The following is a 72,089-nucleotide window of genomic DNA, read 5'->3' as shown; positions in this document are numbered from 1 at the left end:
ATCAAGACCAGCAGGTGCTCCATTTCCAGTCTTTGGGCAAATTGTTTGCCTGTCTGAGCCTGTATTTCCTTATGTCTGTGAACGATGGAAGAGACAGAAATAGCAACACATGCTCTTATCATTCCAAGCAAACAAGCTAAAGGTTAGCTTCCCAAATCCCCCACCCCTTTGAGCACTGACGGGTGAGGTTGGCTAAGTTTGCTGCAGGCAATGAAGCAGGCAAGGGCTGAGGATTCTAGAACTCCTGCCACACTGATGCCAATGTAATCCCACCATGATCCACGGAGGAGGAAGGATTTGGAAGAACAGTTTGCAGACTGTCTGCTGATTTCTACTCTCCAACTTTCTCAGAGAGAAGCAACAAACAAAACCAGTAGAAGCCAGCGTAGGTAACGTAAATGAGCCTAGAGTGCTAGCGGTTTGTTCAGTCAGCATTAGCATTGTTCTTGCTTCCGAAATGATACTGGCTGGGATAGCCCCTGTGGGTATATGCTTTGTTTTCTCAAATGTTGTGGATTCAGAGGCACAGAGTAATACTGCCGTACTTACGAGAAGCACAACACTGAAATATGTGCTCAAATTGCAACTGTGTGGAAGGACCCGTGGAGATCATCACTTCTACCAACTGGCCAAGGCTATGCAACTACCGCTGAGCACTGGGGGAGGGTCATGCAGGCCCAGTACAGCCAAGACCTGCATTTTTGTTGTTGTTGTTTTTTCATAGAAGTTGGAAATTAGGAATTGTTTTAAAATGCAGGATCTTCTCTTTTTGCTACTTGTTTTTCAACTTCACTTATTTTAATATTCAAATATGGACATATGTGTGTATGTATATATATGTATGTATGTATGTATGTATATAAATTCAAACAAACCTTGCCTGCCTATAGCCCATTTGCATGCCGTCTTGTACACAGTCCTCTAAATGTTGAAGAGTCTTTGCTGAGGTTTTCTGAAGCTATTCTGGCCTCTTCAAACTGGCCCTGAATGATCAGGAAGGCATGCCTTTGCACTTGATTAAGCCTGATTTCCTCTGGGCTGAAGCAGCCTGGGTAGAAGGGATATCTGCTTTACCCACCAGACTTCCCCTCCTGTCTTTGTATCAACTGAGGTAGGACTGGGACCCTGGTTTCTTCCTAAACCACTCCCGACCACTTCTGACCTCTACCTGGGGTCAAGAGAAGGAAAGGCGTGCAGTCCTGGAGTACTGAGCACACGGCAGAGGTGACTGATGAGCAGGGTTGGATAAGGCAGTGGGGCCACGGATCCAGCCCCTCCTGTGACACAGAAACAAGCTGGGATGCAGGAAGCCCTACGCCTGTTACCCGCCTGCAACTCATCAACTACAGTGATGGAACGAGACACTGGCAGGTACATTGTGTGGCCCCTGCCGACACCATGGATATTCAGGGTCTGCCAGCCTTTCCCAGAGTTCAGTCATGATTCAAACAGAGTACACGGCTCAACTTCAGAGTTGAAGTCAGGGGAACGGCACTAAGGCCTTGAGGATCCGGGTGACTGGGGTGTGGTTGTGAGAGGGTTTAGGCAGATTGTGAGAGAATTGGTTCCTTCTCCATCTAGCCAAAAAACATTCTGTTCTTTATTTTGTTTGTGGTGAGCAACATGTGCCCATGGTGCCTATGAGACCTGAGGACCCGGCCTGGGCATGACTGTGCATGTCTTCCTGTTTGCGAGGTGGCTGTCATTGGCAGCAAGGAAGGTCATTGCCAGGAATCCAGGTTGTGGGTTCCACTTCCCAAGGCCTTTTCCTCCTTCTCGAAGCCTGGAGGCCTTTGGGTTTCTGGGATTCGGATGGGCCCATTGCTCACTGTTGGTGAAGCATTTACCCAAGAAAACTGCCCTTGAACTCATTTGGTTCTGGGATCTCTGGACTGTGAACAGTTGTTTGGAGCTACATAAGTCATCTTTCCTTTTCCTAATATCCAAAAGTTCTATTTCTATCCAACGTGACTCGTAAAATAATTAAGAAATGGGAGGGGCTACAGAAATGGCTCAGCATTTAAGAGCTTCTGTTACTCTTGTAAAAGACCTGGGTTTGATTCTCAAGATCCACATGGTGGGCTCACAAGCATCCAGAACTTCAGTTACAGGAGAGCTGATACTCTCTTTTGACCTCTGAGGGCACCAGGCATGCACTTGACCCACACACGCACATGCAGTTGAAAACACATACACATAAAATAAAAGTAAGTATAAAAACATTAAGAAATGGGAGAAGGTGTGGATGTTGGTTTTCCTTCTCTTTCTCTTTGTGAGTGGTAGGGGAAATGAGTACAATTTGTTGAGTTCCTCATTATGTCTCATTAGACACTTTTATATGTAAATGAATTACCTAAAGTACAATAAAACCGTAGAGTTCATTTGAATAGGAAGCAGTTTATGAACTGGGGAAGGCCAGAGTGAGAGAGAGGCTTACGGTTCCGCTAGATTCGCAGAGGCAAGAATTTACAAGGAAAATTAGAAGCAGAACAAAGACATCATTTGATTGGCTGTATCCAAAATTCCCTTTGCCCCTTGCCGGACGGAAATTCCCTGGCCACATCATCTGACACCGGCTCCCATGCATGGGTGTGGCTGAGTTTTATTTCCATCTGACATTTGGAAGCAATGACTAACAATTGCCCAAATGAAGAGTTGCTTCTCTTTGTAGTTTAACCAAGAGCAAAGTTATGTCTGAGGCCTAGTTGTGTTTGCTCAAGATTTTTCTAGTCCTTGTTTACATTTTGTTTTTGCCATAACCACGCCTTACAAAATTCAAAGCATGGCTACAAAAGGAAAAAGAATGTTATTCCTTTACTTATGCTTTTTTTTCATATGTTAAAAAATGAGGGGTTCAGTGTATACAGAAGGTATGAAAACCCGCTAAATTTTTACATTCTGTCTTGGAAGGACCCCAATTTTGCCTGTATTTTCAGTCCCTTTTATTCTATCCAGCACAGGACACGATTGCTGATAATGTCATTTCCAGGGAGAATGAGTCGCTAAATGGTATCTTTACAAAAATGGAGGAGGGGCCGGGCGGTGGTGGCGCACGCCTTTAATCCCAGCACTCGGGAGGCAGAGGCAGGCGGATCTCTGTGAGTTCGAGGCCAGCCTGGTCTACAAGAGCTAGGTCCAGGACAGGCTCTAAAGCTGCAGAGAAACCCTGTCTCGAAAAACCAAAAAAAAAAAAAAAAACAAAAAACAAAAAAAAACCAAAAAAAAAAAAACAAAAATGGAGGAGGGGAATGTGTCGGATACAGAAGACAGGAAGTCGATGCAGTTAACCGCGACATATGGAGTGCTACTGATCTCTGTCTCGCCCCATCTTCCTGGGATTTTACCGTACTCGAGAGGCCATCTCGCCTCTCTATCCACCAGTCGGGGAAATAGCCCTGAAAAGGGGAAACACACGTGGAACGATTTGGTGAGGGCCGAACATGTGACTCTCTAGGGCTAAGCAGTGTCACCTCCAGCTCCTGGTCTTGTTCGTCTCCTGCTCTGAGCCTTCCAGGATGGGAGGGAGAGGGAGGTCTACGTCTCCCCACCTCGTCCTGCCACCTACTTACCTTTCTGCCATTTAGCAAAGGTCAACACGGGTATCACCCTTGCTTGGTGCCTAAGTTCACGAAGGAGATGGAAAGGAAGCAGCCTAGAAAATGAATCACGGTAAGGCAAGCAGACAAAGCAGCTGAAGGAAAACTCTGGAGTCTGACGCCGAACGAACTTGAGCTGCAGCACTGAGATTATCACAAAACTCTAAACAAAAGCAAAGGTATCACGCGAGTTCTTCATTGGGCATTGCCATGGTGTGCCTACCGGCAGAGAAACACCATGCTCATCATTTTAGCTGCAGTTGTAGCTCAAAGGGTGCTTTTTCTTCACCAGAGCCCCAGACTGAAAGGTACAGAGGAAATAGCTTACCTTTTTTTCTTTTGCTGTGTTCGTATGCAGATAGATGTATGTGTGTCTGCGTGTGTATATCAGAATATGTAGAGGCTGGAAGCCAAATCCATGTCGTCCTCTGGAGAACTCCACTTCATGGCTTTGAGAGACCCGGAACCCACAAGTTGACAGTGAACTCCAAGGATCAGCCCGTCTCTGTCTCTCCTCCACTCCGTGTGCTAGGGTTACAGGCACCTCCTGTCATACCTGATGTTAAGTGGGTGCTGGTCCCCATGGTAGCACAGCAAGCACTTTCCCCACTGAGCCACCTCTTCACTCCAGAAACAGTGGCACGGTCATAGTTCTGGACACTGTATCCAGACTGGAGATCAACGGGCCTGAGCACTGACGGGCAGAGGACGTCTGCAGGAGATTCCAGCCGCACTACCACCTGTTTTAAGAGCCTGAGATGATGCACTCTTGATTAAATGCAGAAGATAAGAAGTCCTGAGTTGATTTTTTTTCTCATTTCACATTAGACTCCCTTGATTTAAGCAGCTCAGAAGGAGCATAACATAATTCAGACTCACTTTTAATTATGCATATAGATATTTATTTACTAATTCCAGTGAAATATTGCTTAATTTCCATTAATGCCGTTGACTTCTATCTTCCTGTAGAACATTCTTGTTAATGTTACTTGAATGCGCTTAGTTTTGTGTATTTCGAGATGGTTCTGTCATTAATTTCACTTGGAACAAATGCTTTTATAGTCTTCCTGATGGGCACTTCTCTCTCGATGTGTATTCACTGATAAAGCTACTTTATCACAGTCTACTTCTGTTTCTGGGAGGAAAGGAGTGAGTAATAGGTTTGGAAGAAAATACAAGAGGGAAATGTGTGTAACAGTCCATTTGGAACATTAGAACTCCCATGTTCCCAACGGAGGACACAAGAGGCCACCCTTTGGTATGACTACGGTTCTGTAGCACTCTCTGTTCTATGAAGCATCTTTTAGCGTACCATGAGCTATAGGCTCTTCCTAAGAGCCTCTCCAAACTGGGGGCTAGGGGCCAAACACCGACATAGGGCAGTTCAGCCTCTTCTCAATGGATGGTACAAACAGTGCTGTAAGCCTCGAGAACGCAACAGAAAACCATGCTGCACACGGAATGCGGGCCTATGAATCAGGCACTCTTCTAAAACAAGTTCTATGCTGTGCTGAAGGACTCTGCCACTTGGCCAACATGATGCCTTAGTCCTACGTGACCTGGGCACCACCCCTGGCCACAGGAGTGGGCAGAGGAAAAGTAAACAGAAGCCACTCCCAGTCCACGGCAGCTCACTAGATGCCTTTCCTCGCTCCCTGTTGCACCCGAGAGGGTGGATGGAGCAAAGACGGCAGTCATTTTCGGAGAAGGGAGCAGGCTGATTTCTGTGTAACTGAAGCCTCAGCAAAACTTCCAGCCATAAATGCTTCCATTTGTGAAGTAGTATAATGAGGCTTCAATTTTTTCAATATGTAGCTCCACTCCCATACACTTTGATTTGGTTTCTGCTGGTTATTAGGCTAAGACAGCTCCGTGTTCTTAATCACATTCTGTCTAGCATGATTGGAGGATCTGCTCTTCACATATTTTTTTCAGAAGTCTTGAGAATCAGTCACTGGTGTGAAGGAATAAATTAGGTTGAGTGCTGCTGGCGGGAGTGGAGCACCAAGTACCCTCCCTGTGCCACAGGGTATGGGCCCCTCCTTCCTCAGTTCTTTGCATTCAAGTATAAGAAGAATTATCTGCTGCCTAATGTCCCTTCCTGCCTTCTGGTTTCACAAGCCAGCATACTGTGGTTGGGGCTGGTGTTGAAGTTGTCATGACGGTTGTTTATCCTGACGGTCACTCCTGTTCTATTTGCTTCTTCGGCAATAACAGCAAAGGGCCATACAGACTTCAATGTATGTATGCTCATTGCTAAATTGGGCCATGGCTGATGAACAAGAAGAGGAATAAAGAAAATCGCTTCTACTTTTGGGGGGTTTACATGGAGCCTGGTAGTGTGTCAACTACACCGCTTCTCACCGAACCTCATATTTAATCTTCACTTGTAAATGGAGAGGCACAGAGAAGATAACCGTACAAGGTGACACAGCTGGGGAGATACAGGGCCCTGGAACCCTCACTGTGTGCATGTCACACCCACACAGCAAGGACTCCCATGAGATGCTCAGGAGATGAAAGCATAGGAAGTGTCCGTCTTCCACACATAAAGCAACTATTATCGGAGACACTGAAGCTGCTGTGGCCTTCTTCCAAGGGCAATAACATATGCGATGAACCATCCTTTATGGCACTAATAACCAGGCTTCTGCACACCACCATGGCTATTACTGTTTTCTATCTGACACTTGGCCAGGTCTTTCTCTTCTTTACTTCCAGGCTAATAATTAGATTTAAATCCTTGACAGAACTCTAAACATCACCACAGGGAGTTCTACATTTCCTTACTATTGCCTACAAAGATTTCATTTAAAAAAAAGGTCCTTTGAAATTATCAGTAAGTTAGTCCCAGCAATAGCTTTTTTAAGAAATCTGTTATCTTACTGAGTCTTTTGAAAAAACACATGCTGCTCTCTCCCTTTTTGCCAAGAGAGATCATCCCTTCTTTTTAATCTCCAGCTGGAAGAATTAAAATGGCCCTGAGGAACGAGGTGGATTGATCTAGACAGCATTTATGGTCCTAGAAAGTGTGAATTCAGGAATCCTGTCCTCACTTCATTACAAAACCTAGTGAAACTGTGCTGCTTTTGTCTCTTAGGGGAAACATGAAAAACAAACTCTTCATTATAAATAAATTTCTCAGCCTCTGTATGTGAGTCACATGGAGCATAGCTGGAGAAGACTGTGCACAGGGGTGTTAGCCCGGCACTGTTCTGTTCTCTCTATACCCACCTATCCATCTCCAGTGCGGCTAGGATCATGGGAAGTGACTTTCCAGCCCTTTGAGGAACAAGACGGAGTCATATGAAGAAACCTGGAGTGGCAACACAGGCCTCATTAAGACATACAAAGGCTGATGAGTGTCCTCCCTGGACTCACCAGTCGAAGAAGATTCTCTTCTAAGCCCTGCTTAGTGGGACTGAGCGCTTATGAGGAACCTAGTTGCGCTTTCTAGGCTTGCTACTAAGTCTAGTAGTGCTGGCTAGTTTTATGTCAACTTGACACAAGCCGGAGTCACTGGAAAAGGAGGGAGCTTCAATTGAGAAAATGGTTCCATAAGATCTGGCTGAAGACATTTTCTTAATTTGTGATTGATGGGGGAGGGCCCAGCCCATTGTGGGTGGGGTCATCCCTAGGCTGGAGGTCCTGGATTCTATATAAAGCAAGCTAAGCAAGTCATGGGGAGCAAGGCAGTAAGCAGCAACCCTCCTTGGCTTCTGAATCAGCTCCTCTTTCCAGGTTCCTGTCCTTTGATGAACTGTGCTATGGAAGCTAAGTTGAATAAACCCTTGCCCCCCCCCAAGGTGCTTTGATCATTGTGATTTTATCACAGCAATAGTAACCCTGACTAAGACACTAGTCTATCCACACAACAAAAAAAATTGTATCCAGAAGCCCAAGAATGGAATGTGGTCAATTATTCCAGTCAAATCCTTTAGTCAGATGTTTCTCTTGAGGAATGTAAATACATATTTAACATTTTTTCCAAGGCACACATATACAAGAACATTCAATTTTACTGAGTCTGGCTTGAAAAATCATGTATGTGGAAAAACTCTATAATTTTAAGGCACAATTTCTTTTAGGCAATTAAATGTCCCACTGTCAATTGACTTAAAGCATAAAACTTCTATAGTTTGTTGGACAGCTTTCTTTGAGCAGAAACGTGAAGCTATGCAAAAGTATTATCTTTGGATGCTTCAAGTATTTTCTTGCTTAGAAACCAGGAGGCTTTTAAATTGAACCTAGGGCTTTGCACAGGTAGGCGAGAAGTACACTGGATTGGCATGTGCAGCCTTATCCAGGATAATCTGTTCAATGACATTAGCAATAGTTGCTACTACAACCATCAACAGGCAGATGAAGGAAGGACATTGGTACTACTGAATCCATGATTACCAAACTAAAGATTATATATCTATCGAGCCCATCCAACTGTAAGAGGAGCACAGTAACACTGGGGTGAGAAAAGGTTTCTTCAGGTATCAAATCTACACCTCTGCTAACTTGCAAATGGGAGGATTATGAACATCTCCTTCTAAAATCTCCTAAGTGAGCTGGGGGTGGAACTCCCAGGAGAGCATGAGAAGCCTTCCTAGAAAGGGTTGTCTAGGAAGTAGGGTTCAAGGTTAATCCACATAGGACTCTCATCTAAGGTGATCTGGAAGCTACTCCTACAGAGAGGTGTTGGAAGTCAAAAGTTTGGGGACTGACCAGTTGCTCTTAGCCAAGACTGAGTTCTCCTATCCTTTACTAAGAAAGTCTGCTAGAGGGGCTGGAGAGATGGCTCAGAGGTTAAGAGCACTGGCTGCTCTTTCAGAGGTCTGGAGTTCAATTCCCAGCAACCATATGGTGGCTCACAACCTTCTGTACTGAGCTCTGGCGCCCTCCTCTGGCGTGCGGGCATACATCAAGGCAGAATGTTATATACATAATAAATAAATAAATCTTTTAGAAAGAAAGAAAGAAAGAAAGAAAGAAAGAAAGAAAGAAAGAAAGAAAGAAAGAAAGAGAGAGAGAAAGAAAGAATGCTAGTGTCCCTTCAACCTGGAGGAATTTCTCAGGAACTTGAGACAACTTGAAAGCATTCTGTAGTAATTAGTGGGGTGTGGGCATTCAATTCTAGCACATGGGAGGCTGAAGCAGGGTTGAGCTAAGCCTGGGTTAAACAGCAAGTTTGATGGTGAATCTGTTTCAAAGAACAAAGTGGTGTGTGTGTGTGTGTGTGTGTGTGTGTGTGTGTGTGTGTGTGTGTGTGTGTGTGGTGTGTTTGAAAGCAAACACTACCAAGTGGGCAACCTCAGCTATTACCCTAGCCCACTGTTTTGTAAAGTTGTCAAACCCGATGCCTTGGGTGGGAAGGTGCCACACAAAAAGTGAAACCCAGTTCCACTTGAAGCCTACACCTCAGTGGGAGTTCTAATCAGGTTGAGCACAGTTCTGTACTTCGTGGGGCAGCTTTCAGTGCAGGAGGTAGGCCATTAAATGCTTTCTGAATTCCATTAGTTACTCCTGCTGAGAAAGAAAACGTCCTCCTAAGTACATAAAAATTAAATTGCATATGATGTAGGGAACAAGATGGTACTTTGCTGCCAAATATTATTTTCCATTTAAATGGCCGACAATCACACATGTAATGTAGACTTGTAAGAAGGACCTGAAGGGATGTGGCACAGGGGGACCTGTGGCTCAAATCTAATGACTTCAATTGTCTGGTAACTACCCAGTTCTGCTTCAAGAGAATTTACCCTCTGTTCTCCAACTCCCAGCTGGGCTAATGCACTGTGGATACAGCCTACGACCTCTGTTCCAGGCTGGATGTGGACGTGCGTCTGGCCAAATCAGAGCAAGAAATGCTTGGCTTCGGTGACTCAGAGATGTCTGCTGTGGCAGGTTAATAACACCAGTGTGACAGGATCTAACTGCACTCAGACCTGGCATGTCTGTTCTGTGAGGGATTATCTAGATTAGGCTGAGATGGGAAGACAGTCCTAACTACTGAGTGAAGAATGGGGAGAAAGGAAATGGAGCAATAGCATTCATTGCAACTCTGCTTCCTGACTACGAAGGTAAGCTGCCAGCTTCCTCAAGACCTGGATGCCGTGACTTCCCCACCTGATGGACTGTCAACCTTGAACTGTGAGTCAAGGACAACCCTCTCTTCCTTCAACTGAGTCTGTCAAAGTATTTCATCACAGCGACGAGACACACAACTGATACGTCCATCCTTCTCTACTGGCTGTTCGTCATTTAGTGTCACACGGAATGGGGCAGACTGAGTTCACAAAGGGGAAAGCTGAAAGATGGCAGGATCCCAGCTCCTTGACTGTCTCGGAGGAACAGACTCCAGCTGTCATAGCTGAATTTTCACATTACATTGGTCAAAAGATCTGCACTTCCCACTAAAGATTTTGAGTTTTCTTTAATTGCAATAAAATAACTTAAGCAAGGAAAAATTAAAAATGGAAAACCATACATTTCAGTTTGGGCAGGGGCTAACCTCACCCTTCAGAGGTACAAACTAAGTGCTTTGCCGGGGTCTTTTGCTAGGAAGCAGTCCTGCCAGTACTAGAACCCAGGACCCAACTTTTCCTGATGTTTACACCCCATTGTGGGAAAGTTACCTATAACACACACTGCATCTGTTTCAAATTTCTAATTAAAACTCAGAAGATTCCTATATTGATTATACTTAAACTGTTAAGTAAAAGTTCTTTTTAAAAAAAATCATCCTTTCCATTACATAAAATTTTAAAAACTAGAAAACTGTATTAAAAAGAAAATGTCTCAGAAATGTGCTTGTGGTCTGCCGTCGCTGCAACATAAACAGCCCAACAAAATAGCTTAAAATGTTTTATTAAGTATATATAATATTACAGGGTAATATTTACACAGTTATTGTTTAAATAAAAAAGTATATTGGCAAAGATTGCAGGTATTCAAAGCTTCAAACAGTGATAAATTGATTTAATACATATAAAAAAAAAACCTTTAAGGGTAACACAGCTGTAAAAGAACTTTGGTCTTGAAATTACTGCAAAAAAAAATGGTTGACAAATAGCACACCTTTAATTGCTATGCAGAAAGGCCCCAGGAGAGTCCCTTGCGCAGAGCAACACTGGAGTCCTCTTACAATTTAGAATGGTTAATGGATATTTATATTATGTGGGAACTAATTCTCAACAATGGCTTTCTGTAAATAATGCTCCATTTAATAAAAATCAGACCTGTTTTCCTCCGTCATCCATCACGGCAACAACTCTCTGAAGACTCCACTGACACCATCTTGTAGAGATGCTTCCTAAAAAGGCCCGTTCTTTTCCTCCAAACACCAGATTCATGGGAAACTCAGTATTCAACAGTCAGAATTCAGGGCAATCAAAGCCATAGGCAGGACGACTGCCTGGGTACTGCTCATCTCTTCAAAGTTAACGTGGATCATACCTTTTAGCCACAGAAAATGACTTGAAAAAGAAAAAGACCCCTGGTGGGCGTGGCGATTAAGAGATTTTAAAAATGCTCATCTCTAAATAAACCCTCCGTTAAATACAGTGAAAAGACAAAGCGTTGCCAGACACTTTCTTTTCTCTAGTTCCCAACACCAGGCAAATTGCAGGCGCTTCTATTTACATATCCTCTGGCGGTCATTTTTGAATACCCATTGTAAGACAAGATAAACCTAGACAATGATACACAGCTGAATTCTTACGAATGAGATGACAGCAGAGTGAATGCTTTACATTTTGAGCTTTATTAACTCGGATACAATTTGGCCACTATATTGACCACAACATCCTGAAAGAAAGCCTATTATGTAGGATACACCCCATGACTTTTAGTCCGAAACTCTCAATGGTTTAAACAGACCAGACCTGGAATATTCAGGTGAATCACCGCCTCTTATAATTTTCAAAGCATGTGAAATCTGTCAAAAAAAAAAAAAAGAAAAAAAGAAAAGGAAAGAAGAAAAGAAGAAGAAAAAGAAAAACTCTCTGGCTCATCCTATTAAGAAGAGAAATCTAAGTGCAGGCAACTCTTGCCATCAAAATTCTGTACCGAGTGTCTACCAATGCACGCAGAACACTGTGGGAGGAAAAGGAGAAAGGGAAGCCATGCGTTTGCTGTGGGAGGAATTTTTTTTTAAAGAAGTCCAGTGAGAAGAATAAGAGGAAAACCCAACAGAGCTAAGCGGAGACACATGAAGCACCAGAAAGGGCGAGGGAGAGATGAAAGGGGCCCCAGACAGACGGGGACAGACTGCAAAGTACAGTCAGTGACGGATGAGCTGAGGCACAACCATTTGAAAGAGAAGAAAAATGGGACTCAGCCGCAAAGGCTCAGAAAGTGTGGCAGAAAATGACAAATGGCATCTCTCCGTACTATTGTATAAATGGAGAGCAGACAATAAACAAAAGCTGAAGAGAGGATATGACAGCGGAAATTGGGATCAGGAAGAAGAGAGCACTCTGTGGGGCAAAACAGATGCATATGCTGCCCACGGTACTGTTAGCAATTTAAATCTGATGAGAGCCAGGCGTCATGGTGGGTTTGATTTCAAGAGGGTGAACTGGCCCAATAATGCCCAGGCAGGAGGACTCTTTGCTGCTGCGGTCCCTTACACAGAGAAGCTGCTAACTAAGAACGAGAGTCGAGTTCGTCTTGTGTTTCCCTGGCCATCACCAGTGGCACAGTCTAGGGTAGGCAATGCCCCAAATGGCAGGCAGCAAAGAGAGCATGACAGCTGGTTAAGACTGAACCCCGAGCAGAGGGGCATTGACTACTTACTAAAAGGTACAACTTTAGTTCATAAAAAAATTAACTATAAAGATTTTCACACCTGACTCTCTTAATAGAGAATAGGAAAATTTGGATTGGTTCCAAGTCCATCTGCTTTTTGCTCTCTTCATCAAAACTGATTTCAAAGTAACCAACAAAATGAGCAAGGTATAACTATTTTCAGAAGGAAACAGAAAAACATCAGGAGCCATCAGTTATGTATAAAGGCATCTCGCTCCCTCGCTATACAAGACTATTTTGAACAGCTACAGAATCAGGGAGGAAGCCTACTTTTCTTTAGAAGCACTATCTTGGCAGCGTGGTCAGTTTTCTGAGAGGCCTCAGCAGGTCATAGGTTTAGGTTTGCCACGGACAAACCACTTGGTCCCCACACGAAAGATGACAGTAAGTTTGGCATACAAGAGGCACACGGAAACGTTCAGTGGACTAAGAAGAAATGACCATTAGTAATGCAAACACAAAATACGAATGCCTTCTTATACAAACAGGAAAAATTACTGGTGTTTTTATTTTAAGAGGGCATTGGTGAGCAGTCAAGAAAGCTTGGCACATTACCTAGTTTTAAAGTGATCAAACATTTGCATCAAATATAATTTCACCGAATAAGGACCTTTGTTTTTAAATGTATTTATTAAAAGCACAAAGTTAGCATTTGCTCTTCTGTAGATGCCTCCTTTTTGTTGGTACAGAAGATGCATGTGCCTACCTTATACATGTGCACATACAAACACGCCCACAAACGGGATAAAAAACAAGTGCTAATAATCTAAAAGTACTCCATGCGATCACAACTGTCAGGACGGTGGTTTCTTCTAAACCGGGTAGGGAATGTGGTGGTTCTGTTTTACTTTTCAAACTTAGGGGAAGAGGAGGAGGCAGAGGCAGGATACAGGAGGAAGGTGATGAGTGTTCATCATGCAACAAAGAGACAACAGGCGTAAAACCTCCTCCCCCTGGCCTTGCGAGGGCCTGATGGAGACACATGTTGCCATGCAGGAGACGCGTAATTCAGATCTCAGTCTTGCTTGGTCATGCCTCCGATCAGAAAACACAGAAACACTGTTGATTTTTTTGCCTTCAAACCAGAGGTCTTGAATACATATGTTACAACCATAGCTATTTTTTGCTGAAGAGTGTGAGTGAGCACAGTGCTTTGAGAATAAGTCTGGCTCCGTTCTGCGACTGACACTACCGTGTCATAGGACCACGTCTGAAGAGGAGAAAAGGTACTGCATCTTGCACCGCAAACGCAAGTAGCAGGACAGGACAGGGTGCAAAGAAATCCACATTTATAAAGAAAAAAAAAAGAATCCAAAATCTGGGTGCGCATTATGTCAAGGGGAGCAGGGATTGTGGATGGAGGCAAGCCCCAAGAATGAAGACACTAGTGCTATCGATATCATAGCACACATAGCGGGCATATAGGATTTGCGCCGCCAAATTCATTATTCTACTTTAGTCTCTGTCCCTATGATCTGGAAGTGGCAGTCACATTGTACAGCTAGCAGCACGAATGACAAAGCTGCTGGGAACCTGAGTTTACTAAGGCTTGCTGGATACCACTGTTTGTCATGGGTATCTCTGGGTAACCATCAGGTTAATGCTAGGCAAGTCTGATACAGAATTGATTTAAACCCAGTGTCCAGAGACTCGAGGATCTAGCAAGCATCATTCTTGGAAGTTGCCCCTGATTCTTTTGCCCCTCGTTGAGTAGAAACAATAGAAAAATGGATTTCAATTGGTTACACAACACGATCATAATTCTTTTATTAAGTAAATTACAGCTGCTTTGATCATCATCTATGGGCCAACACGCCTCCCATAGATGAAAGTCAGTTACTGCTGTTTATGATTTCTTCTCCGAGTCAGCAGGGCCATGGTGCTTAGACACTGTGTTCCTTCACGTCGGACTTCAGGCACAGTCCACCACTGCCCCTCACTTATTCTGGAAAATAGAAACATTGATATTTTGTCACCACTCATGTCTACTTCCTACGCATTAAGACATGATCTGTTTCTAAACGTGAAACCGTTTCAGATATATTATATCAAAAATAATGAGAACGGATCTGTAAAGGTCACAGGGGGAAATCGGGCAAATCAGTACTCTTTTCAGTTTGCTAAGCAAAATGCCAATGACAAATGAAAATACAGTGAACACAGACTGATCATCTCGGCTTGCTGGGTTGGCTCCACAAAAGGCGAGCGGGGGATGTTGGTTTTTCAAAGCAGAAGTTATTGATCCAAGAATAGTATTCTATCACATTCACTTTCGATTTCTACCATTCAGTTAACAGAAGTGAAACAGACTTGTGATCTGGGGGAGGTGAACGGATGGCACCTCAAGCCTCATCCAGTGCGACAAGGCAGCCAGAGAGGACTTTAGAAGACTGGGTCCATCAACAGACATTTAAAAAATAAATGGTGATCAGCTCAATGTGGCCAAAATTCGGGGCATTCCCATGGTCGTCAGAGATCTCATGTGCTACACAAACAAACAAAAAATCAAAACAATAGTTCTTTAAGCTATCTCCTGATACAGTGCCTTAAAAAAAAAGTCACATTTTAAAGAAAATTAACCAAGAGGCCCTGGAGGGTTTTACACTGGTTCTAAGCAAATGGGGAAAGGTTTTTTACTTCTTTACTTTTTAATCCACTTACAGAAAAATGACACCATGGTAGGTAAAAGCCAGATCAGAGTATTTGAAAACAAGACACAGGAGGGTAAACATGATAAAAAAAAAAAAAAAAAAAAAAAAAAAAAAAAACCAAGCCTGGCATTCTTTACACTTACTCCCACTAAAAACACCATATTTAGGTAGCAGTGGCTTGTGTAGCAAAACACACATTTAAAAGCTACGACAAAAGCCTGTAACTATGGGACCATTCTGGATTTCCCGTTAAACACACGACTGAGCACCGTTTTAAATTTAGCTCACCCAACACGATTGAAGTGTTTTTTTTAATCTTATGCAGAAGTTAATTGTGCTCAGGGGAAGATGGCCTTCTATGTTACCGGCTCCTCTTTGTTATGGAGGTGAACTGGAAGGTCACAGGCTTTACAACAGCAACCTCTGGAGCATGGAATGGTTTCAAGGACCAATGGCGTGAAGACATTTTTGAAAATAGGATAAATACAAATGTAGTACCCAGATACCCATGGAGCTAGAGAACCACAGTATATAAAGGATAAGAATATATACATTAGGGGCAAGAGACAGACTTCTTTGGTTAGAATTAACAAGTACATGTGTTGGTCATATTCAGGAAACATATGTTGCTATTGAGCTGATGTTCAGAGAAAAGGGAGAGGCTTGGGGAAGTAAGGAAGTCTTTCTCTTTCTCTTTGGTCCTTTCCCACGAAGTTGGAGTTAAGTTTTTGCTTAGGAAAGCAGATATATCACCCACAGTGTCACATGCAAGGAAATCATCTCCATGAATATAAGAGAAACCCCGCCAGAATATCTATCTGCACACCTCATAAAAACATGTGAAAAGTTCAACAAAGGGACGCATGACCTGAAACACGCTTATCAAAGGTGGCAATTGCTCTGCGAGGAACCACGAGGTTCCAGTTTGTGAGACCCCACAGGGTTTTATTCTTATCCACCTACAGAAAAATGACACCATGGTAGGCAGAAGAAAAGAATCTAAAACTAGATCTAAGTTTTAAACATCAAGAAATGTGAGCATTCATGACAGACAGTGCCCCTTTTATTTTCTAAAGAAGTTGTCATTTCAAGGAGCTCTCTGCTTTCTTTTTAATGTCCATGAATCAATCAGCATACAACGAAGAGTGAATTTCATACTTACCATCATTCATCATTCCTTTTGATTCTTTAAATGCTAAGGATTAGTAACAAGCAAGCAATTAGTAAAAATTAGTATGACTTCATAGAAATAATCTCAAGATAAACAAATATGCAAGAACACAACTATCCCCCGGCTAGACAGCTAGACTCATTTGAGGCTATCATTCTTTGGGATGCATTTCTCGGGCTCACACCCACAACATCCACAAAAAGAAAAAAGGCTTACTGAGGAATCCAGGTCTATATTTACAGAGGAAGTAAGTGAAACATTTTGGTATTATGCCAGGTGGCAATATGTTTCTAAAATTGACAAATTAGAAATTGGAAGTCACCGAGATTTTTCTCTACTGAGGGTGAAACACTTCACCTTGACAAAGGTCAATGGTCCCCTTGCCCAATGTCACTTTGCAAAAGTAAGCAACTACTATTGCACAGGACAGTGAGAACATTACAAAAGCAACACTACCAATTTCTGATGAATAATCAAGAAAGAATCAAGGGATTAAGGCAAGAGAGCATATGAACCAAAAAACAAGCAAACAAACAATACTCCCAAACCAGATTCTTCCCAAGGCATGCATGGGTATTCTAATGCCTTTAATAATCAGTTCAAATTATGATCTGCTAATGGACCAAGACTACTAAGTTTATAATAATCACATACCGTTAAGGGGTTCCTCTACAGCTTTCTGGAAAATATTTAAAATATATTTATACAAAATGCATGTTATTTTATGGTTTTTATGTTAAAACTTACACTATTATTGAACCTGTTTTATAAGTGGAGACTCCTACGGTCTAAAAGCAAAATAAGACAGCAAAAGCTAATGAAACAAGGCTTCCCAAGGCTGGTTAATAGTTTAATAACAACCATATTATTCTCTTAGTATTTTTTTTCTGTGCAAAATTTCCCACTCCACCCATCATTCTCAGTTTAATAAATCTCATGAAAGTATTAATGTACAAACACGCAAATTGCAGCAAAAGATAGAAAATACAGTTAAATAAGAGATGGCAGCGAAGCAGAATCATCTTCACATCATGCAAATTGAACTTAGTAGCAGCAAGAAATTGTTAGGATTTAATGGTCCATTGATCAGGTTATCTCCATGAGGCGCTAGGAAAGCTGCAGGCTGCTTGTGAGGAACATAGCTGCGACACTACTCTCTTCAGAGTAAAACGCTGAGGTAAATTAACACACTCTGCCCCTGCCTGCCTTTAGGGTGTGTCCTGTGAGGAGGCCAGATTTATCTGTGAGCCCTCATTGACAGGAAGCTGAGTACAACTTGTAAGAACTCTCAGGCCTGTCACTATGCTGACTCAATATGGTAGTTTGTGCTTCTTCTCCCTTTCATAATCTTCTCCTGAATTTGTTCTTTTTCTTAGAACCCCCCCACCCTCGGCAGGGAGCTTATGAAAGCAGGAAAACACAATGAGGCCTCTAGCACACTTTGGGGGAGAAGAGTGCTGATAAAATGGGGAGTCGTTATTTGGAACAGATTTCTTTTCCAACAGCATATACTTTATATCTTTAAATGAAGTCAGCTTAGCTTGAAACCGTCGTCTATGAACTCACGTCAAGCAACGCCAACAGCTGGGGAGACATATTGCAATCAGCTTCCTTCTGATGAAGCGTTGACCACATTCCTTCTCAGAGACTTTCCAATTCTGGATATATAAACTGAGCGCAATCTTACAGGGTCATTTCTCCTAACTCACAGGTATATAAAGGTCCCAAGAGACGTCTTACAATAGAATCAGCCCCTCTCACTCATGCACAGGCCCTGGAATGACTTCAGCATTGTCTTAATTGGATGTCACATTAAGCGGAAAACAAAACAGTTTAATATTCCAATTATCAACCTCTCATTTTAATTCATCAAGCAATCATTCTTGATTCATTTAATAAACTTGAACTTACCCTAGGAGGCTGTATAGTCCTCTGGTTGGAAGCTGATATAAATAAAAATATAAATTCAATAAATAAAATAAATGAAGCAGTGCAATATTCAATTTTAAGATAACAAGTCCAGGGCTAAAACCAGAAGGTGCTAGATGCTCCACTGAAGGAGTCCTAGCTTTCTGTGGTGGTCTGTTCGAGAACCACAGAGGACTCTTGATTACATACATTAACAGGAGAAAAGGAAGCAAGTAAGAAGCCCACAGCAACTAATAAACACAGACTCGCTCATGTGCATGCTCTCTCTCTTGTCAGTTACCCGTTACACATCATGGTGAAAGATCTTGTCAGCTACTCTCTCCTACCAGAGTCCCATCTCTGCCTACTTCTCAGCCGGGATGGACAGAACGTGACAATGAGTAACTTCTTCCCCTGGAGACTGTCTCCCATAGCACACTGTTCTTGTTCCTAGTCTAGGGGCCTTCTCTTCTTTTCTCTCCTTTCCAGTCTTCAAAGATCTAGAGAGCTAACAAATGACAAAAGAAAACATGATGATCCTGCCAAGCTTAGAGCTATCTAAGACAGTTAGCGTCAGACCAACCAGGTCCTCTTCTGTGTATTCCTCGTTGGCATTCTGAGTTGCTCCCTTGGCTGCTTCTCACCAGATTATCTAAAAAAGGTGCAAAACTAGGGGGCAAGGCAAGAGGGAAAAGAACAACTCTGGGTTGGTGGGAAAGAAAACTTCCTTATAAAAGCAGGCAAGGAAACACTAGAACAACTACAGCTATCCTGTCACACACATCTGTGTCCCCAAGACAGGAGAACATGACCAGCATCAGTCTTTCAATGACTCAATATTCTTTTACTAGCCATAATTTCCTACCACACCTCAAGAAATCCAAACTTCTCAAGATAATTTTTATAGTACAAAACACTCAAGAGCAACAGCAGAATACACTGTTTTAAGATGTAGTTTTAAGATGGGAGTGAAGCAGAATCATTTTCAAGTCACGTGACCTGCTGGAAAACAGGGTTAGGGCTTGTAAGGTTCTACTGAAACCGTACTTGCTAGCAGACAAAGGCGGGTCCAGGACAGCCAAGATCCCCCACCCTGTCTATGCAAATTCAGTAAGTTCCTAAAGCTGACTGGGACTAGGCTTTCTCAAACAGAGAAACTGCAGCTGACAGGCCACTAAATATCACATTAGCACTAGAATTAGAGAAGGATAAATAAAACCAACTAGAAACTTGGTGATGGGAAGGAGAGGTAAAAATAAACAAGTAAACAAAAAAGAACTTGGAATATAGAGCTACAGGTAGGAAAAGTACCTACAGGAAGAGACTAGCTATGGAATGCATCACAGTTAAGCAGGGAATGGGAGCAAAACATAACCATTCTTAAATTATATAAACTGAACTCAGTCACAGGGATAAGTAAGTGTTCAACTATAAAAGGCATTTACACACCCTCCACCGAGGCTCAGAGGACCCTGGGAAGAGAGGCAGACAGAATATAGGAGCTGGAAGACAGGAGGCAGGGCTACAGAATACTGTCTTCTGGACATGATATACACATTTTGATCAGGAACTCAATACAACTACACTTGCCTGCATTGTACCTAAGCAAGAATGAGCCTGTCAGAAGCCAGGCACTGGTGGTGGTGGGACCCAAGGGGCCTAAGTCCCCACCATCAAACCAATGACCAATATTAGATTCTGAGAAATGGAGAATTACTTCCTCGGTTTAAAAAATACACATGAACCCACCAGGCTCCAACAGAGAGTTCCAAAATCGTGGTCAGACAGAGGGCCCTGGTTAAACTCACTGGGTCTTCCAACAAAAGAGTAACTCATGACTATGGCAAAGAGACTTTCAGGGGGTGAGCGGCCTGATGGGGGCGGGTGATAGGAATGAGAATGTGTGTGTGCTCATGTGTGTGCGCATGTGAAAATGTCAAAGGACACATTTAATAATAAAATGTAAAAGAGATTGAGATAGTACTCTAGTGTATGCATATATTAAAAAACAATAGAAAAAGGATGTTAACAGAGAGGACGCATGGAAGGCAGATTTGTGCCACTCTGGACCTTGGTCAGAGGAGATTCTTTCTGTAGTTGTTTGGTTAGCACAGACTCATAACTAGTCAGAGCACCGAGAATCAGGGACTGCGAATGTCCAGCCACAGATGGATCCCTACATCAGCCTCTCTGCTCACTGAACATACCGGAAGAGAAACTAGGAAGAATTTAAGAGCTGGAGGATGGGAAAGAGGGTTGTGAAATGCTCCCTTTTGGACATGACGTCACTGACAGACACACCGGCTCACAGTACAGGCAGTTGCTTACAGAAGAACTGTGCAAAGCTCAGGCCAACCAGAATTCCAGCATGGTTGGGCAGGGGCTCAGAGGACCTCCATGCCTAGATGAAGAGTTACTGGAAAGTATGGTCACCGAGGGACAGGGAAACCAGTTTTCTCTGGGGACATGGCTCCACTAATTGGACTCAGGAGACTATCATTATCATTATTATTATTATTGGCAAAAATATTACCCTTGCATGTGGTCAGCACTCACTGGACTTGGGAGACTATCAATAATAATAATAATAATAATAATAATAATAAAAAATAATATTTTTAAAATGATTTTTAAAAAGGACATGGAGACAGGAAAAAAAATAGGTTAATAGGTCCCAGGGATGGTAGGAGGGAGATAGTTGGGGGATTATATGATCAACATACATTGAATACATATACAAAAATTTCAAAGAATATATAGGGAATCAATAACCAAAAAGATTTTTGGAAAAGTCATAGGGAATTATTATTTTATGTTTATTACAATTGTGTGTGTGTGTGCGTGTGTGTGTGTATGCACAGAGTTTAAATGAAGACATGCCACTTAGGGTGACAATGTTCCCCCAAAGCCATACTATGTACTCAAAACACCACTACCAGGCATGGGAAACCTCCTTCCAAGTTGCTCATCAGGGGAGTTCAAGGATTTCCCCAACATTGTAGGCTGTTGAAGTTACATCCTCAAAATTGAAGTTAGGATGTTATAGCTGAAGACAGACACACGCTGGAGAGAGACTTGGAGGAATCAAGTTCCACCAACCTAGAAGCCTCTTTTTTATGAGCCACAATGACCATAACAGCAAGATATAGCCACAGGTGTGATACTGGTACTTATATACTGGGGATAGCCAACAGCTATCACATTGAACTTCAGGCCTGCTCAAAAGGAGGGAATTCATACTTTACATTGTTAAACCTAGTCAACGACTTGTGGCTGGGGAGGTGGAGGACCCAGAAGTGAACCGATTATTGCCACTTCCCCTAAAGCAAAACAGTGTGCTAAATAATTATCTTTATGCTCAAAGATAAATAAGGCTCCCACCCCTCATTAAAAAACCTTTCTGAAGCAAATGAGCGTGATTACAGAAATATCTGGTCAATACGCAGAGAACAACTAACCATTGGCTGCTCAACCTCAACTACTTCATCTACAACATAATCCCTATGCCTACAGTTTAGCAGAGAACAATTTAGCCTACTCTCTATACCTATATCATAATCTCTATACCTACAACTTAGCAGAGAGCATTGGGTGCTCAAAACCCCTATGCCTACAGCTTAGTAGACAATTCAGCAAACATCAAAGAAGAGGGGGCAGAAAAACTGTGAAAGCCAGGTGACTAGGATGTCTGCTGCAACATTTTGTATAATGACACGTAGAGTGTCTTTTCCACGATAGGGAAGTAGCAAACCATGAAATCTCAACAATATGGTTGCCTAAACAGGACCTGCAGAATGACAGCAGTTGACATGACAATATGGAAGGGGGAAATCTCACAAGGCTCTGCCCCTAAATTAAAAGCAACAGGCAACTCATGACTGCTGAGACAGGGCAGATCAATCTTCTCTGGGGTAGATCAATCTTCATGGTAGATGATTGAAACCCAAGGAGTGAGTCATAAACACATAGACGTATGAGCAACACTAAATGAATTCAGTAGGTTGTGCTTATAAATTTACATTTACATGAATATGTGTGTGTATGTGTGTAACAATAATTAAAGAATACGAGGCTATGAATTTGAGGAGGGGCACCAGATGAGCTGGAGGGAGGAGTGGTAGGGCAGAAGTGTGAATAAGGTACTCATATAAAAAAGACAGAGAGGAACGGGTTGCATGCTAAAGATAACTCCTCGGCTTTTGCTGGTGTGTACTTCTAAGATGATAACGCCAAAATATTCGGACCTGAGGATGACTAAACAACAATGAATCTTTCCTACTAGTAAGTAAACATCTTTGAGTATGAAATCAATTAAAACTTCCATTTCTTAAAAAAGAAGTCACTGGCACCAGCAAGATTTTGGAGTAACTGTCAATTCTCAAAAAGAATTTTGTTTGTTGATTTAAAAAGGACAATTGAATTAAAGGTCACTACTTAGAAAAAGGAAGAGAAGCTACACACACACACACATACTACATACACACTTCACACACAGTAAATACACATAACACACACACACACACACACACATACGCAGTGATTCACTCTGAAAACCATATAAATATCTCAGTAGAGAGTCTTCCCTAGCTGCTCTAACTTAATTCACTCACCACGAGCAATGGATACCATAAATTACTGCTGAGTTCTAAGTTTTGTGTAATGCACATGCCTGACTACTAAAAGCGAAACATAAATCAAATTTTGAAAAATAAAACAGGGACCTTTAATGGTGAAGATAAGATAGTTGCTAACAATGAAGAATGCAGGGCAGGGTGCCAGTGACCGTAAAGGACAAAAGAGCAGCCCCCACTGCTATTTGCTGAGAGCAATGGGGTGGGGCAACTGAGCTGTGTCCTGCCAATACTGAAGCCACATTCTTTCCTACTCCATGCAAGCATCTAAGCACCTGCCCTCATGAGCCTTGCGTCTCTGTGAGAGCCATGGGTGGCTTTAAATGAAAGACCCTCATTATGGCGTTCCTCGGGGAATGCTTATTCCTCACATTCAAGCAAAAAGGTAACCTCTTTTCTAAGTGGTAGAGTGAGGCAGCCGCTCCAGCAAACTAAGCTGAGTTAGAACGTTGTGAAGGGCCATCAAACGCTGGATCTACAGCGTACAAGTACCAACCCCTATATTACGCTTTATAAAGCAAAGGTGCTATCTACATTTCTGGTTGGTAATATGAAGGATTGTTCCTTAGCAGTTTTCTCTGCGATGAAAACCTCCACCAGCCTGCGCAGAAGCTGCTTTAGTTCAAGGAGTAAAGAATCAAAATTGCTTCTGGAAGTTTATAAAACTGGCCAGATTCATGAGGCGCCTCCCTCTGCACGCTTATATGAGGGGTAAGGACTGCAGCGAGTCACTCTCAGACAAGCTGACCTGGGGGAAGCATCGTCTGGAAGAAGAAGCTCAGACCTACTGAGCTCTCTCATAGGACTCTCCAACCCACCATGCTGCCTGTGGGCTGAGTAGGGTTTCAGCTTTCACGGGCTGTTTGTCACCCATGCTGGCGAGCAGTTGGTTTTGAGACATTCATTCCTGCTCCTGAAAGTAACCCCAATAAACTCACTGGTTCACCAAATTGGATTTGGGGGTTATTCATGTTTTGATCTGTCACTTTTTTCTAATTGGGAAGAGGAGATTTTTCATCTCCCCAAGAATACTGCAAGCTACTTTAAAGTTATATTCAAACTAATAAATATGTTCAGCGTAAGTAATACCAAGGAGAGTTTTTCCGTGCTTCTACCGTCCTTAGCAACACAAGATGGCTGCTAAGTTCTCACTGCCCAGTCTGACTTGCCCAACTCATTCTTAAACAAAACTACAGGTATGCTATGAAGGACACTAGCCAGTCACGTCCTCAGGCATAATAGAACTAGCTGCATGGGAGTTAATTTTACCTGACTTAATTCTCTCCAGTGGGGATATAAGCCATGTGAAGGAGAATGGGGATGGCTGGTCAGTTGCTGTCATGTGTCATGAGCGTGAGCAATGGTAGTCATCTTTTTTTTAAACATCAAAATCCATACTTGCAATGATTCTTGCTATGTTGCTCACTCTGAAATAACTGACTACATGCCATTAATATGTTTTGGGGCTTTGAACTCCTCAGGAACGATTTTTCTAGCGATTTGTACATAGCTCGTGCACAATGGACAAGAAAATATAGCTGAATAAATACACACACAATATATGTGTGTTTCTGTATCATTTCAGAATCCCGAAATGTTGTGCCAGGCCTGGTTCTGACTACTACCAAGTTGATTTGAACCAGAACGGTTGTATCTGCTCTAACACTGCACTAAAAGGTAATGGCTTTAAAAATAACTCTTATGCCACATAAAATAATGACATCAGGGGCCCTACACAAAACCAGGCTCTGCTGTAGGGGGTATAGTTAGTTCCCTTTCATCTTTCTTCTGTGCTCATCATATTAAGCTATTATAATTTTTTGACTTCATAAAATTAAAATACTTCTCATAAGAAAAAATATAATAAATTCAAAAATCATATTTGCCATAGAAAGCAAAAGTTAAAATCACATCCCTTAAAACCGCAATTAAGGTTACAAATTTAAACTCAGAAATAATGAAAAATATAAATGTTATCATTCTCACAAGGATATTAACTCCCTTTAGAAAGAGAGCTTTTTTTAAAGTAAGGATTTTACTGCATTAAAATAAAAAGTCACCCATTTCTACAATGGTGTCTGCAATGAGCAGAAATGATTTTGGAAACACAACTTTCACTTCCTGATAGAAATGCTCAAATTTGCAACCTTAATGCTATATGCTCAGATTTATGCAGTCAGAACACATAAGCAAAACATTCATTGTCCTAGTCTACCACAGTATCTAGAAAGCGGCCATCCTGTACCTTTTCTTCTTGCCCTTCAACTGACCGAAGGTGTCTCTCTCCACTCTGGGGTCAGACAAGTTGATGTAAAAAGTTAATTTAGGATATTCTCAGTGTCAATAAAACTGGAAGAAATTATTAACTTACATACAGTGTATTTATCTAGTAAATCATCACAAAGAAAGAATCTTTGGGTGCTCTGATTTCACTTTTACTACAACAATGTGCAACTAGAATGGCTTTACCGGCTCCATGAGGACATGAGCCATGGAGAAAAGGCAGGAGCAGAGGCACAAATCTCAGGGCAGCTATACTGAGCATCACTCATGACCAGTTATGGGAGCCTGGGAACAAAAGGGTACATTCCAGATAGAGAGGAGGAAATAAGAGCAGAGAGATGACCATCAGCAGAGAAAGCTATTCCACTGCATCCTTATGTGAATCCTGCAGGTCACATACTGTTCTTAGCATTCATGGGAGCAACCAAATCAGCACTGTCAGCCTTCAAGTCCAGACACAGGCTGATTGGAAGACTAACAAAAATAGACTATGCATCAGAATTCAAGGCGTCAGAGTCAGCTCCTGATCGCCAGCCTGCTACAGATGTCTTAGTTGTGTTTTATGGGTTTATGTGGCATAGTGTCAGTAAGCAACAACTAATACTTCTCAACATAAAAACTAAAAGCAAGACTTCGGAGTATTTTAGTTGTTTATATAAAAACACTAACTAAAGAGAAAAGAATGTGTGTGTGTGTGTGTGTAATAGATCAATTTTCATGATCAGAGGTTAAGCAATGAAGTTCAAAATTAAAGGCAAAATATCTTTGAGTCTTAGGTAAATAGTATGAAAAATTTATTGACTATAATAACTAATTTTGTATTAATTTTCAGAAAACATCCACCTGATACCACATTGAAAATACTGTTTCGATGAGTTTTAACTTTGGATTTTCTTGTTATGCAATGAGGAGTTCGCTGAACTACAGAGAAATACCAGACTGCTTCCTTTAAGGGAGACCATCATAGATCAGACGGCTGGGGACAGGTGTGGCTTAGGTAAGGTACACTCTAGTTCAGGCACCATGAAAACACCTGTCTCTGTGTACACATGCCCACAATAAAAATGCAGAAACCACAGAGTTGAGACTGGCAGGTTAAACACCAAATGGCAAGAGCAAGTACCAAAAACCAAAAAAACAAAAATGACTTTAAAGGCCGAAACATCTTGAATTTAAAGGTCTCTTTTACTATACTGGTTTTGTACTAGTAGTGTCTTAAAGTAGTCCATTGGAAGTCACTGCACATTAAATTACAGATATAACATGTTTAATTTTTAGTTTCTGTCTCCTCAGGGCTGTCTGTACGTACAAGCAGCGAATACAAAGAGCAGATGGACAAAGACCTCCACAAGAGGACCCTGGAACAAGGAATGAACCTTTTATACCAATTTAAAAAGGAACCTTCAAAGCTGTCTTCTTCTGCTTAGAAAAATAAAGTCTATACTTTCTAATACACAAAGCCATTCTCATTCTTAATTTGCAATTCAAACGTGTGAGCTCACACGCCTCCTCCCGCTTTAACTGCCATATCTCCAATAATATTTTCTCGTTTTTGGAGACACCAGTAGATTTCTACCCTCAGCTGGAGGAACTGAATAAACTACCTTTCTAAGTTATACATCTGAAATTCTTTGCAGAGGCTTAAGAAGTAAGATCAACTTACCAACAAATTTCATATAAACTAGGCCAAGTAGTTCTGCTAGAGCTATGATACCCAGACCCGAAATCAAAAGGGGGCCGTGCACTGGCTCACAAGCTGTAAAACAAAGGAAATTTTGTTAGAAATGCATATCAAGTAAACAAATTTTAATTTCAAAAAATCAATAATAACTAATAATATAAGGGTTTTTTGGTGTATTTAGTGGATCTAGGTTCCTGAATCTGTAGATTTACATACTAGGTAAATAGTGCTATCACTGAGCTATACCCCAGCCTATGCCAGCTTTAAAGATAGCATTTCCTGTTCTGATGATTAGTAAAAACATTACCTACATGCACACAGTCTAAGAATGTCTTTATGAATAACTCAGTAAAATAGCTTCATTATTAAAAACACATTTTTACATAGTGTGCTGTTATATCAAGATTAGTGAAAAAACAGCGTATAAAGGCCAAGGTGTCACTCAAGCACATCCTGGTTGTTCGACAAGTTCTCCCACAGATACGAGCACTATAGCTGGACTATTAGAACAGTCATGCCACAAGCTATATAGAGGCAACGTTCTTTTAGCAAAGGGGAAAACGCTATTTACACTGGTGTGTGTGTGTGTGTGTATGTGTGTGTGTGTGTGTATTTGTGTGTGGCTCACAATTCCAAATGCTGAAAAATGGGCCAAGACGCAAAATCACCGCTCCCTGATGGTGTTACCAAACAGAGTTTGTCGGTTTGCTACAAAAATTAGCTGTACCTTAATCACACAATGCAAAAATTACAGCCCTTGGTATTTAGCCAACTAGAGCTGAAATTTTCTATCCACACAAACACATGCTCATTGATGTTTACAGTAGCTCTATGCGTCTGTCACAAAAAGAGGAAAAGAACCAGGATGGCCCCTCAGTAGGTGAATGCAAAATACTAAACACATTATGGCAACAGTATTTTTTTCAGCACTAATGAGCTATCAAGCTATTCAAAAAAGACATGGATGAAACTTAAGACATAGTTAAAAAAGGAAGGAAACCTGCACGAGAAGGCACAATGTAAGCGCTGTGCTGGGTGTGGACACGACCTGTGCTTTTCGCACAGTATAAATCTAGCTCCAAGGCATTTTGGAAAATGTGAAACTGTGTGGAAAGTTTAAAGGTCAGGGATGACAGGGGTTAGGGAGAGGGACAGATGAACAAGCAGAACACGGGGATTATTCCATGTGATACCACAATGGGCATACGTGGCGCCACGCATCCGTCCCAGCCACAGAATGTCCTGTGCAGCACCAGTAACCAACCATGATGCAAGCTGTTAATTTGGGTTGGCAAGGATGCCATGTTGGTTCACCCACTGTATGGGTGTGAGGTGCTGAGGGAAGCTGTGGGTGGACGGGAATAGGAAAGGGTGGGGTATATGCTAAGTCTCTGTACTTTCCACTAGGCTTTTCTATGAATCCATGGTTGTTATAAGGAAAGGCCATACAGTTTCAAGAAGGCGAAGAAGATGAAGATGACAAAAGGGAAGAGGAAGTAAGAGTTTTAACCTGACCGAAACGAAAGCAGACGCACAAAAGAATACGACTCACCCATGATGCAGAGACACAGTCCAACCAGAGCAAGGACGTAGCCCAGCACCTGAGTGATCAATATGGCAATGGTGAAAGAGGCCATTCCAAACGCTGAGGGAGGAAAAGGACACAATAGGAACGTGTCGAGAACACAGAAGAAGCAATTACTCCTACTGGCATTTGACACACTCAAAGATGGACTGCCGTTCCTCATCGGATGTCACGTTTTCCAGCTAACCTTTCCACAGGAGTGCCAGCTCCAGAATCACACATTCTGCAGGCTTATATTGTCGGTCATCTGAGAGGGACTGGCAGTTTTTACCAAATTCTCAAAACAATGTTGTTGTTACATTTATAAACTGTAGAGTCTGAATGATTTGTTATGCATGGCTTATCTACATGCACACAACTGTTCTGGGAATAACCTGCCTCTCTCTCTCTCTCTCTCTCTCTCTCTCTCTTTCTCTCTGTCTCTGTCTCTCTGTCTCTCTCTCTCTTTCTGTGTGTGTGTGTGTATGTGTGTGTAAGATCTGTGCTTTCCTAACTAACCTTTAAATATAGCCTAAGGACCTAAGACTCAGTGCTCTTAACAATAACAAAAATATAACCTAAATGTACAAAACTGTACTGATTATAGTTGGAACAGCCATACCTTTCAGGGTCACCAACAATAAGAAACTGTGTTTCTAAAATCTGTGACTTATAGTCCCATCTGATAGAACCTGTCTTCTTATTGCAAAGGGTTAGTAAAAGAGGAAAAAGAATGATTCAAATATTGACTTATAGCTACAAAAAACCTAAAATTAGAATATGCAAATAACCATTAAAAATTATACAGAGCACTTTAAAATTACAACAATTCCATCAAATATGCAAGAAAATTTCTTTTCACAAAATAATTGTTGAGAAGACCTAGCAACCTGAAAATCAGTCTGTACAGGAAATATCACTAAGCATACAATGGACAATCTAATAAAACAATTTCTATTGAACTTTTAAAACCACACAAGAATATTTTCACCAAAGTATTGGGCTTTTTTTTTTAAGGGAAATGGCAAAAATCAGACTGTAAGAATAAACACTCACCTGTCATAAATACATTGTACTGAAGCGGTATTAATATTCCTATAGAGATGACAATGAGGCCAAGTCCAGAAGCACTTTTTACAGGGTTTTCTCCTGTTATAAATAAATACATTTAAAATATTTTTTATATACTTCTCTGTGAAGTTATATACTTATTCTACTAAATGTTTTAATCTTAATGCTCCCTTATACACTGCCAAAGGCTTAAAGATGTTTTCTCCAAGTTCGCACAAAATAAGTAATTCTTATTTTAACACTGAAGGCCAAGCTAAAGGACTTGTATCTAAACATGGTAAGTCCTTTATTTGGTTCTAACTCTTTAGCTGCCGTAAATCTTCCAGATGATGAACTTAACCTCTCCGTCCACCCTCCATTCATTCTCAGTATTCAGCCTGTTCCCAAGCCAAATCACCTGCTCCTTCACATCGTCTTCTGAGTTCATCAGCTCCTCAGGCCCTCACCAGCCTGGATGCAAACCGGCTGCCAAATCTGTGTTCCAAAGATCTGCCTGTGCCTCAGTTTCCCTAACTAACATGTAGTGGTGTTCTGCGGTCTGCCGTGGTGAATTCCAGCCTTTGCTTTTCTTCCCATCTGCCCCCTGTCACTATTTCCCATTCATATTTCCACCTCTCAGTGACAATGCCCACTTCAGAAAGAGACGTGTATTTCCACATCTCAGCCAGTGAAGTCTACCTCCATAGTGGATTTAATGGGTGCCCCAGTTAAATATTCCACCATCCTGGTCCTAGAAACTATGAGTACTTTCCCATGTGGCAGAATAAATACTGAATGGTGAAAGATATGCTACTAAGTGATGGATGTAGAAGGAAGACCTTACCGGAACTGAGTGAGCACCTGAATACCTACTTCCTGATGAGTGTCAGGGCAGAGAGGAGAAGGGAAAGGGACCTCACACAGACACAGTGGACACAGGGCAGGAGGAGGCAGTGAGGGGGCTGCTCTACTAGCTGGGCAGTTCCTAGCACTGCCTGTGAACAGGAAAGCTAGAAGAGGTATGGCAAGGCTTCTTCCCCAGGGGGAACTACAGCCCTTGAAAGAGACTTCAAGTCCTCCAGAGAATTTCTATGGCTTGAGACCACATCATTTGCCACGATCGGTCACAAGAGCCCTGTAAACCAGTACACGACCCCTGGGGATGCCTCTCCCATCTGTCCCACAGCCCTGATCCCAGTACCCACGCAGCCTACCTGGTATGAGAAGAATGGCTCCAACAATGACGATGACAGTGAGCACCATCCCGGCGACGAGCAGCAGAATGATTCTCTTATTCGTTCGAGTGGATTTATATTTAAGCGCTTGAAAGAAAAACAAAGAATTGCATAACTCAGTCACAAGTGATGCCATTTTGGTAATATTGGAGTGAGGGAAGCTGCCAACTCCGCACATGTGAGTAGCCTCGGAAGCATAACTCTTCATCAAGGCACCTCCTGCCCCATGCGTTTCTGTAAGCCATGGCCATGTAAATGTGCATTCTGAAGGTGTAGGTGACATTTTATTCCCTGCGCTTGATACAATAAAACTACATATAACAGGCTTTCTAAATTGGAGCATCATTAAGTTTTTTTTCACATTTTCCCTTAGCACTGGATCTGTGCAAAGAAAATTGCAGAATCCCTGCACCCCACATACTGGATGCTCGTAAGGGTTCCCCACTTCCCTAGCTATCATTAAAAGTGTTTTCAGACATTTTCAGTGTCCCCAGAGGAGCAAAATCATCTCAAATAACACAGCAGAGGACACACAAGGCTGATAAAGACATAACTACTTAAAGAGCAACACTGAAAGAAATGAATACACATTTTTAAAACTTAGTAGGACATCTAGAAGTCGGGGTCATTTAACTTGAAGATGGAGATAAAAGAACATTAAGCAAATCACATCCTTGCAAAAAAAACCCTATGGAATTAAATGCCTAAAACTTTCAATGCCTAAGATACTGAAATAGAAAACAATGCCAGGGTTCAAGAGGACTGATGGCAGACATCACCGGTCCTGATGCAGGTTCATCCTCAGGTACCACTACCCTCCTTGAGACCACAGGTTGTGATAGAGCATCACACCATTTTGTTTTGATCTCCTTTGGCCTTTTTGTTTGGTTAATGTTGAAATTATTTTCACACACACATACACACATATATATGTATATATATATATGTATATATATGTATATATATATATATATATATATATATATATAGAGAGAGAGAGAGAGAGAGAGAGAGAGATCATTCAAGGCCACCTGAGATCAGGCTGAGGAAAAGAAAGCCCCAAGAGGTGAGACTGGCACACTGCTGGTGCCACCTACACACTGGTGTCCTGCTTGCTGGCATCCTGAGGTTTGTGCTGGTTTGAATGAGAAATGCCTCCCATAAGCGCATACATTTGAACACTTAGTGGTGCTGTTTTGGGGAGGTAATGGAACTTTTAGGGCATGAAGCCTTGTTGGAGGAAACAGGTCATTAAAAGCAGGCTTTGGGCGTTTATCTCCCTATTTCCAGTTCTCTCTCTCTCTGCTTTGTGTTGGACGCTGAAGATAGGATCTCTCTGCTTCATGGCTGCCATGTATTTCTGCCATTGCGGATTTTCCCTTTAGAACCATAAGCCAAGATAAACATCTCTTTAAATTGCTCTTGGTCATGATATTTTATCATGGCAACAGAAAAGTAGCTAATACAGTGGGGAATTATTTTTAAATGTTGTATTTGCTTTTAATTTTCTTCTACTGAGACGATGAACAGATTAAACATCATGAAATTGGAAAAGTACTTAATGACCATAATAAAAATTTATCATGAAGTCACCTGAAGACTTTTATTGCTCTAATGTTCTAGCTTATTTTTTGCTGTGATAAAACACTCTTTCCAAAAACACGGCTTAGGAGAGGGAAGGGCTTATTTTTACCTTACTGATCGCAGCCTTTCATTGGGGAACCTCAGGGCAGGAACTCAAGCAGGAACCACAGAGGAACACTGCTTGCCGGCTCACACTTAGCTAGATTTCTTCCAAAGCCCAGCAAAACCTATCTGTACAGGGAATAGTGCTGCCCGCAGTGGGCTGGGCCCTCCCAAATGAATTATCAATTAAGACAATTCACCACAGGCCAATCTGATCTGGGCAACCCAAGAAGTGTCCCTTCTCAGATGTCTCTAGGCTGTGTGTCCAGCTGACAGTTAAAGCTAACGAGGACAACCTCCTACCCCTTCTTTTGATGACAACATCAGTTCTAGTCACTTCGGGAGAAGACAGCAGTCTAAACAATGACGAAAAAAAAAAAGTACTCACAAAGCTGAGTACCTGACACTCCTAGGACTCAGAGTGTATCGTGTGGCAAGATCTCAGGCTTTGCTTTGGTTGGTTACCTTTATCCAGCCCTAGAGCTCACATAATGACTGTTCAGTCCCACCCTGGCCTCCTCAGAAGGAGGAGTTTTTACAGCTTCCCTACTTTCAAATCTCGACTATTAGCTAGGAAGAAACCGAGTGTTTGGGTCACAAAAGACAAAGACCTATTTCAGAAAGGTAGAAACACATATTTCTCTAGGCATATGGTTCATTTTCCAATTAATCCCATATATACTGCTCTCTAAATAGAGCATGAAAAGTCTGCAAAAGGCTTTTCAAATGTACCACACAATCAGTCAAGCATTCATTAGAGACTCTTCCAGGTTTAATAAAAATAGAGAGAGAGGGAGTCACTAAAAGTAAAAATAAGAGTTTGAACAACTCATAAACTCCATCCTGTTCACGCTGAGCAGGCAGAGCTGCCGAAAGGGAAATAAAGTCAACAATAGCAACAAAAATAAAACACCACAAAATATTACATCAAAAGGTCTTGTAAGTAATCTACATGTTGGAGGTGGCCTCAGTTCTTGGTGACTGGTTCAGCCTATTTTCCAGGCTACCTATTTTGTTCTTAAACAGCTACTGTAGCAAATAGATTAATAGGTCTTAAGTAATCCCAGGCAATGGAAGAACATCTGTGTGTTCCTGAGCAGACATTCAGAGGGAATCTCTTCTGGCTCACATTCTTCGCTCACAATGGCTGCATTCAGCCAGGCCCCACAGCAGGGAGAGAAGGTATCTGGTTGGCCCAGTTATCAGTGTTCTCAGCGACAATGAGATTCCACAGAACTCAACAATTTCAAGGGTTTTTTGCTGGTGATTTCTTCTTGTTCCTTAATAAATGAGCTTACCTTTATTTACCCAATTTATCAAGTCATTAAACACAACAAAGACAACATGGATGCAAGTAATTTCCAGAACACTTGGGATGAAAATAAATAATTTTAGGATTTCCTTCCTTCCTTCCTTCCTTCCTCCCTTCCTTCCTTCCTTCCTTCCTTTCTTTTTTGAGACAGGGTCTCACTATGTAGCCCTGGCTGTCCTGGAATTCTCTACGTAGACCAAGCTGGCCTTATATTTGCTAAGATCCTCCTGTCTCTGCCTCCTGAGTACTAAGATTAAAGGCCTGCACCACTACACCCAGGTTAATTTAATATATTCTTAACAACAGGCTTTTATCAAACTTTGTAGTATAATTTTATAGCTTAGCAAAATAATCCACATGATTTTAATAACATGCACGCTTTAAAAGACTCCCCTCGGGGCTGGAGAGATGGCTCAGTGGTTAAGAGCACTGGCTGCTCTTCCAGAGGTCCTGAGTTCAATTCCCAGCAACCACATGGTGGTTCACAACCATCTGTAATGAGATCTGGTGCCCTCTTCTGGCATGCGGGCATACATGGAGGCAGAATGTTGTATATGTAATAAATAAATAAAATCTTTAAAAAAATAATAAAAAATAAAAAAGACTAAATACTGAAACTAATACTTACAATATATAAGAAATAAAACACTTACATTCTTTTGAGTCTCACAATATAGGCCTGGATGGTGTGGAACTCACTTTGCAGACTGGTCTGGGATTAGTGTGTGCTACCATGCCCCACCCAGAATTTACAGTTTTACCAAAAAGTTTCTAACTTTACTGCTACTGGATAGAGGAAAACCAAGCGTCGGGGGAAACCATACGGCAGGATTTTGTTTTGTGATACAGTCTCACTACATAGCCTACCATGGCCTTGAATCTGCATCCCTCCTGCCCCTGCCTCTCAAGTGCTGGCATTGCAGGAGCGCACCACAGTGTCTGGTACAATGTGACAGTATTAAGCACATTAGGTATTCTTCTAATTCAAATATCTATTGTATAATTTCACATCATGTGTAATATAAAACTATTGACTCTATCAGGTTATCAAGTATTAGGTGGGCTTATTCACAATTTTTTTTACCATGTCTGTACTCTCAACATACCCTTTTAAGAGTCCAAGGAATAAATAGCGGATAACTTTATTTGACAAGAATTGAGTGATTCCAACCCAACAAACCCATGAAGGCAGGGGTCTAGCCTAGTCTTAGTTTCCTGTGTACTAAACCTTCCAGTGAGCAGAGGCTCTGCATGCTCTTCCAGAGACCTGAATAGGAGCTAATGTTATGAACAGACACAGTATTTCTGGTCTCTGCCACTGACACAGAGCTCATAGTAAGATGGCATCTGAGTTGTGGCTGATGAAACCTCATAAAATAATCAGGCCAATTTGGTCTGAAACATAAAATCTATCATGTTAAACGTTTATGATCCTCTAAAAATGAGATACAGAATACCCACAAAAGCCCACACAGACTGTATGCTACCTAGAAAAACCCAACGCTTGCTCAGACGTGACATTCAGACAGTCCCTAGCCACAAGACTATGGTGAAGAGACAGAAGGTAGACTATCGAGACAGAATTGATATCAGATTAAGAGTAAATGATAAAGGGAGATAAAACCATCAATTCAATTTTTATAGTGTTTTTATTCTGATAACTCTGTCAAAGTAATTTAGAATCCTTTGGCGTCTGTTGGGCTCTAAACCAATATTATTTTCAACATAATCTGATAAAGTACATATGATAACTTTTAAAAATCAAAGAAAAATTTGATTTTTAAAACACACACAGATGAAGGCCTTGTGGAAATGGGGCTGGAGAAAAATCAACTGCCAAGTATAAAATGTTTACTGGCTATGAGTGTGGAAGATAACTGTAACAGAGTCCATGTCCGAGCCACCCTCTTTGAGGAAATAAGTTGACCAGGATGAATACCACCAAAGAGCACACTCCCTGTCCATAGGGCACAACAGAGGGGAATGCCCAGCAGACATCTACTGATGACAATGGAAGGCTCCAGAATTCCAGAGTATATTCAAGAGCAGTGACATCTGGAGTTTGAGACCAGAAAGGAACTGGTGCCTCCATCCCCGTAAAACGCTGTGCCACAGCTAGGCCTGATTACTCTTCCAGTAAAGCCAGTGAACAACAAGACAGGGGAATCAGAGGAGCACTACACGAAAAGGCGCAAGTGCAACACTACTGAATACAATTACACTTAGCATTTATAATTAGGGCCACTGACCAGGTCACAGGCTGACTTTCTGCAATAATATTTATCAGAATGATATTTTGTTTTCTTGCTTGAATAGAACATAGTGCTTGTCCTCATTTCTTCAGAATTATTTTTCCGATTCACTGAGAAAAATCCCTGTACCATCACTTCGTTTCCATGTGCTTCCCAGGCCTTGTTGCTTTCTCAGTGAGACCCTAAGGTTCTTGTGAATGACAACAGTTTTCTTTGAATTTCTCAACAACAACCTTCATAGCAACACTTGCCCAAATACCACTAAGTAATAACCAAAATATCCATGAGGGAATCTTAAATGGGGATGAGAAAGAAAAGAAAATGAAGATGTTTAGAATACTCAGAAATAAATTCCAGAAGCCCTCACTTTACACAGCTCTGACATGCATGGATTCCATGGTTTACCTATATAACTCAAGTCCTCCAAACACAGGTGGAAGTTTCATTACCCAAAATGCAACATGTGAGTAGTAACCAAATATGCTTCCTGCTCTATCTATAATCAAAAAAAAATCACAGTATTTTATATTGTGGAGGTTGTTGCTGACAGTCACCGCATGCTGCTTCTTCAGTTCATGCCCAGACAGCCAAGTGTGTAGTTCGAGCTCCCTGTCTCCCAGTGATAAACCCACAGTCCACTCTATAACACATTACCAAAAACGGAAACTGGTCAAGAGATGTGGAGGAGCCAGGAAGTGACAAGTGTGAATGCTGGCTGTGAAATCCAGATCACAGCGGAGTTCCAGAGGAGCTACTGTGGCAATGGTGACACTAACACAATGGGGCCGCTCAAGAGACAGCCCAGCAGCTCTGGGAAGGTGAACTCTAGGACATGAATGAAAAAGTAAGGGCCATGTAACAGTGAGAATGTCCCTGAGGATGGAACTCTGGTAAGCAAACAAATAAAACAAGAATGACAACAAAAACATCAAGTAAAAAAATACACCACAGAACTCGGAGATGTTTCACTGAAAGTACAAAGATGAAATGTTGCAGGCTGACATGAACTAAGAAGGGAGCCTGACGATTTGCTTGCTCTATTCCCGTTACAGGGCAACACCAAAAGCGTCACTCAAACCTTACTATGACACTTTAAATACCGACTTTTTAATAGTCTGATTCGCCATGCAGCAATTACCAACTTTACTATTATTTCCATGTTCCAAAAACTAGGAAAGTTTTTATATTTTCGAAGACTTTTTGCCTAAGACAGGTTCTTGCCACGTAGCTCTGTTTTGCCTGTACTTGCTCTGCAGTGCTAGGATCACAGGACTGCGCCGCCAACACAGCTTGTTTTGACAACATATTTTGAAGGCCACTGCATGACAGTAATTTTCCTTCCTATTATCAAGACTGTTTTGCAGAGCTCAGCTTCCATGGTCAGGTTCATGGTCACGCAGCTGAGTGCAAAGCAAAAGATCAGCTGTCTAGGACAAGGGTTAAAGGAAAGGAAAACAAAGAACAGATATGTCTGTACAAAGAACCCCGGATAACAGCCAGATCTTTATAGACAGCTGGGCCTCTAGCCTGGCAGAACCACAGTACCGTGTGCAGCACCTGAGGGCACCCACCAGTCAGCTAAATGTATGAAGGAACTTTTGTTACCTTCGTGCACATGAAGAACCCTGAAAATCAGCTAGGAGCCTGTGAATAACAGGACTGACTGGGTTGGGATTTGCCTTGCGGTTTCTACTACTGTGCCCAAAAACAACTTGTGAAGGCAAGGGCTTATTGCAGCTTAGAAGTCTCAGGTCCCGCCCTGTCTTCAGAGACTTGGGTTTCTTCTCACAGCAGAACAGATTTGCATACAGTGCCAGAGAGACCACTGGGAGACATGTCCTGTGGTCGAGTACGGACCAGGGTGGAAAGTTAAGAAGAACCAGAAAACCAGAACAGAAATCTCTTGGGTCTGTGTTACCATTAATGCATGACCTCACAGGTGGGACAGCAGGTGAGAACCAAGGAGCCTTTTACAGGGTGGAAGGGACTGACTGATTGTTTGACTCAGGTGAAGGACAAGACAGACAACTGTACCATATTGATTGCACTGAGCGGCATGTGGTGGCCTCAGAGCCAGCAGGCATGGACACTCACTTCCACACCTCAAACCTTTAGCTCAGCGCTCCACAGTCACCAGGCATCCCGCCAGCAGGTTTGGGCAAGGAGTGGGGGAATCAACACGATTCTGCTCTAGCACTAACAGTTGCACAGGTCAAAGTGGTACACTAGATACGCATCCATCCTTCCGGCATATTAACTCAAAACAGGCAAACAATCTTAGTGGCTAACAACACTATCCAAAGCCAGAATTACCCAGAAACCACTGCGTGACTGTGGACAAACTGCCTGTCTCTTATCTTCAAAACAGGAACAACAACGGTCAGGGCACTGACAGAGGCCCTGTGGGAAATGAATGGTGGAGAGCACTTGGCACAGTGAGTGGTCGCTCCTCAGAGCAAGAGCTCCACAAATATTCAGCCGCTACTATAACAACTCAACTCTAAATGTGAGGCCCGTCTGTGTGAGTCAAACACAGAGGTTTGTCTTCTGCATGCCCACTGCCCACTCTTACGCCCCCCCCCAGGCTCCCCCTTTAAGATGAACCAAAATCAAATATTTCCCTTAAATATAGATTCATACATATACTCTTTGAAATGCAACTGGCACAATAAAAACATGTCCAATAAAAACAATGTCTGAGCTCACTAATACGACACTGATAATTGTTTTTCTTTCACATATCAAAATAGCAAAGGTTTCTAGAACTGTACTATAACACTGTCGGGACCCTGAGATGAACAGGGACATTCTAGTCAGTGGGAGCAGTAATTGAGGGGGTGGATCTGGAACACGCGGTGGTGGAGTTTATCTGTAGGCTTAAAATATCACTGCCACCCAAAAGCTCATATACTTCCACCCGGTTCACAGTATCTCCTAATTCCCATTAAGACGAAGTTGAATAGGACATGAACCAGCCGTAACAGGGGAACACAGCCATGGCAACACTCTGAAGACATCAGGACACGGGGATGCACAAATACATAAGATGAATGAGCACATTTACAGTTTCCTTTTATAGAAGGAAAACAGGAACAAAAACCCAGAGAAAGACAGAAAGGGAAGCTGGAAGGTTACTAGAATCAAACACAAACAAAAAACGAAATAATCCTTCCTTCTAGATATAGAGCCAACAGATGACTTATTTTCTCCCTAGCTTCTTTATTAATGCCTTCCATAGTCAGGAAAAAAATCATTTGTTTTCTTCTGTACAAATCTGGGTGATCATAAAGAGAATCATTTCTGATCCATTCCGCTGAAAATGGTGTTGCTAATGATGACATCACAACCAGGAAACTTCTGTCAACCCAAATTCAACAGCACCGCTGTGAAAACAGTGTCTGATCTTTAAAAGGCTGTTTCCTGCCTGAGTCACGTGACTCGGTCCTGCCTGCCTGACTCTGCCAATGTAGCTAAAAGCTTTCCTTAATGCCAGTGATTATGGGGCAGGGCCTGAGGCCGCATCAGTTCCTTCCTTACAATAAGAGGCTTTCTGGAAGTCTAAGATAACTTCCAACAGCACCTCACTGTGTTGGAGGAAAGGGCTTGGGTGTCTCCCTGTTCTCCTCTTTTCCATTTACACACAACGCAGGAACGTTGTCAGGTCACATCTGTTTTCACGCCTTGCTGAGGACACACACAGCCTCGCCCTTCCTGGGAAAGAACTTCATGAAGAACCCAGCAGGCGTCCTCTGGAGTGCATCACTAGCCTGCGCCTCTCTAAAGGCTGCACAGTAAAATTAATGAGCAGAGTTTTCTCCTCACCCGAAGAGGTGTTTCCTGGTCTTCCGTGGCTACATCAGGAGGCTCAGAGGGTGAGAGGATCTTATGTCTTAAACAAGTCTGAAAGTTTAGTCTGTCACCTCAGAACTTCACAAACGTAGTCGATCTCTCTTACTGCAGTGGTATGGAAATACTGAGGAGAGATTGGCACATTCCTAGTGGAATGGCTATAGTATGTGGATACTAGTGAGTGTAGATTAGCAGTTTACCCTGTGATAATAATCCTATACTGAGGCAAATCAGGACAGCATCAGGTTTGGCCTTCAGAGGTTTGGTTCCATGGCTGTAAAAGCAAGATCACAGAGGATAACCCCCATCAGGGGCTGCAGAGCTGTACAACGCACACAAACAGGCCTTTGTCTACAGAAGACAAGCTTACACCGGAGAAATGGGGCAGAGCATCCCAGGGCCCCAGAGCAGAGCAATCTGTCTTCACACTTAAGTAGCCTACGACCATCTCTTTACCAAATAAAACATTTGCAAAGAACCATGTCACGGGACGTAAAGTGTTATAACTAACATTTCTAATCTTCCCTCCCACAGAGGTCTCAAAACTCCACTCACAGCCAAACACCTTAAACTTAAATACGAGCTGTAGCAAAATATGGGGGACAGTATATGCTTTAACAAAACTGTGCATAAACTGGTTATTCTTATACATACTAACACGTTTCCCAATGCGGGCTAGTCAGATAGACTATTCCACAGGCAATGCCCTAGAAATAACCATCGTATCAGTAAAGCATACATGAAAAAAAATCCATTTGAATACTTACTTAAAATACCGAACTTTCCCCAGAACAGGAGTATAGCCAAAATTGGGAAAATAACAATGAGGATCTTTTCATTTGGAGAAAACCATGACGCTGTGGAGAAAGAAAACAAAAACCATAATTAGTGTTTACCACACTCAGTGCTAATGCTCTCAAATACATCCTTGTTACTCTAGTAGAAGACAGAAACAATTAAACCTGTGGGCCATCGTTTACACACACGCACACTCACGCACATGCACGCACACGCGTACACACACAGAGGAAAAGCACAGTTCATACGTGCAACTGTGTGGCGTCAAGGCTAACGTCTGCTGCCTTCCTCAACAGTTTTCCATCTTCTCTGAGTCAGGGTCTCTCCCAGACCAGGGGATCACTGATTAGACTGGGTGGTGGACATTGAGCTCCAGGGGCAGAGCCGGCTCCCTGTCTCCGGTGCTGTGCTCTGGCCTGGTGTGTGGGTGCTGGGGATCACGTGTGGCGCAAGGCCTTTACCCACTGATCTAGTCACCCGGTCCCATAGAACACAATATGTTACTTAGGAAACCCCAAGCTCTGGACTTAGACGCACCTCACTGCACTCCCCTGTCCTGCGCTCTGCGGAAGGTCAGGGGACAGTGGAGAACAGGCTCTGGCCACACTACCACGTGGGAAAATCAACTCTGACTCAAATCTATGTGATAGCAGACAGTGGCTGAACACCTCGGTGTTTGAATGAACCACGCTTTATTTGTTGGATAATTTCTACTACTAATGAAAGTTAAATATGTAAAGGGCTTTAGGCTCAGTAACTATGAACTGCAGTTATCGTATGTTTGCTTGTTGAATATCTGTATGTGCATAGTGCCAAAATCACCATTGAGGAACAGTAAATGTTCTTGTAAAGCCTGACTGGAGGACCAGGTGAAGGAGCTCGGGGGACTACTAGGCCCTTCTGCTGACTAAGAAAAACACAGGTGTCCCTGGCCTTCTCTCAAACTGACTCTCGAAGAGAAGACTTAACTCACAAACCACAGACTTCAAAAGGACACTTGTATACAAACAGGAGGGATCTGAGGTTATGAAGGAAGCTGTTCAGGTGCATACTAAGACTCTAAATAAGACCCAATGACTGCCATCAATAATCTCATACACTGGAATTGTATGTATGATATCTGCATGTTTTTCTCATAGCAAAGCCAAGTACACACACTGGAAAAATTTCAAAGTTGCCTGCACAGGGATGCATGCTAGTCAAAGGGCCCCTTTGCTCCTGGCTTCTGTCCCAAGCAAGCACTGACACTCTTCTGAGGTCAACCCATGTAGGCCTTCTGCCCTTGGGGTCAATGTGGGAGTTCATGGGCTTTCATTCAAAGTGACAGTTATGTGCTTCTTGCATTAAACTTACAAACTAAATACTGGTAAAATGCTTATATTAATCTCCATAACGTAACAAAATTGTAAATTCTATCTTGGAGATATCAGTGTTTCAGAATCTAATGTTCTACCGAATTCACAGTAGCTTCAACATATTTGCTGTTGAAGATAACTCATGTTTCAAATCAGCAAGTGAAAATAACCCAATTTTCTTAAAAACATAATTAATTAATTAATCAATTACCTGTGCACGTGTATGTGTGTGTGAAATAACATATTTCAGAATTGGATTCTCTCCTTCTACCATGTGTCCCAGGGATTGGGTTCATGTAGTCGGCTCTGGCAGTGTCTTTTCCTGCTGAGTCATCTCCATACCCCACACTAAATTAAAATGTCTGTCAGTCCTACAGGATGGAGTACAGGATTACAGGGAAGCTGACTTGTCAGAAGGTCACAGCCTCAATGATGCATAAGAGAGACCATGTGACCGACAGGCTCTACCCCAGGTTCAGTTTCACCCATGACATTTGAAGTCGAAATGGAGAACTGACCAAAGGAAGAGTAAGGATCTAACAGCATCAGCAATGGCTGAGTGAACCCAGCCACAGACAAGAAGTTGGGAGAACAGTGACAGCCCTCCCAGCAAGGGAGAAGTCCCAGCACAAGAAGTCCCAGCACAAGAAGTCCCAGCTGGACTGAAGGATGACCTGAACTGTGACCTCAGCAGATCCCTGGGAAGCAAGGTGTCTCTGTGCACCAAGCAGTTAGGTAGCAAGCTGGAATGGCCACAAGCGAGCTGCCTGGCACAAGAGGAATCGGGAATGAGCTGCTGTGACAGTCAATGACTACTCAAGGACTAGAAGATTCTATGAAGAAATAATGAGAAATGAAAGAGGACAGTTCAAAGACAGAAAGCAATACACAGCAAAAAATAGAACGGTCTAAGAGTCTCAGTCGGAACAAGTAAGAATCTCCTGGGGGTTGATACAAACCTCACACACTTTGCCCTCATTACCACACCAAAATATTAGCATGTTCCCTGGTGGTGAGGATGAAGGGTGGTGTCGGGGAAGATGCCTACTGCTCTCTGTTTAAAATGACCATCGCTGGATATCTCTTGGAGTCTAGCTCCTGTCGCTGACACGAAGGTGTCATCTTTCTCTAATCTCTGATGCTTGGGAAATGCTGAGTCACTGAATTGGACATTTAATAATCAATGGAGCTGACTCAATTGAGCCAGGTATGGTGGTAGTACACTTCAATAGGTTGAAGTAGGAGAATCATGAGTTCAAGGCCAGCCTGAACTATATTTGCTAGAGCCTGTCAAAAAAATGCTAGGGGAAAACCTCCAATGTTGTATATAAACCCACTTAGATGTCCATTAAGCTACTGATTTACAGGAGTGTCAGGTGCCATTAACTCCTCCTCCCCAAGGGGAGTGAAAGACTAGGCACTTCTCTAAGATCCATTTCAGCTCTGACTTTCTATGGCATTAAGGAAATTAATTAAGCATAAAATGATCTAAGAACAGTATCTCAGTGTTGGGAAAGACACTCCAAGGGCATTTGCTTTGATTCCGCCCAAGCCCTGACTGACAACTCGCCCCTCACGCTAGCAAGCTCCCATTCCTCATCAGGAAGATGACACCCAGGAAAATGAACTTATTACTAAAAAGACAGAAATGATACTGAGGAAGGTGTGGTAAGTGTTTAACCCTTGCTTCCAATCTAACTGTTACTGACACCCAGGGTACCACTTCTGCGAAAAGGACCTGGCTAAAGGGGTGAAGGGACCACTCCTTCAAATACATTTGTAGCATACATACACAAATACTTTAAGTGAAATTTCCCTTCTGGCCTGATAATGCTCTCCACAAAGGCCATAGACTATGTATCAAAACCACCAACACCAGGCATAAGGATCCCCCTTTTGAGTTGTTGGTAAAAGTTGTTTAAGAGACTCCCCGAAACATGTTACTGCTGTTGTATGTGGTTACCTCCCAGAGATGGAAGGTGAGACCCTATTGCTGAAGACATTATAAACTTCAGACACAGGGCCTAGAGGGCCTGAGCTGGATCTGGCCTCAAAGCCTCCTCCGTAAGGATAACTATCATGGTACTAGAAGGTACCATGCGAGCTTCCAAAGGAGGGAAGCAACTGATCCTTGATACCCATGAACCATTACAACAATCAGCATGGCAAATAATCCTAGGGGTACAATAGGGGCATGTATACCTTGGTGGTAAGCAAAAGCTCCTTAAATGTAGCTCAGAAAGAGGGAAATGCTGCCTGGTACTGGAAACCTAGCAAACTACACAGGGCTAGAGGAGCCCTGGATCTTGCAGTGAATCTACAATCCACTTTACTAAACTAGTGTAAGCTCTGAAAACACTCTAATATTTATCCTTATGTGCACAAATAAGGGATCTCACTTCTCATTAAAGAAACTTTTTTTTTTTTTTTTTTTTTTTTGCAACAGAGCTCACCATGAAAATTACAGCTGGTCAAAATGCAGAAAACAAGAGGTCGTGTGATGGATGCCCAGTCCCAACAGATGCACCTACAACACAATTCTTGTGTGTAAGCCTCGTACTACTGCTAAAGTGGGTATGGAAAGACTTTTTAAAGCCAGAGAAACACGAAGTTCTCTGTGAGAGTGTGTTTCATAGAAACTATAAAGAGACTACATCCATGAAGTCTCATCAACATGGCCACCTAAACCATGACACCACCACCGGACATGCTAAGCCCAAAGTTAAAGTTCATAGAAAAGCTCACAGAACCTCAACTGCAGATGAAGAACCGGCAACTAGAGAATGCTGAGGGTGGGTGGGAGGAAGAGTCTTCCCCGGAGAAGAGTTCCTCAATTGGTCATCCAATACCAGCATATAACAAATAACACTATATGGATCGATCAGTTTGTGTCTGTGTATTTTGAAGTATGTGTATGTGTGTGTGTGTGTGTGTGTGTGTGTGTGCGCACACACCCAGGCGCGCGTGCATGCGCATGCACGCAATAACAACTAAATAATAAAAGGCCTTAAATTTGAGACAGTGGGGTTGCATACATGGTAGGAACTGGAGGAAGTAAAGGGAAGGGGAAATGATATAATTTCAAGAAATAAAAAATATTATATGTAAATATACATATACACATATATATTTTTTCAAACCCCCCAAAAATAGAAAAATGAGTTTTGGCAAAAAGATCCTAAAAAATTATTAATATTAAATTCAAGCTAAGATTTGACTTGATGCTTCAAGATTATTATGGCTTTTCTGGTATGTCTACAATTCACCAGCCATTTGACCAAACTCAAATCCCTGACTTACTAGCCCATGCAGTTCTCTCTTTCTCTATGCATGTAAGGCTGAGTACTTAGATTTCCTATGTCAATTATAACTAGAAAAGGAAGTTTGCTGATATAATTAAGATGCCAGTCAGTTGACATTAACAATGTGAGGTTATCTTTGAAGGCCAGAAATTGGTCCAATCGAATGATTCTTTAAAAGGTCCTGGACACTTCCTGGAAAAAACAAGTTCTATATATTAGAAGGATTCAATAATATAAGAGTCCCTTTCCCTGGCCTTGCACATGAGCAGGGCCACATTGCAAAGATTAGGTGAACCTGCAGAAGTGGAGGGAAGAACCTCCTGGCAGACACCAGCAAAATCAGGCATCAAGGAGCTGAATTCTGCATCAATTATGTGAGCCTGCAACAGGATCACAAAATCCCAACGAAAACATACTGTGGTCAATATCCTGTTTTAGTCATAGAGCTGAGCGAACTGAGCATAGGGCAATAGTCACATTATGATCAGAAGTAATAAGTGTGTATGGCTTGACGTTTCAGAGCCTATGGCAATTTGCTATCCAGCACCACAAAACGAACAAAAGAAATCTGCAGAACCTTCATGGCATCACTGTGAACCGAGTTTATAGAAGGATGATGACAAGAAAATTGACAAGAGTGTTAAGCTGATCTTTAAACACAAAATCCAAATAGCTTAAGTCCTTAGAATAAATTAATTATTCTAACTTTTCTGTACCACTGATAACAGAAGTATTAATAACTAATTTTAAGTATCACCATTTACATATTTATATAATATTTTCATAGAAATCGCAGATCATGCTCTTTTTTTTTTCAAACTAGGGAAATCTAGGTTAAAATCCTGGACGTGTGATTGACCTTGGACACATTACTTGACTCTCATTTGTTTTCTGTACTGAGAAGAGATAGCACCTACATCTGTGTCCTAGAGTTCTGAGAAGAGCACAGCACATGACATTAATAATGCATCTGGGATGCACTCAGATAAGCAGGAGGTCACTCCACTCTAGCTGTCTGTCCTGCAAGCACTTCCTATAACTTTGGAGCAGCATCTTCCTCATCATGGAATCCATCCTGCTTGCCTCAGCACCCAAACCACAGTCAGTGCCCAACAAGTCTTCGTGAAGGAGAAACCTTACTTCTAACTCTGACATTCCTGTGATGGCGATGGCATCCTCATTTTTTTCTGATAAAAATTTAAGAACCAAAGATTCCGAGAGTATGTGACTACTGAATATGCTCAGCCGTAAATGGGACACTGTATCACCATCTCCAAAGCTCAGAAACTAGCACTGAAGAGGGAACAAAGGTAATGTACAAGTCTGAGGACAGGGCCTGGTATTGTGGTGTGCTGTCTTCTATGCATGACAGGGCCACTGTTCTATTGAACTCACAGCAGCTATGATTCCATGCACAAGACTGGCACAAAATTGGAGCAATCAGTGTCCTGTCATGGAGGGGAGAGGGGCTCACAAGGTCTCACCCCTCCCGGAGAATATGCAAGTAGTTAACGGCTGCTGGAGTAGGTGGGCAGAGACTCTTCTATGGTATTGGGTCACATCCTTGCATGACCTCTGGGACTTGACCTGACTGGGGTGGCAGGAGAATGAAGAAAACACAAACACACGGAGACAGACAGACAGACAAAGACGTTGGGGTTGGGTGGAATGGGCTCTCTGGTGGAGAAACCTCAGGACTCTGGAAGTTCAGAGTGTTTGCTTTATGCAGTTGAATAAGAAGGCAAGGATATTATCTACAACTAAACAAGGAGGCAAGCATATTACATAAATGAAAGAAGGAATCAGTGCTATTACATACAGATAAATAAGGGGTAGGTTTAGCTAATCTGGGTAGGAGCAGCTTCCATAAGGGGAGCAGTGTTCAGGTTATAATATACCAGGGGGAGAGCTGAAAGCTATGGTGGACATTTTCTGCACAGTCTTTTAGCATCTGCACATGGCCAGATGAAGCTTTGCCATTACACTGAGCTTCACACCCCCCTCCCCGAGGGGTGGAGGAAGGCTTTGCCATTGTCCTATGGGTCTGAGGTAATAGACCTTGATATGGCCATGACCATGTCAACAGCACACCTTCACTCAATACTTCATCACTCAGGTGTGCACTACACCGCACAGCGTAGTCACTGGCAGGTTGTTCCTCCTCTTGTAAATAACCCATCACTAACATTTCTATAAGCAACCCTAATAAAAGTCACTGGATCACATACACATACTAAAAATGGACATGAACATGGATGGGAGACAACTCTGGATGGAGAATGGAGATCAGTGGGAATGGGAGGACAGGGAGGGTAATGGGGATGAATATACATGATTGAAAACATCAGAATGAAACCCACTATTACAATATATATATAATATATAAATCATATATTCTTAGTATATATTAAATATATATATTTAAATATATATATACACATACATAAATTAAAAATAAATATTGAGGACCAGGTAAGCTGATTCTCTTAAGTTTTTTTTTTAAATGATGACATATTAAAAAAATCAAAACAAAAGCTCTCTCTAAACTCAAGTCCTGGGGCACTGGCCTAGAAACACATGAATGTCATACAGTGTTTACAGATAGTCAGGCCCCTTGCTCCAAAACAACAAATAGTCACCATTCCCTGTGTTCTACTGAGTGGAATTCAATTATATCCTGGACAATTTCTATTTCTCATTTATGCTTACATTTCCAAAATAAAACACGACACAGTAAAAATGATTTCTAATACCTAAATCTCCAAGTCCACAGAATAAATATCATTGTAATAGCAAACATATATTCTCCCCCAAATAATTTTGTATGCCAAGGTTTATTTTATTGACTTCTTCCTGCACTCAAAAACAGCTCCAAGAACAAAGAAACAACCTACAAGATGGGAGAATATCTTTTGCAAATATATACTGGACAGAGAATTATCACCTAGAACCTATAAATAATTCCAAAAATTAAACATTAAAAAGTTCCCAATTCATCTAGTCAAGAAATGGGCTAGCGAACTGAACAGAGTTCTCAGAAAGATAAGTCACCCAGTCAACAAATCATCCAAACCAACCACTTAGCAAATGAGCTTCTGACCCCAACAGTTTTCAGAGGGAGAATAACAAAGAAATCCAAGAACATTCAAAGAAATGTTAAATATCCTTAGCTTCGAGATTCCATCTTATTCTAGCAGAACGGCTACCATTAAGAAAACAAACAATAAAGCTGGTAAGAACGTAAGGAAAATGGAGCCTTTACACACGGTGGAGGAATACAATGCTGTCACAGGCACAATGGAAACCATATGTCTCTCCAGAAACTAAAAGTAGTACTACTATAAGATCTGTTTATACCAGTCCTAAGTAAACCTGAGGGATTTGTGTACTCATAATAACCAAGCTAAGGATTCATCAATGTTCATCAATGGATATAAACGTGTTTGTGTGTGTGTGTGTGTGTGTGTGCGTACACACAAAATGGAGTTTTAATCAGCTGTAAGAAAGAATAAAATTATGACATCTGTGGGAAACTAGATAGAACTGGGGATCATTATGTTAAGTGAAAAAAAGCCATACTCTTTTGTTTTACACAAATCATACATATTTGAAAACAATAACTATGTATATGTAAAACATGAAAACAGAAGACTATGAGAAGGGAGAAACAGGTCTAGAGGGAGAGGTAGGAAAATGAGGCTATGATGAACTATATGTGACGTGAAAGCAGAAATGGAGACCAACTGCAGGGAAGAAATGGACCAACAAGAGGAAGTTGAGATCAGAAGAAAACAGTAAGGGGGCAAATAAGAACAAAATTAAAGGTAAAGATCCTCCTGCCTCTGTCTCCTGAGTGGTAGGATTAAAGGTGTGGGCCACCATAAAAAGTTAACATAAAAAGTTTTATAGAAGAAACCTTGTGAAACCTAGAGAATGAAATAGACACCCAAACCCAAGAGGCATGTAGAATTCCAAGCAGACGTGACCAGAGAACAGCTTCTCCATGATACATCATAGTCAAGATGTCAAAAGTACGAGTGATGAAATAATATTCAAAGTGGTTCAAGAAAACCACTACCTAGCATCCAATGATGGGAATATTGTAATAAACTCAGACCTTTCCTCAGAAACCCTAATAGTCAAAACTGCAAATTTTATGATAAATTTTAAGTTGTAGAAATAACTATGAACCAAGAATCATATACCCAGCAAACATGTTTTAAATTGATGGATAAAGAGATTTCCAGACAAATACTAACTAAGATGATTATTGACAAAGAAGTCAGTACTGCTAAATATTCTTAAAGGAAGTCTACATAGGGAGAAATTGAAAGGCAGCCTCCCTTTAAAAGAACACTGAAAATACATGCTCTATGAAAGGAAAAGAACAAGGACAAGGGAGGAAAGAATTAACTACATGCAACACAGCAAAGTCACAACACTAACAGGAGGAAGAAAAAGAAACACCAACAATAGAGCACTACAGAAAATCGCCTAACAAAAATCTTAGAAACCCGAAAATTCCTTTAAGTAATAACTGACTTATATAACTTATATAACTTCAGTATAAATGACCTTAACTCAATAATAATAATAAATAATAAATAATAATAAATAAATAAATAATAATAATAATAAAAAGAAGTGGACTAACAAAATAGATTAAAACGCAAGAACTACTATCTATTGTATCCAAAGGGAGGGAAACACACACACAGTTTAAAAAAAAAAAAAAACTTTAGAAACTGATTATCAGAGTATGGAGAACGAGCAAACTAAGACTAATGGGAAGTGATAAAGAGAAAACACATATTAATAAAGGGAACAATCCATCAAGAACTTCTAACAACTATAAACATTTATGTATTGAAAACTAGAACCCCCAATTTTACAAACCAAACACTAAAAGGCATAAAAGGCCATATAATTCCTGACATAACAGTGGGAGACTTTAATAGATACTGTCGTAGTTAGACAGGTCTTCCAAACTAAAACTAAGCAAAGAAATTTCAGATTTAACAGATATACAGAGACTATTCCATCCAACAGTAAAGGAATACACATTCTCAGCAACACATGAATTATTTCCAAAACTGATTACATAATCAAACTTAAACAACAACTGTGATAATTCCTTGTCTCTTATCAGAACACCAGGAAATAAAAGTTGTAATCAACAGGAGGAGAAACCACAGAAATAGTCAGACAAGATAATGTATTTTTAAGCCAGAGAGGAAATTTAGAAATTGCTACAGTCAAATGAAAATGAGAACACAATCTACCAGAACCTTCAGATACAGACAAGGGAATCAGCCCTAAGACCACACCGTATACAGTGATAAGCACTTATGGTAAAAAGTGAGAAACATCTCAAATAAACAACACAACAACACACCTCAAGGCTCCAGACAAGCAAGAGGACAACCCCAAACACAAAGATGGCAGAAAATAATAAAGACTGTAGAAGAAAATAATGATACAGGGATTAAAAGAGCAATACCCAATGTCAATCAAAGTCTTGGTTCTGTGAAACAGTTAGTGAGATTGATAAACTTCTAGCTAAACTGGCAAAAATGAAGAGGGAGAAGCCCCATATTGATTAAACTAGATAGGAGAAAGATAGTAAAACAGACTCCAGTGAAATCCAGAACATCATTAAAGAATGCTTTGAGAATATATACTCTAAAAAGCTAGAAAAATATAAAAGAAACAGATAAATTTCTAAATACATATTATCTGTCAAAATTAAAAGGCAGAAGATGTAAGTAATTTAAATAGCCCCATTACAAGTAATGAGACTGGAGCTGTAATCAAAGTCCCCATACAAAGAAAAGCCTAGGATAACCTGGAGTCACTGCTTAATTTTATCAAGTTTTCAAGGAAGATCTAATTCCAATAGTCCTCAAGTTGTTCCACAGAGTAAAAAGGAACAGCAACAATCCGATCCTACAAAGTCATTATTATGCTGGTATCAAAGATATGAAAAGAGAGAGAGAGAGAGAGAGAGAATTATAGAGAAATTTCCCTGAGGAACTTACATACAAAACTTCAAATTTCTGAACTTCAAATCTCTTAAATTTTAGAACACATTAAGAAGATCTTACATCATGACCCAGTGAGCTTCATCCAATGGATGCAGGGGTGGTTCAACATATACAAATCATTAAGTGTATAACATATAAGTAAACTTAGTATATCATCACCTCAAAAGATGCAGATATCTGACTAACTTCAACACAACTTCATGTTGAAAAGTCCTGGAGACATTAAGAATATATATGTATGGCATATAATCAAACCTAGGACCAATATTAGTAAACAGTCAACAGCATAGAGCATTTTCTCTAAAATCAGGAACAAGACAGTGATACCCACTTCACTGTTCTGATTCACTGTGGTGCTGGAAGTTTTAGCAGCAAGACAGGAGAAAGATGTGAAAGGAGTAAAACCAGGAAGGGAAGAGGTCAAACTAGCTCTGTTTGCACATGGCACAAGGCTATATCTGAAAGACCCTACACAATCTACCATGAAGTCTCTGGATTTAATAAACACTTTTAGTAAAGTTGTAAGATACAAGATAAATATATGAAAATCAGTAGCCTTAATAAATACCCACAATGAACTCACAGAGAAACAAAATAGAAAAAATATGTTACTTTGCCATTCAATATGGTTAGGAGTGAACTAAGCAAGGGTAGAAAAATATCAGCAATGAAAACTTCAAAATATCGACAAAAGACATCAAAGAAAATGCTAGATGATGGAAAGATCATCCCATGATCCTGGTGTGATGAAGTTAGTATCATGAAAATGTCTCTATTATCAAAAGTAATTTACAGATTCAATGCAACTCACATCAAAATCTGATGTTATTCTTCAAAGAATTAGACAGAGAAAAAAACAATGTGAGTGTCCACATGGAACTACAGAAGAGCACACAGAGCCACAGCAAGCCTAAGGAGGGAAGCATGGCCGGAGGGATTGTGGTTATGACTTCAGAGCACACTACAGAGATACAGACAAATACAGCAGACACCAGACAGGGAGACCAGAGGAACAGAACAAAGAAACCAACAAAGGTGTCAAAATACGCAGCTGGAAAAAAAAAAAAAAAAGACAGCCTATTCAAAAGAGCAGTGACAGCCAGACTGGATATCTCCTTGTAGAACCTTCTGGATAAAAGTGGATCAAAGACCTTAATTTAAAAGCTAAAACACTGGAACTGCTAGAGGAAAATTTAGGGGATATGTTTCAAGATAAATGCTTAGGTAAGAACCTTCTGAACAGACCTCTAACAGTGCAAGAACCATCTCCAAGAATCAACAGAGGGAACTACGTAAAACTGAAGTTTCTGCACAGCAAAGGGAAGAAGCTACCAGCCGAGAAAACAGACAGCCTGCAGAATGGGAAAAGATCTTTAACAGCTATATTCAAGTAGGGGGCTCATATCAGAATTTACAGAGGGAAAACTAAATAATAATAATAATAATAATAATAATAACCTGTCAATCAATAAATAGGCTATTAAATGAACGGGTTCTCAAAGGAGGAAACACAAACGGCCAACAGGTATTTTTAAAAGTGTTCAATGTCCTTAGTCATGGGGAATGGCAAATTAAAGCTACTGAGATACCATCTCACCCGAGTCAGAATGACTATCACCAAGCAACCTCACAAAAGATAGTCACGTGGATGCAGAGAAAGAAGAAACCTTATTCACTCCTGGTGGGAGGTCAAACAAGTGCGGCCATTATGGAAATAAACATGGAAATTTCTCAAAATATCTGAACAAAGAAGTACTGTATGACCCAACTATAACTCTTAGCTATATATCCAAATGATTGCATATCCTACCACAGAGACACGTGTACACTCACGTCAGTACCGCACTACACACAACAGCAAGGAAATGGAACCAGCCTAAATGAGAAATGAATGGATAATGAAAACATGGTGCATACACACAATAGGATTTTATTCAGCTGTAAAATATAAAACAATGAAGCTTGCAGGAAAATCGATAGTTCTGGAGAGACAAAAGACACATGTTCTCTTTCAAAGGCAGACCCTAGCCTGGTTTGTGTGTGTGGTGGCGTGTACAGGTCGGTATACACGTGGGTAAAGCCTCAAATGCTACAAAAGAGAGAGACCTAGACATAAATGATGAAAACAGGTGATCAGAACAGATGGGGAGTAGGTAAAAGGGCACAGGGGATATGAAAAAGGCAGAGACGGGGGGAGGAGTTACAAGGACGGACGGGCAGGGATACAAAGGGGTAAGAGAGACTACTAAAACATACTTTGAAAATGTCATGATGTTATTTAATACCTTGTATGATAATTTTAAAAGTAAGCTACCCCACGATTCTTAAAAAGGGGAAAAGCCGCCAAACAGTGGCAGCAGATCACAGCAAAGATACAGAAAAATTGGGCCCCTCATACTGCTGGCATCAGAGTAATGAACACCAACTCTGGAAACCTGTTCGTGGTTTCCTCAAACACTGTATGGGTAATCCAAACTGAAAAGGGTCACAATCTTGCAGAGGTGTATGATTAAGCAAGCTATGAGAATTCCACAGAATACACCTTGGTGAAAAATCCACTGGGTTAATATGTGCCATGGACATGTGTTACCTTGTCAAACAAGCCAACAAACAAACGCAATCAAATACAAGAAACCCACTGTCTCAAGGGCACCATGACAAGTGGGTATACCTTAGCAGATCATCTGTTAACCGTTTCATTGATGATTTCTTATTGAATTGATGAAGTCACAGATACAGATGGCACGTTAGCACCTGATAGTCAGGAGAACCTGAAAATCTGGTGAATGACTGAAGGGCTAGCCTTGGGATAATGTGCTGACAATCACAATAGTGGTTAGCCAAGTGCAATAAAATGACAGAGAACCTCCTGTACACAGGACAACTGTGGACTTCCTGGTTCTGATACCATGGCACAGCTACATAGGATACAACCACTGGGGAAGATTGAATTGGGGGTACACGGAATTCTCTGCTCTGATTCATGCAATGCTAGCTATTAAGTATATATTATATGTTATATAGTTATTAAATATATATACACAAATATTTTTTTTTTGGTTTTTCGAGACAGGGTTTCCCTGTAGTTTCTAGAGCCTGTCCTGGAACTAGCTCTTGTAGACCAGGCTGGCCTCGAACTCAGAGATCCGCCTGCCTCTGCCTCCCGAGTGCTGGGATTAAAGGCGTGCGCCACCACCGCCCGGCAATACACAAATATTTTTAAATGGGGGAAAAAGTCAGAAACTTCAAGCTTCTGTTAAAAATTTTTCCATTCTGTACAACAAATTTTCTCATCTTATTATACAAAACAAATCCTGTCTCTTAGTTCTGTGGGAGTAGTTGAAGACAGGATAAGACAATTACATGCAAAATAACCTGTCTCCATCTCAGACTCTGGGATGCCCTTCCTACTCACCTCCATTCCATTTCCGGCTTTTTCACTCTCAAACTCAGAGGGTTTTATCAATTTTCTTCTCAGTGACCCAAATTACCTTGCAAGTCACTGTTCCTATGTCTGTCTGGCCCTTTTACTCCCATGAACCTATCCACTTTCTCAGAAAACCTCCGACTAGGTACGGGATGACCGTTTCCTGTGCACATTGCAGACTGACTAGTATGTCCTGAAAGACAGATATTTAAAGAGAGAGCTCTTTAACCCAAATTAACATAAATCACAAAGGAACAGTATACGCGAGATTCTGACAGAAAGACCTTTTAAACTCTTCTTGCCTCCTAAGCCATTCCTTTCTTTCTCAGCAGACTTCCAGGGAAATTGGATGAAAACACACAAAAAAAAAATCCCAAGGAAACAAGATTTCCACCCTTGTTCTAGAGATATGCAGCTTGGTCTCAGGGAAGTACCTTCCAGGAAGACACAGGTGAACAGTGAGTCCTGAATAAGGTAACTCAGACTGCCTGATTAGAGTAATCTCTAATCCTACATCAGAATATTTAATCAAGCCACCTTCCCCCTCCCAATCTGCTACCAGACATTTTGTCACTTTAAAAGCGAGAACAGATGGAAAGTAGCTGACCTAATTCAGCCATCCTGATCCCACCCAGAGCTGGTTCTCAAAGTGCCATCAACCCTGAGATCAGTCATACATCTGGTGCTTTAAATAGAGCTCAAGATGCACGCTTTAAAAACTGTTAGGATTCTCTGTAAGCCAGCACAGCAGAAACTAGAAAACAAAGTGTTTACTTCAGATAACAGCGGTGCTGTCCACAACTCACCAACTCATTCATGAAAAGAGACTCTTTTCATGGCTCTGTCACCAAGCCTGAATTCAATTCGGGTAGGGTGGATCCCCATTTCCCCAGTGTGCTGGCAAGTGGAGCAAGGCTGGCCACAGAAGCCCTCGGGAATCAGCATGATTACCTAATGTGCAACCTCCTCTGTCCTTCTTGTCCCCTGTGTGGTTAGAACAGTCTGCTCCGTGGCTAGAGTTGGAGTCTATAAGACCACAAAAAGATGAAATAACCAGGACGAACTATACAAATTAATTGAATAATTTAAAAAAGTACATTTTTTTTGCAAAAGTTTATTTTGGTTTGATGATGTGGGGGTCATGCCCTGGAGCTGTCTGAAACTCACTATATAGTCCAGGCTTGCCTAACTTGCAGCGATCCTCCTTAGTCTCTCTAGTGCTGAGATCAGTCTTGGGCCACCACACTCAGGTGAAGTACATTTGATGGCAACAAACAGAACCGCCTATTACCTCAATAGAAAAGTCCTATGACCAAGAGGGGCAGCCACACAACATTCAAGAGAAGGAAAAGCAAGAGTAGGCAAGACAGAAGTAAGCAAGACAGAACTCCTGGAAGCCACCAACCAGTGTGTCAGCATTTATTAATGGTCAGCTCTCTTTTGGTTCAAAGGAATTTCTACTTCATTTTTCTTCTTTCCTCCCCCACTTCTTTCTGTTGCTTTTGAAGAGAGGCCTCCTGTTGCCCAGACTGGCCTCAACCTTGTTATATAGCTGAGGCTGGTCTTGCTCCTGCGTGACGGGGCTAATAGATGTGAGCAAAGCCATCTGGTCACTATTTTGCTCTTTTTCTAACAAGGTCAGTTTCATAGGGATACAGGAGGCCTTTTGGTAGGTCCTACTTTTTTTACTCAGTCTCTTTTCTCATGCCATAACCATACTGGGAGTAGGTGATCTATAAGCAGTTTAATTTGCTTCCTAGTACTGGGACTGAGAAGCTTCACCCCACGGCATTGGCACCGCCCAGCCTCTGGTAAGGGTCTTTGTGCTGCCTCACAATGCAGTAGAAGGGCAGTGTGGTGAGTGTGTATATGCCAAAGAGAAAAAACCAAGACTGCCATGCTTGCTCTCTCAGGGGATTACAAACCCACCCACCTGAGAAATGCCCTAATCTCTCGTAGTGACTTCCACAAGGTCCCTCCTTAAAGCACTGCCACAGTGGCCATGATATTTCAACACAAGCTTCCATACAGGCAAACTGCATCACTTACCCATGCGGTGTTTCAGCTCTATAACTGTTTTGCCTTCTCTGGATAATTCTGTGACTTCACAGGTGTAGTTTCCCACGACGGCCTGAGTTCTACCCATTTTCAAAGAGGCATCGCCGTTCAGTAAGTTTGAGACTGAGATTTTCGCACTGCTGAAGTTAGTCTCTACGGTAGAGTTGTTTTTACTTCCGTCATAGATGAAAATATATGTTTGGTTTAACTTCCACTTCACGTACATTTCTTCGGTGCTTTGTGCCTCCACATTAAGGACGATGCAAGGGATGACGACAGTTTCATTGCACTTGGTGTATTCTACAGATTTGATTTTACTAAACAGTAGTTGAGCTGAACCTGGAAAACAGACGCAAAAATATTTCATTATAACCAGTTATATATTGTTCATATATAATCTATGATATACTATCTTAGGTATACTACAAACCCTTAAGGTAAAGAATGATGGAGGAGAGTTATCTGTCTATGTTTCTTTCATTGGTTAATTAATAAAGAAAACTGCCTTGGCCCTTTAAGAGACAGAAAATTAGGTAGGTGGAGTAGACAGAACAGAATTGTGGGAACAAGGAAGTAGAGTGGGGGAGACGCTTCAGGCAGTCGCCATAGTGAGTCTCCATGCTTCTCCTCTCCGAGATGGACGCAGGTTAAGATCTCTCCTGGTAAGCCACACCTCGTGGTGCTACACAGATTACTAAATATGGGTTAAAGGAAGATGTGAGAATTAGCCAATAAGAGGCTGAAACTATGGGCCAGGCAGTGATTTAAAAGAATACAGTTTCCGTGTAATTATTTCGGGTGTAAAGCTAGCCGGCGGCCGGGTGGCGGGACACAGCCCGCCGCTTCTCACTACAAAAGAAAAATACTTCAATTGTTCATGTAAACAAGCAGTATAAGAACAAGGTGAAAATAGCAACAATTATTTTTATACTAGCTAGCAGACTGTAAGTTTTCTTTATTTAGTCTTAATAATACAAGGTATACATCACTATGCATCTTGGGGATAAATTCACCAATTGTGTTGGAAAATGCAAGGTATAATATCTAGCTTTGAAAGCTCTGAAACCATCATATCTGCTTACTGATATATGTAGGAAAATACTGTCCTTACTATGGGAACATTCTGAACAAAAAGCTAAGTATTATATTTGGGCTCAACTTCTATATACTTCTTCTAGATGGAACTTGCTAAAGTGATATGAAATTTATCTCTACACTCAGGCTGCATAACCAAAAAAAAAAAGTGGCCAGTTCTATTATACTTTAATATACAAAGCAACTCGAATGAATCAAATCTTATCTTTCCAAGAGGATGGAAAGTCTTAGAATACTAACGAGAAAAAAAAATGTTCTCAGTGGCTATTTCCCACTGCAAAAGGGAGGGCGACAGACATTTTGTATGCAAGTCTCAGAAAGGATTACACACAATTGAATGGCATTTTCCTACCCCGACATTTCATTGAATCTACAGAACAATTTTGAAATGTAGATTACAGGTATTTCTTCCTCCAATAAACCATAAACTACTCAAAAATCTCAGAAAGAAGAAACCAGGAGCAGATGCTGCTAACAAGTATACTCATCGGGTCTTCTCAACAGCTGAAGGCGCCAGCAGCAGCCTTGCCAGGGTGCCTAGTGAGTAGAGTCAATGGAAGTGTCAGCATTTAACTCAAACAACGAGATGCAGAGATACTCCTGCTGTACTTCATAACTGGGTCATTTACCAAAGCTCTTATCCAGGGAGCTTGTTGACTTTTCTTTCAAAACCCAAAGTACCAATGAATATAAAACATTAACTTTGTTACTCTTTAATACTTCCTCCTTCTATGTAAACCAGAAATAAAGTCAGGGGTTTAAGATGTTATTGTAACAGTGTGATTATTAATAAATACCCATCGAGTTAAATATAAAGACATATACTGGAATACAATCTGGACTGTGTTCAAGAAAACTCAAGCACAAGCCGCCTGTCTGGCACACTCCGGAGTGTAGTCTTAAGTAATTTATTTTTCTATAGCATGGTTTAATAAGGAGGATCAGAGCAAATGATGGGTGGCTTCTAAGAAATGCTCCCTAAGCAACAGTACGCTACAGAAGCACAGGGCAATAGCGTAAAACTGGACACTGTGGCATCTTCTGTAATGAGCTGGGTCTTCTGAGTGTTCCTGGCGATGTGCCACTGGAAGCAGCCTTGGGGCATCCACAGCTCACCTTTCCCAGTTCTCTAGACTCTTAGCCACAAAATATTAGGAAGCCCCAGGCAAAACCTGAATGTCCAATTATGTTTTCTACACCCTTGGAATTCTGAGTTATTTCCCTGGAGAAAGAGCCATTGAGGGCAAGGAACCATATTGAATGAAGAGAGACTGGGGCGGAGGGTGAAGTCCCAATGACAAAGAAAGGCAAGTGTCAGAATAAACCTGTGAAGATTTTGAAATGGACAGAAAGTTCCCAGAGTGTCCTGTCAGTGGTGCTGGGGACTAGCTAGCGGAACTTCTGCAATCATCAGATTCTAGGTGGGCTCTGCTTCCGCAGACTTCAAATTGGGTATCTACAACTGTGTAAGTTATTGGAACTGACGATTATGAACAAGATTTGTCTTGATAGAAATTTTGCTTTATAAACAACTTATACCTCATGGAAGAGAGTTCCAAACAACATCACTTTAAAAAAAAGAAAATCAAAAACACTGAAGATACTGACCAATTTTATATCCATCAATAAATTGCTCCAGCATTCTTGCTTGCCTATGTGTCTGCTCTACCAATTTGCCTTCAAATGTAATTTTGTCTACTTTCTGATTTGTTCTTTAAGGATTAAAATTAAAACTCTGATGTATGTCCACTTTATAGCAGCATGAATCATTTCAAAGTTTAAAAATTATATTCATGTGAGTCATTTCAAAATGATTCTTCTCTAGAAGACACAGTGAATGGCTCAGCATCCTGTGGGATTTTCTTCCCCCAGAAGACACCAGGTACGAATGAGGTGGCTGGGAAACAGTCTACAGGTTTGTAACCCGTTATATATATTTCAACGAACACATGGAGTACTGAGTGTATTGTGTTACATCTTGCAGTAAAAACATTTCATAGCTGAAGCAATTTATGCAGAGTAAATGCTATCAATAGAAGGGAAAAGTAAATCTGACCTGGGTAACCAAGGCAACCTTCACACTAATAACTAGTAAATAAGAGTAGCCCAAAACTTCCCTCCAGATGTTAAATGCAGATTCTTTATGTACAAACATGCTATTAAAAACATTAAGTAACATCATCGGATATGGGCTGTCATCTTTTGCCCATTTCCTCTTGATGGAATAGCAAAGTGAGGAAAAACTAGCTAACCTAGAGAGTCAATGACCATGAATAATGAACATCAGAAAATTAACATATATAAGATATGCTGTGGCAGTCTATTCCACAGAGTAGGGACACTTAACCAAGGATGATGCCAGAGTTACAGGTAAATTATCAAATAAGCTGGGAGGATTAGCTTTTATCAAACGCCAAAAATAGTAGATGTCACAACTTTGATGAACACAGCGCCAACAGAAACCTCCCAACTCGGTGCTGAGCACAGCTGTGCAGTGGCAGAGGTCTGGTCCATATGGTACAGTAGACATGCTGGAACAACGTGCTGTTGTTAAGAATGACCTGGACGGAGCACCGACAGGGTGGAGGGATATGACAACGGAAAAGAAAAGTGGTACGTATCTTGAGGCGCCTAGAATCCTCATTATGGGATATGTAAGCAGGCGATACAACCCAAGGTCACAAGTGGGGCTCTTTTTGTATGAACTAAGTGCTGTGGAGGCCAGAAAATCAACCAGTCTAGCAGGTTTCTAAGAAAATTGACATTGCTACTGGAGAACAGGAGATTGTCCTACAGTCACTGCTCATCGGGGCCCCTAATGTCTTCAGACATTCCCTGTAAAATTTATTCCCTTTTAATGACTCTTAAACAGTTTGCCTCTTCTCAGCCTGTACTCTCCAGCAGTCTCTCCTTCCCTAATTCAAATTGAGTCTTTCTGGGAAGCCAGAAGCTCAGAATACTGCCCATATAAACTTACCTGCAGCCTCAATTATCCATAGGGTTTTTCCCCTCCCTTCCAGAAATAAATTCCTTCACTCTGAGCTTGTTTCAATTGCTAACTCTAGTCTCTCATAGTCTATCATCTAGAGGACTCAAGCCGCCAGCCTCCACACCCCCTAATTCCATTATGGAGTGTTTGTTTTTTAAGTCATCTTTTAATAATTGTATATGCATCAAATTTTAAAAGTCCCACGCATTCGCCTCTATTTCCCAGCATCCTAAGATAGTGATCTCTGTGCATATCTTGACCTCAGTGCACTCCCAGACTGTGTCAACAGGACTCCACTCTTGCTCAAATCACCAATGACATCATATGAACAATCCAGTTCGCTTTGTCTTGACTTCTCTATAATACTCGCGCCAGAGAGCAGCTCCTCATTTTCTTTTCTTACTTTGTTCCTCAACCCCTAACAATACTTTTGACTAGAAATTTCCTCCACCCTGCCCTACCTTTTAAAATGTAACCTTTGGCACATCCATGCTCCTAATATGTGGTGGTTTTAATAAGAATCGATCCATTGGTTCCTATAATTGAAAGCTTGGTCCCTAGTTGGTGGAACTGTTTGGGAAGGATTAGAAGGTGTGGCCTTATTGGAGATGTGTCCCTGGGGATGGGCTTTGAAGTTTCAAAAACCCAAGCCATTCTAGTTGAGTCTTTCTCTCTCTCTACCTCCTGATGTCAAGGTGCAAGCCCTCAGCTACTGCTCCAGAGCCATGTCTGCACACTGCCATCAAGCTCCCCATCATGGCAGCCATGCATTCATCCTCTGTAATTGTAAGCAAGCTCCAACTAAATGCTTTTTAAAAATAACCTTCCTTAGTCATGTTGTCTCATCACAGCAATAGAATAGCAACTAAGACATGGACAGCAACCTCTTGCCAAATATCCCCCCTTATTCCAATAGTTTTAACAATCAGCACACTGTCTCACTCAGCCAGAACCTGCCTTTCTTCTAAACTGTAGATTTTAATCAATGGTCTGTTAGGCATGCCAGTGAGTTACTACAATCCGTTAAAAATTAATAATGTCCCCAAATTATATAACTCATCACCTCCCTGAAATATTTTACAGTTATTTACTAGTCAATCAGAGTTTGACCCATAAATCAAGTTGGAGTCCTCTCTGTTTCTTAAGCCACAGAGAAATCTTCTTAAGATAACCTATTCAATAGTTTCTAAACCCAAAGTCTTTTGACTGAGTGAATTATACCCTCACCCTTATCCCTTGAAGCATTGCCAGACCTCCAAACTGGCTCCCCGCCTCTATCTTCCATACTGTTCCATGCCAATGCCGATGCATTTTCCACAGTCCTCAAAATAACTGTTCTAAATGCAAATGTGTACTCCTTTGCCCAGTGACACCCTACCACCCTCGTTCTCAAGCCAAATTCTAAGTGCATTAGCATGGAAAACAAACAAGGTTCTCTGAGATCCTTTCCGGCCTCACATCTTGTACTCTTATTTCCAGAGAAATCTCCCATCATAATGACCTTCCTGCAACCCCATGAATAGGCAAAATACATTCCTATAAACAGGGCTTAGGGCATACTGATTCCTACCATTGGGAGGGCCACACCCTTCTCTGGCCATAAAGTGTGTGCTGTGGTTAAGAGTACATCCACTTTGGGGCCAAATCTCTCATTGTAGCTGTAGTACCTTAAGCAAGTGTTTAACTTTTGGGCCCCAGTGTCCTCGTCTTCAGTATCTACTCCACAAAGATTGTGCGGAGCTTTAATGAGAAGACGAACATGAAACTCTCATTGTTGCCTTTCACATACTTAGCAACCACGTAAGAAAGCTGTGGCTACAGTCTGTCGACTTTACTCTTCTTCTCACAGCACCGTCGAGATGACAATTTCTGTCCCCCTGCTTGCTATCAACCGCCACTCAACTGCTGCTGTCCTTTTTTACTGTCCTTTGCTCGCTGTTCAAATGTTCTGACTGGACTGTTTTATATATCTTTCTATTATTCTCAGAAGGTAGGAAGATGACTTCATTGGTATCCTAAGGGTCTTTGAAAGCATTCAGAAATGACTCAATACTTTCCTTAGGAATGCAAACTTTGAAGCAAATATTTTAAAAAAATAAGGAAGGAAACAAAGTTTGCAAGTTACATGGAAAAGAAATTACTACTTTTCATATGTCAGGAGAATTCCCAGTGCTTCTACCAGTCTGTCTGTGGATTTGCAAAGCTGCCTGTTATAACAGAAAAATCTCAAGTCAGCTACATATATGGATAGAAAAATTCCTAAAAAAAAAGTCACATGCATATGCTTAAGAAAGGCCTTAGCAAGAAGCTATCAAAGCTGGGGCTGAAGCTTGAGCAGAGATGTGTTGCGAAAGAAAGGACATGTTCCTTAAACTACCTAGACAGTAGAGAAGGGAAAAAAATAACAGAAAGCCGGAAATTATTCAGGTGAAATCTAGGAAAGGTGATTGGGAAGATGACTGAGAAAACCTGCAAAGGCTTCCTTGAATGTCATGTTGAAGAGTTTAGACTTGACAAGAGATGGTTCAACTCAGGTTTATTTTAACTTTAAGAAAGATAACATTTGACAGCAGCATGAAATGGGGATTAATGGCAGGAAGGGGAGAAGAGAGACCTATTAAGAACCAACTGAAACAGTCCAGGTAAATGACAAGTAGAAAAAAAGGCCTTAAATATGGCATTAAAAATCAAAGCGGCAAAATCAACAGAAGTCAGATGTGGGAGGTGAGGGAGATAAAAAAGGAAAAATGAAAATTGGAAACTAAAATAGTCTGTGGAACTAGCTGGTTGTAGATTAATCACATGGAAAAGAGGCTGAAGATTTAGGGGAGTTATGCTTTCAGGGTTTCGGACTAAGCATTAAAAGTGCCAGTGGCACAGTGAAGTGGTCATGTTCAGTAGATTCTGGAGTTTATGACTTTGGATTTCAGAGGAAAGGTCAGAGCTATAAAGACTCGGGAATCAGCAGGAATATCGCTGGCAGATGAAATCACCAGCATAAAGAAGACTGGCCACACAGGGTGCTTGTAGAGCAAACAGCAGAGAACAAAAGTTGGGCACGTCAATATTCGTGGAGATAATAACAAAGAGAATAAGTCAAGGGAGAGAAAGAAGTGAGAGAAGCTGGAGAAGCAAGCAAAACAAGCCACCACGCCAAAATGGCAGACTATAGGCAGGGTTAGAATTCACACGGACAAAGGAGATGCTAAACCGGATGTCAAACACTGAAGAAGCAAACCAAGGACTCAAAAGCTTTTCATGTAAGGATGTCAACGGACCGGACCACGTGGGAGCTGCACTCGGGAGGTGATGAGACGCAGCAGTCTTGAGCCTTTAAATAAACCTCTCGGTCAGAAAGCAGACAAGTCCAACAAGTGTCGAGGTGAGGACAAGGGCGAGGAGTTTTTTGATCTTTTCAGGCTTCGGTTTTTCTTTTTAATTACGCGGTAAACCGTGATAATGGCTGCAAGCTAAGGGAAGGAAGTCAATGGGAAGGGCAAGATCTACATTATAAGACAGAGGAATAAGTTCTGGGAGTAGGTCTCCAAAGTGGTAGATATGAAAGAGAGGTAGAGAGGCTGTCATCCCCTTGGGAAAGTGAACGGGGCTTCTTCTGGAGCTAGGTGAAAGAGGGGACAAGAAGGCAGTCTATGAAGCTGGGCGTAGCAGTGTTGGGAGGGCAGTTGGGAGGTGAACACCATCCTGCTTCTCACAAAGGAGTAAGTAGTGAATTATCAGCTTGGAGTGATGCTCATGAATGGGTTGGAAAGCCCCAGTGGCTGATGAGGCCACTGAAGCATCCATGATGAAAGACATGGGCGGGCAGAATGGAACCCTACAGCTCTGCCCTTAGAACCAGTCTCTGCCTGGAACAACCTGGGTCTGACACTAAAATTAAGTCAGGGCAGGAGAAGGATAGAGTCCAAGCTCTTCTTGGTAGATGCTAAAATAAAGGGCAGGGGTCCAGTGGCGGAGTCCACAACTTAATTAAGTCTGACTCGAAGTGACCCTGCCCCGTTCGTTGGTTTTAAGTGTCCTTATAAGAACAGGACCAGTAGATCTAGAATTACAGGGGTTAGGGCAGTTTGAAGTCGGTAACATCCTGAAGTCTGACCATATCATGACCTGAAGTGGACCAAGTGTCACTGAAAGATAAGCATTTTCTCCTTTCCATAAACCATACAGTGAGTAAGATGCGCTGAAGTTTGAAGTCTGTCTCTACGCCTTTAAGACTCTGGTGGAGAATGTAGTGGAGTGCAGCATGAGCTCACACTTGCTAAAAGTGAGAACAGCAAAAAAAAAAAAATATTTTTTTGCCCATGAATTCTCTTAGCCTCCCCCCTCCCCCAATCTGGCTGAACAGACTCTAAATCTTATGCAATGTTCCACGGGTGTGGAATGAAATATCCGAAGAAGGGTGGAGCCTCTCATTGAAATTTCAATTCCATGTAACCACAAAGAGGGAAACTCCACACCTGGAGTCTGTTCTCAACCGGTGGGTCGCGACCGTTGTGGGGCGGCACTGTTCAGATATCCTGTATATCAGATGCTTGCATCACAACTCAACAGCAGCAAAATTACAGTTGTGAAGTGGCAACAAAACTAATCTTATGTTTGAGGGGGGGTCATCACCCCAGTATGAAGAGCTGCAGTATGAAGGGTTGCAGCATCAGGAAGGCTGGGAACCACTGGTCTAGGGAAATAAGAACCACATTTGCACTACAGTGACTTTAGCAAAATTGAATCTACAATTTCATCCTTGTTGTTTTCCCAACGAGTGACTGCACTCATATGCAAAGTGAAAGCAACTTCATCATCGAGGAGGCATTAGATTCGACTGAGACACAAGATGTAAAAATGTAGAATTTTGTATTTTATCTAAAACACTATGACAGGAAAAAACCTCAAAGGCAGGTAAAATGGTCCTCTATAGATGGTAGCACTTAAAGAACATTGCTGAAATAAAACCATAAATTGTGGTGGTTTTTGTATTTGGAACAATGGAGGGGTAGGAATCTCTTTTTTTGCCCTTAGAACAAGGTCTTCCAAACTTGTATTAGAGCTTTACTGATGAAGTTAAGCTATCTGCCAAAACTCAGGTGACAGGAGAAGTGTCTCAGTGTAGACGCTGCATGCAAGGCACAGCCTGCTGCTCTAGCCTGCTGCTGCAGCCCCACAGACCAGGAACATACAGAGGCCCTTATTCCTTTAAAATGCCAACTTGCTCTTCAAAATAATATATTCTTCAAGAGAAAAGAAAACATTTTTACCTGAGCAGCTACATGACTGCTATATTTAGATAATAAAACATTTTTAACTCAATCATGTGCAAGCCTGACTTTTAAAAGTCACTCGGAACAAAGAAAAATCATTCAACCATCACAGAAATTATTGGTTCATATATACGGCTGACATTATTTATTTAAGGTTGTATTTACTAGTTAGTGATTACCCGGAAACTGTTATGCTCTTAAAGGAAATGTGATTGGGCATGCGGGGGAGGAGTAGGGACATTCATTCCATATCTTGTAAGCCATCACAGAGGGCTGCACTTGGTTTTAATTGGCTGAAGGGGGTGTTAGAAAGCCCAGCACGCTCCCCTCTTAACCACAGAGGTCACTGAAACTGCAAGAATTACAATGGCATGGCCCCTGGCTGCCCGTTTCATTATAAATGAAACTGAAAATAAGATCCACCCCAGCACAAATGAACGTTAGAAATCCCTGACTTTCATACTCGCTCTAGATTCTAAATCTACTCTCTTGGGTCCTTGATAACCGCCTGTGTTCTCAGACTGTTAACATGTTTTCATATGTGTTCTTTTCAAACTACATACGATATACACACAAAAGTCCAATTTATCATTGACAAACATTCATTTCTTGATTTACATATGTCTAACAACTCAAAAGCCTAATGCCTGTATTCTGGGATTGGATTTCTGTTTTGTTTTGGTTTTTGTTTGTTTGCTAGTTAATAGCAAATACAACAAAACAGTGCAAGTTCTGAATTTTGCCACTTCTTGTAGATTCAGATGTGTTAACATTGGACAAAATGAGCGTTAATTAATGTGATCATAACTGTTGCTAACATAGGCCTAACACAATTCCTATCACCAAAACTACCGTGCTAACAGTTTTGTTTTGTTTTTTAATCTACTTGAAAATAGGGCTTTAAAAAAACACAGTATATGGTTTATATTTTTACTTTTCAGACAAACAGGCTTCACCCTCCATCATCTGAGTCAGTGACATTTTGTTGCACATTTATACCTGGCTCACTATGAAAGCTCTCTGATTATACAACAGGTATTTGAAAACAGTGTTATAATGACAGCAATGGCAACAAGCATAGTAAAGATGACTGAGATCGGAAAACACCTCCTACCAGCAATTTAGATAATACAGATCCTTATTATTATCAGCTACAGCATGCAAGACACTTAGGGAGGGGAAAGTGATGAGCAGGGAATAAGGGTATCTTGGAACCAGTTCCCAGACACGGGCCTCTTTGAATGGCACACTGAGGTTAACCATCAGTTTAACGCTGAATTAATTTATCATCACCCTAAGTCAGATTTAACACTTGCTGTTTTCCTTGCTTCAAGCCTGTTCTGATTCTTACAAAAAAAGTTCGCAGAGGAATCTACGGATATGAAGCTCGATCGGCAGTATATGGTCAAAAAAAAAAAAAAAACCACCATTCTTCACTCAGCTTTTACAAGGGAGATACACGTTTAAAAACAGCAAAAATACTTTACAGAATATGGGGAGGAGGATGCATCTTTGGCTTCTAAGGACCAGTCTGCTGCATGTGTGTTTTGATTTGTTATTACTGTCTTTAGACCACTGGCAACATCTGAGTAAATTCAAAAAAAAAAAAGAAAGAAAGAAAGAAAGAAACGTTTCCCCAAAGGAAGGGGGAAAAACAACTTTAGTCTACAATAAGGAAAACATTAAAGTGCTGGCGCGGCGGGGGGGGGGGGGAGGGTGGTGGCGGCGGGGGTGTCAGGAGAAAAGTGTTTCCAGGAAGCTTGTTTTTAGGATTCAAAACAACAGCCACCAAATACGCAGCGAGAAAAAAAAAAATCTTTGAAAAATGCTGGTTGGGAAATGAAACTTAGGTTCAACGCGTCTCCTCTGCTCCAGTGCTAACGCGGTAGGGCAAAAGCCTTTCTGATCGACTTCACCAAAATGCGCACTTCATCACAAGAGGCCCCGGCCCTCCCACTCCAGACCTTCAGCCCCAAATGCTGGGTGGAAGCACCGAGAAGGGAGAGGGGTACAAGAGAAGGGGGTTCCTGGCAGCTGCCCCCTCGCTTTCTTTGCAGTTCAGGCTTGCACAGTTGCGGTTGTTCCTAGTCTTCCCTACGTGTGCGCACTGGAGAGTGAGAAGCTTCAGCCCGCTCTCCCCGGGGGGAAAAAGGGGGACCAAGGAAGAAGAGCGGAGGAAGGGGGGCAGGCAGGGGTGCAGATGCCCCGCGGGGCCCTCCCACGGGGGCGCTCGAGGTGCGCAGGGCCCGCGCAACCCGCCACCCTCTCCTCTCCTCTCCGCTCTTCTCCGGGGCGCCGCCTGACCGACGGGGGTGCAATCCACACTCCTGCGGGGGCGCCCGGGTGCAGCGCACCAGTCCGAGAGCCGCCGGGATCCCCGAGCCACTCACCGCAGCAGCAGGAGCCCAGCAACAGCGCCGCCACCAAGGGCCACATCTCCGCGCCGCCGCCGGGGGGTCGCCGCCGCAGGTGTCTGGAGCCGCCACCGCCTCCGCTGCCTTCAGGGGAACGACCAGCGAGCAGCGCCGCAGCAGTGACAGGCAGGAACGGCCGCCCAAGCTGCCCGGGAGCGCGTGCGCGCGTGTCCGCCGCCCCGAGCCCGCTCCCACGCCCCGCGAGCGAGCGAGCCGCGCACGCGCACTCTGCCCCGCCTGGCCGCCTCTGCTCGTTGACGTGACGCCAGGCTCACACCCAGGCTCTGGGCAGGCTCTGGCGGAGAGCACCAAGACCTAGCCTGCTCCTGGGCTGGGCGAGTTGGATTTCCTCCCTGCTCACAATCCCCCCCCACTCGGCAGCTCTCTTCCGGCTTCGTGTCCTGGGCCAGCCTGGAAGACGAAGCGTGGGGCACACGCGCTCGCCCGTACTCACGGCACGCGCCCCTGTGCAGCCGGGCTGTCCCCTCTCGGAGGCCAGCTCACCCGGACCTCCGCGCCGCCCAGCCCCAGTCCTCCTCCTCTCCGGGTGTGGGCGCTGCTACTGCTTTTACTACGTTCCCTCCCAAGGCACCGCCTCCTCTTCTGCGGCCCTGGAGCCCCGGGGCCGGGGCTGTGACCAGGGCCAGGCTCCAGAGGAGCTCCTTCCCTCTGGCTTTTCCTGGCCCCAAGCTCTCCCTGGCCTGACTTGTTCTGGAAGCAGTCCTCGTCCGTTCTTTTTACTTTGTTGGCCAATGTTTTCAGCCCCTATTCAGGCTTAGCCAAACAAGTTCCATGCGTGATGAGTAGTTTAAAATGTGACGAGAAAAACACACGAGAACCAGCAGCGGATGGGGTGGAGTGGGGGCACGGACACGGATTGTGGCAGACCGGCTCTAGTGTGAGTAGACAGATCCATGACGCTACCAACAGTGTTGAGAACCTGGAGTACGTCGCATCTTTGTTTAGACCTCTTCCCTGTTTGGGTTCAATTCTTGAATGATGGAATAAAAAACAAATGTAGCTCTAAGCCACACCCTTCATCCTGAAGCAAAAGTTCTTTGCCATCTACCTTTATCTAAGTAATAAGAGGTGCAGAGTCTGCCCACTCCCTGGTGATATTGGCTATCACACTATTCCATTTCTTCATATCTTCTCTCCGAGCCATCTTCTAAGTATCCAGTGTGACAGTAATACAATTCGGGATACAAAACAAAAAAAACAAAAACAAAAAAAAAAAAAAAAAAAAAAAAAAAAAAACAAAAAAAACAATGCCACTGTGTTTGATGCTGTGACAGGGTGTGCGTGTTCTTACTTCATATTTTCCTAGGGAGACACCCTAGGATAAGGTACCAACAGCAAGCCAAAGGAGGATTCTACCAAACTCGGTCTTGAACCAAAAGGTTGGTTGAGCTTTCAGTAAGGGATTACTTCCGGTCCAGCAGCACGGAAGATCTCAAAGCAACCGCACCTGAAATTTTCAGGGCAGCATGAGTGCCTTCCTCATTCTTCTGTTACCTTCGGATAGGCTGTGCACTCTAGCACCTACTTAGAGTTGGCTGAGAGGTGTAGGAGTGGTAGCTGGAATCTCAAAGGAAAGTTCAATGGCCCTCCTTACATCCTCCTTCCACGAGGGAACTTTCACTGTCAGCAGACCCTACTTCGAGAATCGCAAGTAGTCACAGCTGTTCTGAAGAAGACGATGGCTGTTATGCTCAAAGAATCACACTTAACATCCTTTAATATACAACTTTTCTGTGTGTGTGGAGAGAGAGAGAGAGAGAGAGAGAGAGAAATGATTTTCTCCACATTAGCAATTCCATAAAACTAGAAAGTCTTCCCATCTTTCCACTGATCTAGGCAATGGAAATTATATAGTAAATGTATAATAAATGTGTTGATGTGACTTGAGGGTTAGAGTTATGATGCCAATGATTTGAATGGCAGCCTGGACAGCCTGAGGCTATCAAATGAACCCATTGATTCTAGTCTACCCACTGCTGATAGGGATACAAAACAATCCTCACCCACCAGACTTTGAGCATGAGGGACACTATGTATCAGAGAGCAGCTGCTTGGCTAAAAAAAGGCTGTCAGCTGTCCCTGGAAGCAACTAACCCGGTAGAGCTCAAGAGTGACTGGGAAGGACTGTGCCCAACCTGCAGAGGTGGAGATCCGGTGATGTTCTTGTGCTATGCTAGAAGCTACTGGGGCCATGTGCTTAAGTCTTTTTTGTGCAGAAATTGGAATGAACTCAAATCAGGTGGATCAGAGCCATCTGGGTGATAACTGTCCTCTCAGGCATTTGAGATGGGACATGTTGTGGTTGGGGTGGGGGCTATCCCAGAAAAAAATCCACAGCAGCTTGCTCAGATTTGATAGCTTCTCTCTGAAATAGCTTTAAACCCTAACTCCAGAACCTAAAGTCCTTGAGAGTTCTCTTTCAATGAATCCAAGTATTTTTCCAGACTCTGAGCTCTGCGTGGGACAGGAGAATGGTACACATTAGAAATTTTGAACATGGGTAGCCCACATTGACTATACTAACTAAAGGAGTCTTCACACAAGCCGTGGACAGTGTGTTGCCATGTCCAGTTTAGATGAGGAAACAGGAAAAGAGGCACAACAGGCAGGTTACATTTGCCGATGTTCTCTGTAGAGCTAACCTGTGCCCTTTCCCTGCACTTTCTTTTAAACTCCAGACATGTGCTTTTCCCTTCGTGTGCACAACAGATCACTTCTGACCTTGTAGACGAGGAATGTGGAGCTTGGTTACAAGGTTAGAGAAGGGGCTATGATCAGAAATCCAGCTACCCCAAGGCCAGTGGGAAAGTCACAGCTTTCTTTCCCAATTCATGACTAGTTCCTCTTCTCTCACCTTCTGTCTTAACCTCACATCTCCCTTACTTTTTCTCCCAGCATTACATCTGCCCTGACCCTGTCTAAAATCTTAAGTTGGTACACTCATATACTTTTGGTTGCCTTTCATGTAACAAATTTCTTGCTTCATTTATGTGAAGCACACAGTGACAGGAGAGACACAGAACTATATCTCAGGTTCTCCTGACCACTCTTGAATGCCTAGCAAGACATGGTCTGTGCTTTTGGTAGGGCAAGATGCAGTTTTCTTCCCAAATGGACCTACTACGATCTCACAGAAGACAAAAGCCCAAGAGAAGGCCATCTAAGTCAAACGGCCATCTCTTAGTTTCCATGTTGTTACCACTGAAATGATCTGTTTATGTGGCTGTCTTTTTGATTAGTGCAAACTCATTCCTATAGAGAGAGCCTTTGGGTCATTCACACTGCCAGTCTCATTGCCCGACACACAATTACTGCTCAAAGAATTGTCATGGAAAAAATAAAGGGGTGTTCATAAACATTTGTGAACCAGTTCTTGCACTAAGCTTGAAACCCATCTGACATCAGACCTTCTCAGCATCATTGAATTCCTGCATCTGGCTCATTAGTGACCTTTTATCAGATTTTTGCAGTTCTTGACTGCGTTCTTGATGCTTCTGATTATTTATGGATGTGTGGGTGATGCATGTTCATACATGTATGGGTGCAAGTGCACATGTTTGTGCCCTTGTGTAGAGATCATAAAACAGCCTTGGGTGTCATTTCTCAGAAACTATTTAGGAAAGAAACAGTTTATAGATGAAACAT

General features: G+C 42.0%; 1 protein-coding gene across 5 annotated transcripts; it reads right to left on the bottom strand.

Annotated features, from left to right (window-relative positions):
- Window positions 1-14,137: 14,137 nt before the first annotated feature.
- On the bottom strand, window positions 14,138-68,951 carry Cd47 (CD47 molecule). Of its 5 annotated transcripts, XM_038345013.2 has the most exons (12): window positions 68,400-68,951; window positions 56,644-56,991; window positions 55,546-55,620; window positions 40,436-40,525; window positions 30,549-30,656; window positions 29,341-29,433; window positions 28,273-28,365; window positions 26,703-26,795; window positions 18,129-18,160; window positions 16,872-16,896; window positions 16,209-16,241; window positions 14,138-14,340 (listed from the first exon to the last, which is right to left on the bottom strand). In XM_038345013.2, the coding sequence occupies exons 1-12, from the start codon at window positions 68,443-68,445 to the stop codon at window positions 14,336-14,338; spliced, it is 1,041 nt and encodes a 346-aa protein (XP_038200941.1). In that variant the 5' UTR covers window positions 68,446-68,951; the 3' UTR covers window positions 14,138-14,335. The 5 variants fall into 5 exon arrangements, with proteins under 5 accessions (XP_038200941.1, XP_038200943.1, XP_038200945.1 ...); XM_038345015.2 differs by lacking the exon at window positions 16,209-16,241 and having other exon boundaries at window positions 68,400-68,950; XM_038345017.2 differs by lacking the exon at window positions 55,546-55,620 and having other exon boundaries at window positions 68,400-68,946.
- Window positions 68,952-72,089: the final 3,138 nt, after the last annotated feature.

Source organism: Arvicola amphibius, chromosome 10, assembly GCF_903992535.2.
Source record: "Arvicola amphibius chromosome 10, mArvAmp1.2, whole genome shotgun sequence".
NCBI lineage: Eukaryota > Metazoa > Chordata > Mammalia > Rodentia > Cricetidae > Arvicola > Arvicola amphibius.
Note: the sequence above shows the minus strand (reverse complement) of the source record. Positions and strands in the feature narration are given on the sequence as shown.

Excerpts from the sequence above, each read along its gene's own strand:
- Cd47 (XM_038345013.2), bottom strand. The coding sequence starts at position 68,445 with ATGTGGCCCTTGGTGGCGGCGCTGTTGCTGGGCTCCTGCTGCTGCG. Across the intron at positions 30,657-40,435 it reads GGGAAAGTTCGGTATTTTAA|CGCTTAAATATAAATCCACT; the intron begins GTAAGTATTCAA and ends TTTTCTTTCAAG. Across the intron at positions 28,366-29,340 it reads GTACAATGTATTTATGACAG|CGTTTGGAATGGCCTCTTTC; the intron begins GTGAGTGTTTAT and ends TTCCTCCCTCAG.